General features: G+C 34.2%; 5 protein-coding genes, 1 long non-coding RNA gene, 2 other non-coding genes and 1 pseudogene across 10 annotated transcripts in view; 5 read left to right on the top strand and 4 right to left on the bottom strand.

The window, feature by feature from the left end:
• Window positions 1-5027, bottom strand: part of LOC120161699 — a 7018-nt gene extending 1991 nt beyond the window's left edge. The window contains exon 1 of the long non-coding RNA XR_005519497.1: window positions 4926-5027. This is a non-coding gene — a long non-coding RNA (uncharacterized LOC120161699). The remainder of the gene's footprint in view (window positions 1-4925) is intronic.
• Window positions 5028-24119: 19092 nt separating this feature from the next.
• LOC120161879 (CBS domain-containing protein CBSX3, mitochondrial-like) lies at window positions 24120-26598 on the top strand. 3 transcript variants are annotated; one of them, XM_039172089.1, is made up of 6 exons: window positions 24120-24300; window positions 24708-25010; window positions 25096-25177; window positions 25901-25974; window positions 26112-26172; window positions 26266-26598. In XM_039172089.1, the coding sequence occupies exons 2-6, from the start codon at window positions 24759-24761 to the stop codon at window positions 26406-26408; spliced, it is 612 nt and encodes a 203-aa protein (XP_039028020.1). In that variant the 5' UTR covers window positions 24120-24300; window positions 24708-24758; the 3' UTR covers window positions 26409-26598. The 3 variants fall into 3 exon arrangements, with proteins under 3 accessions (XP_039028020.1, XP_039028018.1, XP_039028017.1); XM_039172087.1 differs by having other exon boundaries at window positions 24121-24300; window positions 24758-25010; XM_039172086.1 differs by having other exon boundaries at window positions 24121-24300; window positions 24754-25010.
• A 272-nt stretch (window positions 26599-26870) lies between these two features.
• On the bottom strand, window positions 26871-31719 carry LOC120161792. Its single transcript, XM_039172003.1, has 12 exons — window positions 31542-31719; window positions 31235-31285; window positions 30447-30577; window positions 30241-30357; window positions 30029-30148; window positions 29605-29681; window positions 28912-29081; window positions 28343-28396; window positions 27465-27574; window positions 27268-27381; window positions 27047-27172; window positions 26871-26939 (listed from the first exon to the last, which is right to left on the bottom strand). Exons 1-12 carry the CDS (start codon window positions 31713-31715, stop codon window positions 26912-26914), a joined length of 1272 nt encoding a protein of 423 aa, XP_039027934.1. The 5' UTR covers window positions 31716-31719; the 3' UTR covers window positions 26871-26911.
• Window positions 31720-33823: 2104 nt separating this feature from the next.
• LOC120161862 (40S ribosomal protein S19-3-like) lies at window positions 33824-35457 on the top strand. Its single transcript, XM_039172072.1, has 4 exons — window positions 33824-34028; window positions 34209-34299; window positions 34381-34564; window positions 35209-35457. Exons 1-4 carry the CDS (start codon window positions 33945-33947, stop codon window positions 35279-35281), a joined length of 432 nt encoding a protein of 143 aa, XP_039028003.1. The 5' UTR covers window positions 33824-33944; the 3' UTR covers window positions 35282-35457.
• A 1435-nt stretch (window positions 35458-36892) lies between these two features.
• On the top strand, window positions 36893-38921 carry LOC120161453 (metal tolerance protein 9-like). The gene is made up of 6 exons (XM_039171697.1): window positions 36893-37241; window positions 37344-37456; window positions 37526-37771; window positions 38056-38136; window positions 38240-38470; window positions 38559-38921. Exons 1-6 carry the CDS (start codon window positions 37034-37036, stop codon window positions 38919-38921), a joined length of 1242 nt encoding a protein of 413 aa, XP_039027628.1. The 5' UTR covers window positions 36893-37033.
• A 2015-nt stretch (window positions 38922-40936) lies between these two features.
• Window positions 40937-41021, top strand: LOC120162576. Its single transcript, XR_005519559.1, has one exon. It is a non-coding gene; the product is annotated as a small nucleolar RNA snoR117 (small nucleolar RNA).
• A 262-nt stretch (window positions 41022-41283) lies between these two features.
• On the top strand, window positions 41284-41387 carry LOC120162579. Its single transcript, XR_005519562.1, has one exon. It is a non-coding gene; the product is annotated as a small nucleolar RNA Z103 (small nucleolar RNA).
• A 7974-nt stretch (window positions 41388-49361) lies between these two features.
• On the bottom strand, window positions 49362-51060 carry LOC120161618 (organic cation/carnitine transporter 3-like). The gene has a single exon (XM_039171839.1). The coding sequence runs from the start codon at window positions 51034-51036 to the stop codon at window positions 49489-49491; it is 1548 nt and encodes a 515-aa protein (XP_039027770.1). The 5' UTR covers window positions 51037-51060; the 3' UTR covers window positions 49362-49488.
• A 10496-nt stretch (window positions 51061-61556) lies between these two features.
• Window positions 61557-65827, bottom strand: LOC120161619 (annotated as a pseudogene).
• Between the last annotated feature and the right edge of the window lie 6262 nt (window positions 65828-72089).

Here is a 72089-nt window from a genome sequence, read left to right as displayed (position 1 = left end):
ATGGCTTCGACTATAAGGTGTTGTTTTGTTGAATACTTCAAATATTAGAATCAACAAAATGGTCCTTTCACTTTAGGCCATTGTTTTTGTTGAGTTTCCTAACTATTAAAAGTTACAAAATGGTCATTTGACTATTCATATGTTCTAAAGTCGTCATTTTTCATTAACAAAATTGATAGTTGTCAGAGCTGAACATTAACCAGCTGACTAAGATATGATAAAATCATTTTTTAATGATGTTTATTGGTACCGTCGTTGCTTTCAAACATTGGCTCGATGACATAATGTTTCAAACACCAACTCGACGAGATAATACAAACGAAGACCCGATCCACATATTACATCTCAAACGATTCTAAGACCATATATTATCACATCACAGTGAGCAGGTTAATATTCAACTACGTCCGTCAATTTTTTTAATGAAAAATGACAATTTAGAACATATGAATAGTCGGGTGGCTATTTTAAAACTTTTAATAGTATGATGACTCAATAAAGTAACATTCTAAAGTTGAGGGACTATTTTGTAACTTTTAATAGTCGGAGAGTTAAAAAATCAGTCCTATGCCCCTGTAGTCGAGAATCATCTATGTGCTTAACCTAAAAATAAATTAAACTCAAACTTTGAATATTGAAACTTAAATCAACTCAATATTTTAGCATATTATGTATAATTTAAATTGATTTAAATGTTCTTACATACTTTGAGATTCCAGTTTGCCGACATTGACATTCCCCCTGAAATTCGACATTAACAATAAAATAAAGAAACTATGATTTTCTTCTGTCAGAAATTGAAGTAAGGTAGCCACTGAAAGCGGCGGCTTTGTCGAAGTCTCCGTCTTGGCGAGCTCGTAAGATATTGAACATAATACTAAGACGAATACGATTAAAAGTGGATTGCTTCACAATCATTTGAGTTTCCAATCTTAGGTCATGGCATTGGCGTCTAACATCTCCAAACTTTTCTCCTATATCCCTTTGCTCCTCTCTTATACATTTTTGATCTTCCCTTATCTTTCCCATATCTGCTTTTATTCGTTGGACTCTCGTCTTCAAACTCTTCATTTTCGGCTTTGAAGATTTCTTCTCCTCCTTGATCATGCTCCGAGCCACCATTGTTATGGACTTGAGTTTGAAGAATCAAAGTTGAAACAGATTGAGATGTAAAGTTGGATTGCAATGAGTGAAATGCCATAACACTGGGTTTATATAACGAGTTCAATTATATCAAAAGCGCGCTGTGGAATTTGGAGGAAACAACTAGCGAACATGAAGAGAAACCGGGGGGAAAGGAGGAGAAATTATGAGTTTTAGAGCGAGGGCAGTCGGGCGTAAGGTTAAAGAATCGCATGGCGGATCGAACGATTTCGTTCATGTTTATTATGACTGAATCAGAGACTGCTGATTGGTTTAATCTTATTTTCAGTGGTCCCACACGAACAGTAATAAAATGTTTTTTTTACTCAACCGTTAAATAGTTAACGGCATTAAAATGAGTTGTTATATAGATGTAAAACAACATCGTTTTGGTGATATTTTTTAAAACGGCGTCGTTTTTAACACCGTTAACTATTTAACAACAGAGTGACCAAAATATGAGAAAGAATAAAGTTCGGTGACCAAAAAACTCAATGTATTAAGTTTAGTGATGAAATTGAAAAACTTTTAAAGTTAAAATAGGAGAGAGTAAAATTTTATGATGAAATTTGTAATTTTTCCATTTTTTAAAGACTTTAATCATTTGATAATTAATACTTAAACTTTCTTGCACATGTTATGCTCCAACATAAAATCTCTATAAATAACAACCATCATTTACTTAATCACATAGATTTTATCTCTAGAGACAAAAACCCTCCTACAAGAATTGGAAGTTGCTTGGTTTTTCAATCCTTCAAACAGGATTTTGAATCCTTCAATCTGTCGGGAGACAAGCATTGCAGCAACCTCCTCCTACAACAGCGACCGAATCACAGAAGAAGGATTCAAAAACCAAGCAACTTCCAAATCCTGTTGACGAGCTACCTTTGTCATGGCGTCCGCCACTTTGATCCTTTCACGATTAACATGTTATCAACTCTCCAATTCTGCTATAACAGAGCCAAGATATGCACCAAAATCGTGAGTTGGGCAGAACCATTATTGTACTGGTTAATCATCCTAATAGCGTCCAAACAATCATATTCCATAATCACTTGAGTAAAATCGAGTTCCCAAGCACACGAGAGGCCAAGCAGAATTTCCCAAAGTTCAGTTTCCACAACCGAACAAATGCCTATAAACTTAGAGAATCCACGAACCCAAATACCCTCAGAATTTTTTGTAGCACCACCTCATGAAGTGAAACCATTCTCTTTATTTCGAGCACAATCGGAGTTAATTTACCTAATTCTCCGGCGGAGGACTCCACCTCATAATCCTTGACGTCAAGACAGTTTGAACAGTTCTCTTTTCAGCTTCTGCAATAATTGCCCAGTAGGTTACCTCTTTCAGATACATGCAACGCTCAAGCAACGGACATGAGTCACCTGAAAACGAGTCAAAAAGAATGGAGTTGCGATGAAGCCAAAGATTTCACAAAGCTGCACTAAAAAGGATATCCCAATTCTGAACAACTCGAACAAACTCATTGGGTTTCGAAAGATCCATCACCATCCAAGCTTTCATATCCATAGAGAGAAACTCCTCAAGCCGATCCCTCTTGATCAAAACTAACCAGATCGATAAAGCTGTCGAACAACGCCTGATAATACGATCAATGTCTTCACTCGGATGGAAACAAACTGGACAGCTCCCATCCGAAGTGAAATGACGGCGCACCCTCTCCCAAGTTTATTATATTTTTTACTTAAAAAACATTTTCTTCCAAGTTTCCATTTAAAAAAAATTATTTTTATTATATTTCAGAAGTATACCCACCAACTTAAAGTTAAACTTTATTCCATTTTTTAATTGATTAATTCAATATCTAAACTTATAAAACCAAACTAATTAAAAAAAAAAACTCTTTTTTGTTGGCAAAATCAACGAGATAATGCGTTGAATTTTTTTTTTCACAAGAGCACTCCCATATAGGTCGCCAGGTGCTCCGGGCGACGTCCCTGTTAAATAAGGTAGGTGTAGGTCACCATGCACGCCCAGCGACCTACCAGGTCGCCATGCACGCCCAACGACCTAGGTAGGTCGCATGCAATCCATGTCGCCATGCAGTCCAGCTTGGCAAATGCCTGAACAATGTTGATGGTTTTGTTATCCATGCCGTCCATGCTTGGTTGTTGGTAATTTGCCTAGATATTGGTGCTTTATGGACCATGTGTAGGGTGGTAAATGTCAGGCGTTGGGTGAGTAATATAATACAATTATAATCATCATATATATTTTTTTAAATAGTTTAAATTTATTATAAGATAATATTTATTTAATTTTTTTATTAATAGATAACAAAACCACCAATATTCTTCAGACATTTGTCAAGCATGGATTGCATGGCGACATGGATTGCATGGCGACCTACCTAGGTCGTTGGGCGTGCATGGCGACCTGATAGGTCGCTGGGCGTGCATGGCGACCTACTTCATCTAATAGGGACGTCGTCCGGAGCACCTGGCGACCTATATGAGGACTGTAGAGATCATCACATATGAGTAATTAATCTGGCGAGGGCACTATCTCGTGAAAAAAAAATTCAACGCATTATCTCGTTGATTTTGTCCATTTTTGTTATATCTCTTCGATAAGTGGTTTTACTTCGGAATAAAACGAAAATATTTTTTTTTTTGAAAAAAGAAGATGGTGAACTTAGTCATAAATTACTTTTTGACAATTTCAACTAAATTTTATATTAATGAGGTGAAAAATTGTCAAGAGCTAACTTTTAAGATAAAATTTGTAACAATATTAATGAATGACTTAGTTTAATAATAAAAAATACAATTATATGGTTTAATTAAATTAAATTAAAATATGTTCCAAACTTGTCTTTTCTATTAAAAATTAGCGTCCGTTTGAGCTGGACGTTAATCTGTTAACTTGAATATGATAAAATCTTATCTCAAAATTGTTTGAACTATATTTTACATATTGACACTCCTTTTACATTATGTCGACAAGTCAGTGCATGGAACATTATATGGCAAGTCAGTGCTTGAAAGCAACAACGGTGTCAATAGACATCATTAAAATGTAATTTTATCATATCCCAATCAACAAGTTAACAACTCGTATGACCCAATTTTTTAACAAAAAGAAACAAGTTTGGAATGAATAGTTTAGTGAACATTTTTTAACTTTTAATAGTAGAGATACTTAATAAAATAGCATTCTATATTCAAATGACTATTTTGTAGCTTTTAATAATCGAAGTATTTAACAAAGTAACATCATATAGTCAGAGGGCATTTGGTACTTTACCCAAAATTACAAAACTTACTTTTGATTGCTGCAAATGTATAAAAACATTGAAAAATGCATTTACGAAGAAAAATTGATTTCGATCGACGATGGTCGACATTGATATTAACATTGACATTTAAAAGGGAAAAAAAACTATAGCTTTCTTTCATCAGAAACAAAACTAAGGAAGCAACCAAGGGAGACAACTATATCATCAACTGAGTTGGAAGCCGATTGCTTCACAATCAACTGAGTTCATCGTATTGACATTTAACATCTCACAACCTTTCTCCTATAAGCATTTTCCCCTTGCTTACGTATTTTTGATCTTCCATTACCTTTTTTATATCTGCTTGTTTAATTTGCGTAACCTTGACTTTAAAACTCTTCATTTTTGGTTTCAAACCCTTCTTCTTCTCCTTGATCATGCCTCTGGACACCATTGTTATCGACTCGAATTTGAAGAATCAAAATTGAAACAAACTGCGATTGAGATGTAAAATATCACACTGATTTTATACCAGAACCGCGCCTGGAATTTAGAGGAAAAGTGAAACAAAAATGTAAAGGGACAGAGCCAAATAGAAGATGGGAAGAGATCTACTCTCCCAAACTTCTTATGACCCTGAGCTTTTGATCCCTTATATTCAATCTCAATCTGGGAGAAAAGGAGGAAGAAACATCCTTTTATAGTGAGGCTAGTTGGCTATGTGATTAAAGAATGACATGTTTTTTCAGTTGAGATCGACCGATCTTTTAGGTTTTATTTTGGCGTTATATGACTAAATCAAAGAATATTGATTGCTGATTCACTTTAACATTAATTTTACTTAACGTTTTCATGATGATATAATTACACTATTTCTATAACATGACCTTAAATTATGTAAGTTAATTCTTATTTATATATAATTCATCAAAGTTTGTTTATATCTTTTTTTTAATAATCTGACATATATTTTATTAAATTTATGAATATAAAAAATTAATATTTTAGCATAGTATGTTTATTTTAATATAATATAAAATAAATGTTATAAACTTGTAAAAGAAAATTAAGCTCTTACTCAAAATATTAAAACTTGAATAAACTCATATTTTAGCATAATATGTATAATTAAATTGATTGCAATGTTATTACATATTTTGATATTCCAAATAGCCGAACTTCGACATTAACAATGAAATAAGGAAACCACTGAAGGCGGCAGCTTTATCGAAGTCGCCGTCTTGGCGAGCTCGTAAGATACTGAACATAATACTACGACGAATACGATTAAAAGTGGATTGCTTCACAATCATTTGAGTTTCCAATCTGAGGTCATGGCATTGGCGTCTAACATCTCCAAACTTTTCTCCTATACCCCTCTGCTCCTCTCTTATACATCTTTGATCTTCCCTTATCTTTCCCATATCTGCTTTTATTCGTTGGGCTCTCGTCTTCAAACTCTTTGTTTTCGGCTTTGAAGACTTATTCTCCTCCTTGATCATGCTCCGCGCCACCATTGTTATGGACTTGAGTTTGAAGAAACAAAGCTGAGATATAAAGTTGGATATATTGCAATGTGTGAAATGCCATGTGTTGCGGAAGACGGCTATCGGATAGAGTAAATCGCAACTGATAATTTGAGAAAATAAAAATGAAGATAAAAAGAGACACAAAATTTACGTGGAAAACCCCTAAATAATATAGGGTAAAAACCACGGGCAACGGTAGAAGAATTTCACTATGAGAAAATAGGAATTACAACCTCTCTCGATCTACCAAGAAAAAAACAATGATAATTTTCTCTTGATAAAAAGGAGAAAACAACTCTCAAGAAACTCTCTAAATTCTCTCTAGTATTGGAAGAGAGCTAGAATGCTTTGGGATGGTTTTGAAGCTAAATGAGTTAGGGTATTTATAGTTGAAACTTAAGGACTAATTTGTAAATACCCTAAATTACAATGATTAAATTTGGTAATTTACCCTTTACCAAAATTCAACAAAATCATCCACTTTTTGACAATTTCTATTAGGTGGATTTTGCTTTCAATTTTTGGTGCCTACCCTTTGAATTTTCAACAATCTCCCACTTGAAGATTTGATTGGAATAATCATATCTTCACACCATTCTTTCTACCTTGTACCTTCATGTTGCTTACGTCTCTGACATACCACACGAGGATCGACACCAAGTAAATTTATTAGCGTTGATCGCCTTTGTCATGAAATCTGCTATGTTGTCTTTGGTATGGATCTTCTGCATATCCACTGTTCCTTCTTCCACCTTTTCACGAATGAAGTGGTACTGAACTCGTATGTGTTTTATCCTTGAATGAAATGTTGGATTCCTTGCTAGATGAAAGGCGCTTTGACTGTCACAAAACAGAGAGACATACTCTTGATTGTGCCCAAGCTCCTCCAATAACATCTTCAACCAAATTGCTTCTTTACTGGCTTGTGTAGCTGCTACATATTCTGCTTCTATTGTGGATGTAGCCACAATTGACTGCAATTTTGAAATCCAGCTTACAGCTCCACCAGCAACTTTAAACACATATCCTGTAGTAGATTTGCTTTTATCCAAATCCCCTGCATAGTCAGAATCAACATACCCATTGATAAGTAAATTTGATCCTTCGTAACATAATGCAACATTTGAGATCCCTTTGATGTATCTCAGGATCCTCTTTACTGTATTCCAATGCTCTTTGCCTGGATTCGCCATGTACCGACTAACCACTCCCACTGCTTGTGCAATGTCTGGTCTTGTGCATATCATAGCGAACATTAAACTTCCCACTGCTGATGCATACGGTACTCGAGACATCTCCATCCTCTCTTCTTTATTGCTAGGACTCATACTGGAGGATAATTTGAAGTTAATAGAAAGAGGGGTAGAAATTGGCTTACAATCTTGCATGTTGAATCGTGACAAGATCTTCTTCAAGTATTTCTTTTGTGAAAGCCAAATCTTCCTATTACTTCTGTCTCGGTGAATTTGCATCCCTAGAATCTTGTTTGCTGATCCCAAGTCCTTCATTTCAAATTCCCTAGCCAGTTGTGCCTTCAATTCTTCAATATGATCTTTGTTGGGTCCTGCAACCAACATGTCATCCACATACAACAACAATATAACAAAATCGTTATCACCAGACCTCTTGAAATAAGCACAAGGGTCTGTAAGTCTGTTGTATCCAAGGCACATAATGAAGGAATCAAATCTCTTATACCAACACCTCGGCGCCTGCTTTAGACCGTACAGAGATTTGTTCAACCTGCAAACCAAGTTCTTCTTTTCGTCTTCTTCAAAACCTTCAGGCTGGAGCATATAAATCTCTTCTTCAAGATTTCCATGAAGAAAAGCTGTTTTAACATCTAGTTGCTCTAGATGTAAGTTCAATGTAGCACACATTGCCAAAACTACTCGAACTGTTGTTAGTAGAACCACAGGAGAAAATATTTCATTGAAATCAATACCTTCCTTTTGAGCATATCCTTTGACCACCAGTCTTGCACGATACCTCTCAACTTGATCGTCACCATTTCGCTTGATTTTGAAGACCCATTTGTTACCAATTGGCTTCCTTCCTTGTAGTAGTGGCACAAGGTCCCATGTATTATTTTTATGAAGGGCTTCGATTTCTTCTTGCATCGCCATCATCCACAGTGAAGCATCTGAGCTGTTTATTGCCTCCTGGTATATTAATGGCTCACCGTCCTCTGTTAAAAGGCAGTATGCAATATTACCTTCTATAACATAATCTGAGTGCCAATTGGGACGTCTTCTCACACGATCTGATTGACGAGTTGTTGGAGTTTCAGAACTCTCTGGTTCTTGTTCATCATGTGCTGGTTCTGCTTCAGAATAATCTCCTTGTTCAACCTCCTTTTCCACATGTATCTGTGTAGTCTCTGACTTTTCAGCGCTATCATCATCTTCTTTTCTTTGTAGTTTATCTTCTACAAAGATAACATCCCTGCTGATGATCACTTTGCGGGCAGTGGGATCCCACAAGCGATACCCCTTTACACCATCAGTATACCCTAAGAATTTGCATTTCCTGGATTTTGGATACAACTTTGAAATTTCTTGGGCTTTGTACATCACGTACACAATACTTCCAAATACATGGAGGTTTGAATAATCAACTGGTTTACCAGTCCACATCTCCATTGGTGTCTTCAGCTCTATTGCAGTTGATGGAGCTCGATTCACCAAATAACAGGCGGTATTGACTGCTTCTGCCCAGAATGATTTTTCTAGGCCTGCGTCCCTCAACATTACTCTTGTTCTTTCTAACAAGGTTCTGTTCATCCGCTCTGCCACTCCATTTTGTTGAGGAGTGTTTACCACTGTGAACTGTCTTTTGATGCCTTCTTTCTTGCAAAAGTCATCAAATTCTTCGCTTGTGTATTCTCCTCCATTATCTATTCTGAAACACTTGATCTTATTTCCAGAATCAAGTTCCACCCGCGCTTTGAAGTTTTTGAAAGTTGAAAACACGTCTGAATTCTTCTTAATAGGGTACACCCAACATCTCTTGGAGTAGTCATCAATAAATTATACAAAGTATTTTGCTCCGCCTAGGGATGTAACTGGTGCTTGCCATACGTCAAAGTGAACCAATTCTAGAACACTTTTGCCTCTAGAATTTGATGTGTTGAATTTCAATCAGTGCTGCTTACTTGTTATGCAATGCTCACACAAAGTAAGTGATACATTCGTTAAGCCTGGAAGTAGCTTTTGCTCCACAAGGACTTTCATTCCTTGTTCTGACATGTGTCCAAGTTTCTGATGCCATAGCATTGCAGAATCTAAACTACATGAGGCAACAGAAGCTTCTGCTTCTAGCAAAGTCTCTCCCTTCAGCATGTACAAGTTTGCTGCTATCTTTTCGCCTTTCAGCACCACAAGCGCTCCACGGAACACCTTCATGATTCCTTTCCGTGTTTCAATCTTGCTAGCATTATTATCCAACAATCCGTAGGATAATAAATTTTTCTTCAGGCCTTTCACGTGCCGCACATCTCGAACAACTTTAATTGTTCCATCATACATCTTCAATTTGATGGTTCCCACACCAATGATCTCTAAGGCATGATCATTGCAACTATACACAGATCCTCCTGAGACAGGTTCATAATGATGAAACCATTCTCTTCTTGAGGTCATGTGATATGTTGCTCCCGAATCAATGAGCCATATATCTGCAAATCGTTTTCTACCTTCCACGGTGGTTGACGCTTCACAGCATAGAGCATCTCCATCATCTGAAGTGTTTGCAGTATTGCTTTGTGGATTGAAGTTTTTATTTAGACTCCAACAATCCTTCTTCAAATGACCCTTCTTTCCACAGTTGTAACACTTTAAATTCTTCTTGCTCCTCGACTTCGATCTACCATGTTTGCGACTGCTGCTTTGGCCATGTTCTGTTGATCTCCCTCTTATCGTTGTCATCGTTGTCAACGCTTCTGGTTGTTGCAGATTTACTTGTCTGTCTTCCTTGTTCTTGCGTCGATTTTCTTCTTGTAGAACAGCAGCTGCAACATCATCAAATATTAGACTAGTGACATTACTGTTTGTCAAGTTGATGATGAGTTGATCATACGAATCCGGTAGACTTTGAAGTAGAAGTTCAGCACGTTCTTGTTCTCTTATTTTACAACTTAAGGATGTAAGCTGAGAAAATAAAGTATTCAGTGTATTTAAGTGCTCCGTCACTGAAGTAGATTCTGGCATACGGAGAGTGTACAATTTTCTCTTAAGGAAAATTTTATTGTGCAGCGATGTGGTCTCGTACAATTTGGTGAGATGGTCCCATATCTCCTTAGTTGTCTTCTTCTCCTCGATGCTTGACAATACTTCATCTGCTAATGCTAGATGAAAGTTTGCCATAGCATTCCCGTCCATTTCGATCCATTTGTTGTCATCTGTGAAATCCACCGGCCTTTCACTGATAGCTGCTAGACAACCGTCTTTCCTCAGGATGGCCTTCATCTTCAATTTCCACAATGAGAAATTTCTCCCATTGAATTTTTCAATATCAAATTTCGTTGCCATAGCTTCTTTTACGGATAGCTCCCACTATTTCACTATCGTGAATAGTTCTCTAGAACCTTCAAAGAATGGGTAATAACTTCTTATTTTCTTATGTTGGAGGATCCACCTTTTGGTGGCAACCACAAAGACAATAAGTATATATTACACACTCTAATCTAGCTCTGATACCAATTGTTGCGGAAGACGGCTATCGGATAGAGTAAATCGCAACTGATAATTTGAGAAAATAAAAAATGAAGATAAAAAGAGACATAAAATTTACGTGGAAAACCCCTAAATAATATAGGGTAAAAACCACGGGCAACGGTAGAAGAATTTCACTATGAGAAAATAGGAATTACAACCTCTCTCAATCTACCAAGAAAAAAACAATGATAATTCTCTCTTGATAAAAAGGAGAAAACAACTCTCAAGAAACTCTCTAAATTCTCTCTAGTATTAGAAGAAAGCTAGAATGCTTTGGGATGGTTTTGAAGCTAAATGAGTTAGGGTATTTATAGTTGAAACTTAAGGACTAATTTGTAAATACCCTAAATTACAATGACTAAATTTGGTAATTTACCCTTTACCAAAATTCAACAAAATCATCTACTTTTTGACAATTTCTATTAGGTGGATTTTGCTTTCAATTTTCGGTGCCTACCCTTTGAATTTTCAACAACCATGAACACTGGGTTTTTATAACTAGTTAAATTGTATCATAACCGCGTCGTGGAATTAAGCAGCGAAAATGAAGAGAAGGCGGGGAGAAAGGAGGAAGAAATGAAGAGATTTTGAGTTAGGGCAGTGGGGCGGAATCGCATGCTTTTTTAGTTGGATCGAACGATTACGTTGGTTTTATTATGACTGAATCAGAGACTACTGATTGGTTGGCTTTAACATCCTCAGTTGTCCCACACGGATATATAATTATTATTTTCACGTAAAACATTTTTCGAAAAATATTTTTTTTTCATTTTTCAGTGTTTGATTGAAGAAAGACTTATTTGTCAACTTAAATTATTTTCCTGGTCAACAGAATTTTTTTTGTGTTTTCTAGAAAATGACTGATTTTCTGTAAGTTATTTTTCGAACTTTTCATTTTAAAAAATAAATACTCAAAATAATTTTATTTTATAAATTTAATATTAATAAAATATTTTAATATCATTTTAATCAAAATATTAAATATTAAAATATATTTATTAATATTTATAATAATATATAAATTTTTTATATTATAATAAAATAATCAATTATATTATAATAATATAAGATATAATATTTTTAAAATATAATATAAGACTATTACTTTAATAAATAATTAATATAATTTGTAATACTTTTATTTCAATAAAATATACCAATATTAATATTTTTTATCAATAAAATTATAAAAAAATATTTTAATAATAAATAAATTATTTTAATATTTTAAAAATAATAATATTAAGTTTTATGATAAACAATATTATTTATTGTATTTAATATTTATAATAAATAATTTTTAAAAAAATCATCAACTAGTGAAAAAAAAATGTTTAAACATTTTTCAAACATCGTAAAACATTTTTCAAAAAATATTTTTCAGAAAATATAAATCATTTTACGAAAATCATTTTTCGAAAAACGTTTTTAATGAAACAAACGGACCCTTATTGAAAGTCATTGAAATTATATGATTTTTTATTTTTAAAAAACGCTTTTTCGACGTCTTTGCACGTTAGATTCATGTTTGTTTGTTTTCTCGAGTTTTATCAACGTTTCACTATGTTCTCGTCTAAAACTATACAGTGAGATTGAGAAGACATTAAATTTGTCAAGCCTCTTCGTAAAGAGACTAAATGATTTATGTATCTTTTTAAATTTACTATAAAAATATTCTATTTGAGAAAATAAAATTCAATAATCTTCTATTGATTTTTTTCTAACCCGTTATTTGGGTGAATTTGCCCCTTTAACAGGTTATGGTTCACTGCGAACTTATGTTTAAAACAATTCCACTTCCTTTCCCTTTCGTTGGTTGATGAATTGAAATCGCCTAATAAATTCTGAAAACTTTCAATTTATTAAATAATTGATTTATCACGATAATTCGTTAAATTAACAAAGAAAAAAATAACGTCACAAAAAAGACAATCACAAGTTTAACAGAAACCGAATGTCAAGCACTACATCAACATGAAGAATCAAAGTTGATGATCCAGCGCCCAAATTTGTCTGCGTTCATATTAAAGTATATTTAACAATATTAATTAATTAAATTGAGAATTTGTAATTTATATAAAAAATTCAATTCTACGAAGAAAAATTGATTCCGATGTTATATCTTTTTGGACCGTTGATGGCCGACATTGACAATAAAATTTCCATTTAAAAGGGGGAAAACCATATCTTTCTTTCATCAGAAACAAAACCAAGGAAGCTATAGAGGGCGGCAGCTATCATGTTCACCATCTTGGCTAGCTCCTAAGATATTGAACGTTATCTCAAGTTGAATCCTGTTGGAAGCTGATTGCTCCACAATGTATTGAGTTTCGAAGATGAGTTCTTTGCATTGGCATTTAACATCTTCTAACCATTCTCCGTTGATTCTTTGCTCCCCTTTTATGCATCGATCTTTGATCCTCCAGTATCTTTCCCAAATCTGCTCTTTTTACTCGTGCGACCTTCACTTTAAAACTCTTTCATTTTTGTTTCAATACCTTCTTCTTGTCCTTGATCATGGCCCGGCACCCCCCTAACTTTGCCGTGAACTTTCATTTTAGTCACCTATCCTCTTCCTTTTTTATTTATTTCGAACTTGGCATGTTTTTTTGTTTTTTTTAGTTTAGTCATCATTATCTTTTCTGTTTATTTTAAATTAGCTTGCTGATTTTATTTTATTTTATTTTGTTCACTGACTTTTTAATTATTATTGCTTTTGAATATTCGATCACTTAATACGACCTTGTGGTGACCCACACTGGGGTATGATCTACAATATTCATGGCCTAGGTAAAATTCTAATTTAACCGCTAATTTATTGACCACTAACCGCTAACTTTTTATTTTCATATTCGAATCAATTTACGACCTCCCATGACCTGCCCTGGGGTATGATTCGTGTTATTTGTGGTTCGGGTAATAATTAAAAAATTAACCCCCTAACTTTTAATTTTATTCGATTGATTTATTTTCTGCTTTTTACATTTCTGCTTTCTAGCATTTACATTTCAGTCATTTAAATTATAGCTTTTAGTTTTCTTAATTATTTTAATTTAAACTTTACTTTCTGATTTATTTTATTTTGGTCCTTTATCTAATGAACTTTAATTTCAGTTTTTCATTTTTTTATTTTTTTTAATTTAGTCCTTGTATATTTGTTAATTGCTTTAAATTTTGTCTTTAATTTCAACTTCTCTAAATTTAGTCCTTTAATTTAGGAGAATTTTTAATTTGGTTATCGCTTTTGCTCGAGGTTCCATTTTAATTATTTGATTCAATAATCAATTAAAATTGACTAAGTTAATTAATAGAGCCTCTATTTTAGGTCCAATTTCACATTTTAGTCATTCAATTTAGGAGAATTCTTAATTTAGTCATCGCTTTTGCTCGAGGTTCCATTTTAATTATTCGAATCAAATAATTGGTTAAAATTGATTAGGGTTAATATTAGATCCTACATTTTCATGTTTAATCTCCGAAGTTCCTTAAATTTCATAATTTGACACTTTAACTTAGAGGAAGCTTTAATTAATTCATTTAGTATAATTAAGTTCAATAACTGATTGTTTGATTGTATTTAGTTTTAAAAAATAAGGCAATATTCATTTGTTAGCGAGTTAGTAGTGTATCTCCCGCTCTTGCCATGGGGTGACCATTATTGATTCTCGAAGTAAATCAACAACATTTTCAAAACCCCACATCATGTTTTCTAAATTATTAAGGCAATGTTTATTTATTGGGATTGGTAAGGAAGCTTCCGCTTTTGCTTGGGGTGGTCGTTATTAGTCTTGGTAAATTGACGTCATTTTTCAAAATATGCATACATGGTGGATTTTAAATTAAATAAAATTTCGAACTCAAAATTTCCAATTTCAAAATATGGGGTAATCGATTAGGTACTAATTTTGGGTGTTGTGGGGGTGATAATCATTCCCCACACGTAACTGACTTTCAAACCTGATTTCTGATTTTGCAAACCAAAACTTGGTATTTTTATAAATAATTTTTTTCATTAAAATTACCTAATTTTAGGTGATCAAATCTCACCTTAAAAATGATTGGTGGCAATTCTCATCTTTTCATAAAAACGCTATTTTATTTTCCAAAAACGTCGGATCAGTCTTCCCACTGAAAATCGATTACGACATATATGAACTTACAAAATTTCATAAAGTAGAAAATTATACCATCAATTAAAAATACAAAGAAAATATTTAAACTATATTCAAATTTGAAATTTCCAGGAATGTGATTCTACATCCAACACCCCTAGATTCATTCTTGCATTAAAATCTTGTAAACGAACCCCATAAGACGCTTATAGACAAACCTTGCATCTATAAATTGTAACCGTGATTCATATCGTTTATTAGATTAACTCTGAAAGGAGAATAAGAATGTCAAGGGTTTTCTGGAAGTAGCCAAGGACGAACACAATATTTCATATTAGGAGAGACGAACTTATAAAATTTTCAGTAGGGAATAAATTATAAAATTTGAGGGACTAAAACATATTTTCAATAGAAAATGCAAAAAAATATCTAAAATATATAGTAATTTGAAATTTTTAGAAGGTGACTACTCCTTTAGGTCCATCCCTTGGAAGCAGCCTTGTTCAATACGATCGTGCAAAGGAAGAGTGGCATCAAGATGTGAAACAAGCACAAGGTATATACGATATGAATTCTTGAGGAATTTTGTTTACAATTGCATTACCGGTGAATGAAAAGTTACTGTTTGATGAAGAAAAAAGCGACTAAACATGATCTGAAAGTGAAAGAAGATTGAAGGGTGAGGTGGAAGAGAATATCAAAGAGCAAAAGTAGACAGTAGTACTGAAGTTGATACATCTCGATTGACAAAAACACAATACAAAGATGAAAAAGAATATATATTTCAATCACAAATCATGAATTTTAAATAGATTAACACCGCCACACAATTTGTTCGTTAATTAATAGCCTTAAAATCTGATCAATATAACAGACATTGATCTATACGATGTATTTGGCCCTGCATATCAGTACTACTAACTTGATGTTTAAATTTTGAAATACTACGGCAGCTATAGACTATGGTTCACTTTTGCAGTAATTATTTCTGCCCACAATTTCACTGGAAAAAAGAACAATATAAGCAAAATTGATATAGAAGTGATCCTTTTAGAATAAAAAGGAAACAACAGGGTTTACCGGAGTAGTCGAGTGAATTGAGCAGCCTTGCCGAGATCGCCTTGTTCTCTTGCCTTGAGGATATTGAACATCAGGCCAAGTCGGATTTGAGTGTTGGCGGTTTGCTGAATGATTTGGTTAGTTTCATTGCGAAGCTGTTTGTATTCTTCTTCGACGGACTTGAATTTTGCTCGAACTTGACTTTGCCCTTCCTTGATGCTTCGCTGCTCTTTTCTGATCTCTTCCATCTCCATTTTCAACCTTCCAAGCCTCTTCCTCGTATATTTTGCTGAATTAATCTTTCTCTAGTTTCCCACATGATTAAACAAACCCACATTAACAAAAACTAATATAATATTTTCTAAATCAAACTGTATGAACTTATAACAAGAGAATATAGTAACCAAAGATGTAAATATAAAAGCAAGGCGAAGCCATAGATCCTAGGTGATGAAAAATCTATTATGATGTGAATAGAATTATTTATAAATCAAATTATATTATTAAAAAAATTGACGCACAAAAGGAGAGGAAGGAGGAAGTATAAGGATGGGGAAACAAATTTGTGAATAGATAGTTTTAGCAACGTGCCTTCGACATTTTACGCGAAATAAAACGTCGTTTTGACGGTTGCTTTGAATACCGAAAACGAGACAATAAAAATGGACGCATCATATAGATTTTGGCATCTTGCAACGGACTTCTGCCAAAGGTATAAAATGCAAGCACCACCTTACCTCTATATATAAACAGAATTGCGTAGGCGGCGTTGTTATTAAATTGTCAGTCGCCTAACGTGACCGCGTCCACAAGCGCCACCGAGCTAGTCGCGCGATCATCCAACGTTTTCAGATTCATAGCCGGGTGTGCTTGTTCACGATCGCGCGCCAATCTTATCTTAGAAAGAAAGAAAAAAAGATCAACAACCAAGACAGATATATAGTTTACCAGAAATTCCAGATTATTCTCGTTTAGTTTACCAGAAATTCCCTTTTGTCTCTTTTTTCAAACCTACAGTTACAGGGTTTTTACCGAATAAAAGAAGAAATCTGCATATAATTTCCGCAAGATTAAACTATTTAATGAAGAATCCATCCAAGTCGCTGCAGTAAACAAAGACTAGAAGAATTGATTGGAAACCTGGATTCATACTTAAGCGCGTTGTTGATCGAAATCTGAGCATACATCGGACCGCATCAAATAAGAAACAGAGCGAGGAATAAATTGGAAGGGGTGAAAAAATAGGCGAAATATCAGAAAAACGAAGAAAAAAATTAATTGAGAAAGAAACCGGACCGCAAGGCAACGCCATAAAAACGCCATAAAAATTTTCTCCCTTCTCGCGAGAAAACTGAAAAAGACCGGAAAGTTTAGGATAATGATTGAAAACTGAAAAATGAACAATAGATCGAAAGATTATGGGAAAAGTTCGATAAATATCAACATTTATAATTACGAGTAAAATTAAGTCACTGAAAAAATTAACTTTTTAATAATTATTGTAATTATAAAAAGAATTGATAAATTTTGTCAAATATAAATCTTTTTTAACTTTTACTTCAGTTACGATATTGTTGAACTTTTTTCAATGTTCTCAATATACACATCAATATTTTCCCAGAGAATGGTCCATCCAAAATGAGGCATAGAGTATTAGAGTGGCATTTGCTGTCTCTCACGTTTGGATAACTCCCCTATCTCACAGGCGGCAAGCCTCACTCCTGATGCTACCAACCAGAAAGGAGGTTCCAATCGCTTGCACCCAAACCGTTCGTCTCTTTCCTCCCCTACCAACCACTCAAACCCTCACTTTCTCTCAGCTACACACAAGGCGCAGGCTCAAAATCAGGGCTTCTTCTTCGTCTGCCAATCCCGATTCAACTCGATGTTGTTGAAAATTCAACTTAACATGCAAGTTGATGGCAACCTTTCGGTGGACAAAAAATCTTTCTGTGCATGTGCATTAATTGGCATCAAATTGTTGATTTTTGGACAATGGCTAAATTATAATTTAGTTATTAAACTTTAGGGTATTTACAAATTAGTCCTTAGGTTTCAACTATAAATACCCTAGCTCATTTAGCTTCAAAATCATTCCAAAGCATTCTAGCTTTCTTCCAATACTAGAGATAATTTAGAGAGTTTCTTGAGAGTTGTTTTCTCATTTTTACCGAGAGAGAATTATCATTGTTTTCTCCTTGGTAGATCAAGAGAGGTTGTAATTCCTATTTTCTCATAGTGAAATTCTTCTACCGTTGCCCGTGGTTTTTACCCTAAATCTTTAGGGGTTTTCCACGTAAATTTTGTGTCTCTTTTATCTTCATTTTTATTTTCTCAAATTATCAGTTGCGATTTTGCTCTATCCGATAGCCGTCTTCCGCAACAATTGGTATCCGATCTAGATTAGAGTGTGTAATATCTACTTATTGTCTTTGTGGTTGCCACCAAAAGGTGGATCCTCCAACATAAGAAAGTAAGAAGTTATTACCCATTCTTTGAAGGTTCCAGAGAACTATTCACGATAGTGAAATAGTGGGAGCTATCCGTAAAAGAAGCTATGACAGCGAAATTTGATATTGAAAAGTTCAATGGGAGAAATTTCTCATTGTGGAAATTAAAAATGAAGGCAATCCTGAGGAAAGACGGGTGTCTAGCGGCTATCAGTGAAAGGCCGGTGGATTTTGCAGATGACAACAAATGGACGGAAATACTATGGCAAACTTTCATTTAGCATTAGCAGATGAAGTATTGTCAAGCATCGAGGAGAAGAAGACAGCTAAGGAGATATGAGATCATCTCACCAAATTGTACGAGGCTACATCGCTGCACAATAAAATTTTCCTTAAGAGGAAATTGTACACTCTCCGTATGCCAGAATCTACTTCAGTGACGGAGCACTTAAATACACTGAACACCTTATTTTCTCAGCTTACATCCTTAAGCTGTAAAATAGGAGAACAAGAACGTGCTGAACTTCTACTTCAAAGTCTACCGGATTCATACGATCAACTCATCATCAACTTGACAAACAGTAATGTCACCAGTTTAGTCTTCGATGATGTTGCAGCTGCTGTTCTACAAGAAGAAAATCGGCACAAGAACAAGGAAGACAGACAAGTAAATCTGCAACAAGCAGAAGCGTTGACAACGATGACAACGATGAGAGGGAGATCGACAGAACGTGGCCAAAGCAGCAGTCACAAATATGGTAGATCGAAGTCGAGGAGCAAGAAGAATTTAAAGTGTTACAACTGTAGAAAGAAGGGTCACTTGAAAAAGGATTGTTGGAGTCTAAATAAAAACTCCAATCCACAAGGCAATACTGCAAACACTTCAGATGATGGAGATACTCTATGCTGTGAAGCGTCAACCACCGTGGAAGGCAGAAAAAGATTTGCAGATATATGGCTCATTGATTCAGGAGCAACATATCACATGACCTCAAGAAGAGAATGGTTCCATCATTATGAACCTGTCTCAGGAGGATCTATGTATAGTTGCAATGATCATACCTTAGAGATCATTGGCGTGGGAACCATCAAATTGAAGATGTACGATGGAACAATTAAAGTTGTTCGAGATGTGCGGCACGTGAAAGGCCTGAAGAAAAATTTATTATCCCACGGATTGTTGGATAATAATGCAAGCAAGATTGAAACACGGAAAGGAATCATGAAGGTGTTCCATGGAGCGCTTGTGGTACTGAAAGGCGAAAAGATAGCAGCAAACTTGTACATGCTGAAGGGAGAGACTTTGCTAGAAGCAGAAGCCTCTGTTGCCTCATGTAGTTCAGATTCTGCAATGCTATGGCATAAGAAACTTGGACACATGTCAGAACAAGGAATGAAAGTCCTTGTGGAGCAAAAGCTACTTCCAGGCTTAACAAAGGTATCACTTTCTTTGTGTGAGCATTGCATAACAAGTAAGCAGCACCGGTTGAAATTCAACACATCAAATTCTAGAGGCAAAAGTGTTCTAGAATTGGTTCACTCTGACGTATGGCAAGCACCAGTAACGTCCCTAGGTGGAGCAAAACACTTTGTCTCATTTATTGATGACTACTCCAGGAGATGTTGGGTGTACCCTATTAAGAAGAAGTCATATGTGTTTTCAACTTTCAAAAACTTCAAAGCACGGGTGGAACTTGATTCTGGAAATAAGATCAAGTGTTTCAGAACAGATAATGGAGGAGAATATACAAGTGAAGAATTTGATGACTTTTACAGGAAAGAAGGCATCAAAAGACAGTTCACAGTGGCGAACACTCCTCAACAAAATGGAGTGGCAGAGCGGATGAACAGAACCTTGTTAGAAAGAACAAGAGCAATGTTGAGGGATGCAGACCTAGAAAAATCATTATGGGCAGAAGCAGTCAATACCGCCTGTTATTTGGTGAATCGAGCTCCATCAACTGCAATAGAGCTGAAGACACCAATGGAGATGTGGACTGGTAAACCAGTTTATTATTCAAACCTCCATGTATTTGGAAGTATTGTGTACGTGATGTACAACGCCCAAGAAATTTCAAAGCTGGATCCAAAATCCAGGAAATGCAAATTCTTGGGGTATGCTGATGGAGTAAAGGGGTATCGTTTGTGGGATCCCACTGCCCGCAAAGTGATCATTAGCAGGGATGTTATCTTTGTAGAAGATAAGCTACAAAGAAAAGAAGACGATGATAACGTTGAAAAGTCAGAGACTACTCAGATACATGTGGAAAAAGAGTTTGAAGAAGGAGATTCTTCTGAAGCAGAACCAGCACATGATGAACAAGAACCAGAGAGTTCTGAAGCTCCAACAACTCGTCAATCAGATCGTGTGAGAAGACGTCCCAATTGGCACTCGGATTATGTTATAGAAGGTAATATTGCATACTGCCTTTTAACAGAGGACGGTGAGCCATCAACATACCAGGAGGCAATAAACAGCTCAAATGCTTCACTGTGGATGATGGCGATGCAAGAAGAAATCGAAGCCCTTCATAAAAATAATACATGGGACCTTGTGCCACTACCACAAGGAAGGAAGCCAATTGGTAACAAATGGGTCTTCAAAATCAAGCGAAATGGTGACGATCAAGTTGAGAGGTATCGTGCAAGACTGGTGGTCAAAGGATATGCTCAAAAGGAAGGTATTGATTTCAATGAAATATTTTCTCCTGTGGTTCGACTAACAACAGTTCGAGTAGTTTTGGCATTGTGTGCTACATTGGACTTACATCTAGAGTAGCTAGATGTTAAAACAGCTTTTCTTCATGGAAATCTTGAAGAAGAGATTTATATGCTCCAACCTGAAGGTTTTGAAGAAGACGAAAAGAAGAACTTGGTTTGCAGGTTGAACAAATCTCTGTACGGTCTAAAGCAGGCGCCGAGGTGTTGGTATAAGAGATTTGATTCCTTCATTATGTGCCTTGGATACAACAGACTTAATGCAGACCCTTGTGCTTATTTCAAGAGGTCTGGTGATAACGATTTTGTTATATTGCTGTTGTATGTAGATGACATGTTGGTTGCAGGACCCAACAAAGATCATATTGAAGAATTGAAGGCACAACTGGCTAGGGAATTTGAAATGAAGGACTTGGGATCAGCAAACAAGATTCTAGGGATGCAAATTCACCGAGACAGAAGTAATAGGAAGATTTGGCTTTCACAAAAGAATTACTTGAAGAAAATCTTGTCACGATTCAACATGCAAGATTGTAAGCCAATTTCTACCCCTCTTCTTATTAACTTCAAATTATCCTCCAGTATGAGTCCTAGCAGTGAAGAAGAGAGGATGGAGATGTCTCAAGTACCGTATGCATCAGCAGTGGGAAGTTTAATGTTCGCTATGATATGCACAAGACCAGACATTGCACAAGCAGTGGGAGTGGTTAGTCGGTACATGGCGAATCCAGGCAAAGAGCATTGGAATATTGTAAAGAGGATCCTAAGATACATCAAAGGGACCTCAAATGTTGCATTATGTTACGGAGGATCAAACTTACTTATCAATGGGTATGTTGATTCTGACTATGCAGGGGATTTGGATAAAAGCAAATCTACTACAGGATATGTGTTCAAAGTTGCTGATGGAGCTGTAAGCTGGGTTTCAAAATTGCAGTCAGTTGTGGCTACATCCACAACAGAGGCAGAATATGTAGCAGCTACACAAGCCAGTAAAGAAGCAATTTGGTTAAAGATGTTATTGGAGGAGCTTGGGCACAATCAAGAGAATGTTTCTTTTTTTTGTGACAGTCAAAGCGCCTTGCATCTAGCAAGGAATCCAGTATTTCATTCAAGGACAAAGCACAAACGAGTTCAATACCATTTCATTCGTGAAAAGGTGGAAGAAGGAACTGTAGATATGCAGAAGATCCATACCAAATACAACATAGCAGATTTCATGACGAAGGCAATCAATTCTGATAAATTTACTTGGTGTCGATCCTCTTGTGGCCTGTCAGAAATATAAGCAACATGAAGGTACAAGGTAGAAAGAATGGTGTGAAGATATGATTGTTCCAATTAAAATCTTCAAGTAGGAGATTGTTGAAAATTCAACTTAACATGCAAGTTGATGGCAACCTTTCGGTGGACAAAAAATCTTTCGGTGCATGTGCATTAATTGGCACCAAATTGTTGATTTTTGGACAATGGCTAAATCATAATTTAGTCATTAAACTTTAAGGTATTTACAAATTAGTCCTTAGGTTTCAACTATAAATACCCTAGCTCATTTAGCTTCAAAATCATCCCAAAGCATTCTAGCTTTCTTCCAATACTAGAGAGAATTTAGAGAGTTTCTTGAGAGTTGTTTTCTCCTTTTTACCGAGAGAGAATTATCATTGTTTTCTCCTTGGTAGATCGAGAGAGGTTGTAATTCCTATTTTCTCATAGTGAAATTCTTCTACCGTTGCCCGTGGTTTTTACCCTAAATCTTTAGGGGTTTTCCACGTAAATTGTGTGTCTCTTTTATCTTCATTTTTATTTTCTCAAATTATCAGTTGCGATTTTGCTCTATCCGATAGCCGTCTTCCGCAACAGATGTGCCCTCAAGAGACATCCCCCTAAACATGCTTAGGGAGGCCTTTTTCTACTATTGTAGCCCAATTCAACTCAACTCAACTCAACTCAACTCAACATTCCAATTTATAACCCTCCTAGACAAATTGCAAGCCCTCGACCCCAACCAAACATTTTTTTAAAAAGGGGCAATATAAAAAAATATGGTCCCTAGATTCCTGACCATCATCACATAGCATACATTCTATCTCAACCTGGATATCAGAAGCAACAAGTCTATCTCTCGTACGTAATTTATTCAAAATAATCATCTATGACATCACCGAGTACCTAGGACTATGGAAGGTGTGCCAAACCAACCTATGCCAAGAAACATTCTCCTTCCTGGTTCTAATCATATCCTATAACTTTCCAGTCACAAGATTAAGAGTAGTAAACATACGAACAGGGAGGACCGCTCTAAGTTTCAGTGTAGCTTTTTCCATAACCAGCTACAAATTCCATTGGCCTCCATTTGCAAAAAATCAACCCCTTTCAAAAAGATAATTATATTTTATTAATTTATTATATTTCGATTACTTATTTTATTATATTTTGTTCATTAAATTATTAAAATCATTATAATGATTATATTATTGATTAATTAAATTTTATTCATCAAATTATTAATATAACTATAATAATAATGTGATATATTAATTAAAATAATTTATAATTTATAATTTAATATTCAACTTTACAAAGTTTAAACTTTCTCTTATTCATTTCTAAGATAATAAATGAAATTATCTCATAACTTTCTCTTGTTGATTTTTTTTCTTGATCTTTCTTTTTTCTTCTCTAATTACGAACTCTCTCATCATATAATCTTTTACTCATTTATATATGATAATTGCATTGATTTTATTATGAAAACATCTACTAATTTTTTAAAATATTTGTTCATGAAATTTTCATAGAAACCATCAATTAAAAATTATTTTGCAATTAATTTTTTTATAAAATATTATTCAATTCAAATTATAATATTATCAGATGACATGATTAAATTATATTGAAATTACCTTTTTTATACTCTTTGATTTAATTTTTTTTTCGTCTTTTAGGTAAGAGATGATAGAAGAGTGCTACTTTTTGCTTTTTGAGTTAAATTGATAATTAATGATTAAAATATAAAAAAAATTAATAATGTAAATTATAAAAATGTTTTTTATAATCAATGATCAAAAGTGAACAAAATCAAAACATAAATGACCAATCTTATAGTTTACCCTTGTTTAATTCAATTCTTAGAATCATTTGTATTGTCCGTAGCGCTATCCTTGGTGTCTGAAAATGAGTACTAAACACTGCACTGCGAGGCTGTGCGGAATGTCGTAGTTGGGTTTATCTGTTTATTGCGGTGGTTAAAACGCTCCTAAACCGCTTTTCTAGGGTTCATTATCCCTCAACTTTCTGGGTTTACCCTGCTTTTGTTTCTCTTCAATCCAGGTTCGTTCTTTCCTCCTCTCTTCTAACCCATCATTTCTTTCTAAGTTTAGGCTTTAGATTGCAGTTTGATTATTGAAATTTTGACCTCTTTTTTGGGTTGTTTCTGCCTTTTGATTTACTTTCGATACTGTTAAGATCTGTTTCCGATTGTTTCGATGGTGGATCTTCTTTGTTTAAGCTGAGATATATCCTTGTTTTTCAATTACAACTTCGAAGAATGATCCATGTAACTTGAATCTCCTTAACTCTTTGAGCTGAAATTCGAGGAATCTTATTGTTAGAATAATAGAATGCTTTTTTTTGGCAACTTTCTAGCATGAAAGATGTTGTATCAAGTTATGTGTTGCCATTTGAATTGTTTCGGTCGATGGGACATTTGAATGACGATTGTTTTGTGACATCTGCAACTGCAACAATTTCTCTGCTTGATTTTTAACTGATCAGTTGTAATAGGTAGAATGCAACGGGCAGTTCAAGCTTTTACGGTTCATGGAAATACTGTGAAAAATGCGGTCTTGCGTCGTATTCTGATTGTCAACCCGGTTATGCGACCGGTTACTGTTTCCAGATCATTTTCATCTGCTACTATGGAAGAACATGGCTTTGAGAGCACGACTATTTTTGACGTTTTGAAAGCCAAAGGTAAAGGTGCAGATGGCTCCTGGCTTTGGTGCACTACAGATGACACTGTGTACGATGCTGTGAAGTCGGTAAGTGTCTTTACGATTTTTGTAGATTCTCAGCTTTTTCATAGAATACTTGATTTGCGTGCTTATTTAGTTAAATCTTTTTCAGATGACCCAACACAATGTCGGTGCCTTGGTGGTTGTAAAACCTGGAGAGAAGAAATCAATTGCGGGTATCATCACAGAGAGAGGTAGTTAACATGTACACCCTGATAAAATCAATTTGGCACCAAGATTTTGAATTTTGAATGAATGATGAATTGAGTATTTCTCATGATCTACAGGCATTTACAAGTTTCTGAATCTACTTATTTGTGTTGTACCGACTTAATTTTTTTCTTTTGAAATACTTGTGTCTAACAGACAAGTTCAACAGATATTCAGATATGGGTATGGGATATGATCCTTAATGGTTCGTCCAAATCATGAACAAAACTTCAGACAAATTGAGCATATGCTTGTGCTAGACACATGTATCTGACACTAACACTTGAGTTTGAGTAACATAGCTACCTATGCTAGGAGTTTTGTGTTATTTGTTGCGTTTTAGATGGTCTGAATCAGACAAAATTAAGGTCTGAGTAAAGTAGATTTCAAAACCTACGAGCTAAATCATGTTGATAGTTGGCTTGTGCCATCCCAATGTACCTTTCACCTTTGCCATTGAATGCATTTATTGCCTTTATTTTGGTGTGGATTTTTCCTTCAGCTTTTTCATGTCAAACAATCACATGCTGCCCTTTTCTTGAGCATTGTATATACCAAAATTAGGGTGCCCATCAAATTCCTTCCTAAGATTATAGTTTGCTTCATTTTGCATTTCTTAATCATCAAGAAGAGATTTTGAATTATTCTGTGGTCTGGTACAGTTTTGATTATTGGTTTATTTCTTCTATTTTATGTTATACTTTCAGATTATCTTAGGAAGATAATAGTACATGGAAGATCATCCAAGTCAACTAAAGTTGGGGACATCATGACTGAAGAGGTATTGTTTTTCTTTTTGGCTTTTATTCGAGTAAATTTATAAGTTTACTTGCATCATATATGGCTGATCTTTTAGATGTACATATATTACATTGCTCATTTTTGAAATTTTAAGATCATATTATATGGTGGTTGTAGAACAAGCTCATCACGGTCACACCTGAGACCAAAGTTCTGCAAGCAATGCAACTGATGACAGGTAATATGATCTGCGGCCATCTACGATATATGTTCTTTGTGTTCATTACAATGTTCCTTGTCGAGCTAGTACTAACCTATGGTATTTTGGCAGAAAACCGTATTAGACACATTCCGGTGATCAATGAGAGGGAAATGATCGGCATGGTTTCCATCGGAGATGTTGTTCGTGCTGTGGTGAGCGAGCACCGTGCAGAGCTGGACCGCTTGAACGCTTTCATACGGGGAGGATATTAGATGATGATGATGAAATCTTGTATGTTTAACCCGTTGGACTTGTTGGACTAAAGCAAGCAAGCCGAGAGCTTGCAAATGTGCTGTGTTTTTTGAGCGTTTTCTCTCGAGTTCTTCTGTGAACATGCAAGTGATGTTGGAATAATTTCCGTGTGGACCAAATGTTCGATAATAAACAGTCTCATGTTGCTTCTTCCTATTTGTCAAGGCAAATGGCAAAGGCAAAATAAATAGAATTTTCGAACAAAATAAATTAAATTACCCCCTTTTATAATAAATTGTGAAAATTAATTAATTAATTTTACAGAACCCGTATTTCCGCCCTCAGCATATTACCCAAAAAAAAAAACATTACCAACGAAAGCGTTCTGTTGGAAAAGATGATTTCTTACAAGTTTAAACCTTTTTCCGACGAAAAATGAAAAATCGTCGGAAATAATCATAAACAATAAAAGGTTTCTGAAGAAGAAAGCTGCTCTGATCAGATGATAATCATATCCATCAGGTCACATGACGGTGCACCTCCCTCCGTTCCTGAAGAAGAAAACATCAATGGCGATGACAATATAGCAAAGTCACTCGAGGGAACATACATACGATTCCATTTGTTAAAGCGATAATTATAAATTGTACGTACATACCTGTCTCGCATATTATACATTGTCAAAGCTTGCTCGAATTTCTCCCAGTGCGGACATTTCGCTTCAAGATTTACCTTTTCCGGTCCGGATATATAAGCCTGAATGGTAAATTGCAGATTCCTTTCGCTGTTTTTCCATCCCAGGAAAATGCCACAACTTTAAGGCCATGGAATAAATCATTCAGGCTACATTAAAATTCATTATAGGGGGAACAAACCTACCTCCCTTCATACATCGATAACCAAGAAAAATATGCCGTGCCGAAATACATGGACACAAATGGTTTGGTCAGATCTTCTACGTAATCAACCGGATAATCCCTGAACCCCAATTCTCTTCACATGAAAATTACACGTTTCAGACATTTGATCATTGCTGTAAATTGATAGTTAGAAGTTTCATTTAGGATCTCACTCACGTATAAAGCCGAAAAGATGTGGAGTAGTCAATTCCCATTAGTCCAATTCGTCCTTCGATCCCGTCTATGTAGCGCATGCTAACCATCTCTGCCAGAGCACAAAGTACTGACTGTACAAAATGTAAGAGTCAGAACAAAGAAGAAGAAAGCAAAAATACAACAATATAGCAGAAGTAAGTGCATAAAACATATAAGTTCAGTTGCAGTATATGTATTTAAGATAATTCAAGTAAACATCAATCCCAAACTCCTTAAGAGTCGACGACACAACCAATTCCATCATTCAACTTGATCCGGAATCCATCTATTTGTTTTTTCCTACTTGTTTTCATTCACGTTTACATGCTTTTGTAAGTGAAGGTGTATGTTTTACATGTCCAAACATCATAGGAGAATACAGCTTGATAAGCAAGCTCAAATAAGAAAAAAAAGGTGGTTAAACAGCTTCATATTCCGTATCATTTCTTTCTCTCCTACTGGGACCAATATACTAAATAATAGTTTTCAGATATAAAAGGCAAATTGTGGATATCACAGATTTTGCTGGTAAAAACATACCTAATCGCCCGTAATATAGCACTATGAACTTACATAAGAAGTTATTCTTGCTTTCTTTCAAATTTTTGGAGGCATCAAGAGCATGTGTAGACAGACTAATCAGAAATTCTAGTGCTAAATTGTGTATGAACCACTCTTGGCTTTGTCTCTAATTTAATAGGCTGGCAGAACAGATGAGCTATGGTAAACAATGTCGAAAATATCCAGTAAAACAGTCGTTATTGTGGGGGGGGGGGAGAATGAACATAAAACAAAATATTAGCAGCTGGGTAAAAATCGATTTTTTTATGACAACATTCTGTAACAGACTCCATACTTACTGGTTTTATTCCCTTTGTACTGAAGTACCGGGAAACAATCGTTTCTGCCACTGTCTGCAACAGGACATCCATGTCAATGGTTCCAGAAAAAGAAACGTTTATGATATAGATGAAATGCAAAATGAAAGAACACTCCTGGCAAAATTAAAAGGCAGCAATATCTCTTTACATGCATATGACCTGTTAATGAATAACCATAAACTACTTAACGTAATAATATAGCTGCATGTCAAGTATTTTTTTTTTCCATTTTTATATTCATTTACGTTCAAATTGATTATGTACATTTGGTTTGGTATATCATCACCAGGATCAGCAAAATTTCCAGACTCATGAGTGCAAGGTTCTTTTTGAGCATGCTTTTACTCACAGTTTTGAACCTTATCCTATGATATTTGCGTTTTGGCACAAGAAAGTAATAACTTATACATAAATTCTAACACTTGAAAAAGTAATGATAATTATTTTCACTATTGATAAAATGTCAAAAAGGAGGGAAAATGCACTTATTCTGAAACCGTGATGAAAGTAGTATATTGACAGCATAGTTATCTTTTCCGGATTCATACCTTCAGTTCGAGTCGAGTAAGACATGGTTTCTTCTCATTATCAAGGGTAAATAGCACCTTTCCCCTTTTTTGATTAGCTTTATTCCACTCGTTGCAGATTTCATGACAATTCCACATCTGTTTCATGTCTTCTGGGTAAACTCTGGAGTCCCAATATAGGCAATCATCCTCTGCAGCCCCCCAAAAAGAAAAAAGGCATAAACGAAAAGGTAGAAGACAGTGTTCCGAAAGGATAGAGATAAATTCCCCTAAATTTTATGTTCTCCATTTCAACAAATCAAATGTTGAATTTACAAGATTATGTATAGATGTTATTCTTGCAAGTTTTTAAAGTTTACCACATCATTACTATTTCACTACTTGATTTCTTTAGGTCCAAGTTTTACTTCATGAAACTCAAAACGGTACAAAATCTAACAGTTAATCTGTGAATGAGAAACCATAGAGGTGGCACAAATTTTCCTACTTCATTTCAAAAAGAGATGGATGTATATATTGGGTATATTGCTTTCTTAACAAGGTAGCACAACTAAATATGAACTAAATTGGTAAAGCCTTTGATACATTACCACTAATATTTTTCCTGCTACTCGAGTAGATGAAAGTAAATTTTCTTTTATGAGATAACATGAAAATATATGCTCCTCAAAATTACATTAAATAACCTTGAGTAAATGAGAGAGGGACAACCACCTGAATCTATTGAAACTGGTGCAGTAGTTGAATTTAGTGTTCGAGTAATTGGAGGAGCATCAGAATGTTTTCTGTACCTAATAACAAACGAAAACCAATACATTAGTTCTATTAACATAGCCTTCCACTGGTTGAAATCTGCTTTGCAAGGTGGCAAAGTTTTGGTGCTCTTCAGAAGCTAAACAAGATATACTAAAGTGAAGAGGAAACTCAAATTTCAGGCAAAAAAGACTTGTCTAGATGTTAACCTCACTGACAGATGATCTGGCCCAAAAAATGGACGTGAGGCTGGACTAGGACAGTGTTCATAGAGAAAATACATATGATCTAAACATGCCACCAACAGTTCAAGTTTTGTTTAAATTCAAGAAGTACTTGGTAAATTTTGATATTCAAACAAAAACTTTCATGGGGAGTATAAAACCTGGGTGTAGAAGTTTCTTTCACCGAAAGATAACGCTTCCAATATGGTAGGGTTGATTTATGAGTTGCTTTCTTTGTACCACCCTTATAAGCACGGATGATAAACTCTTCAGTTCTAACTCTGCAAATTCAGAACCAACAAGAGAAATGAAACCACATTATTTACCTCATAAAATATTCAAGATGGATCCAAGTTCTTCCCTGAAAACTCACTTGTTTTCGAAGTTTGATAACCATTTAAGGTAGGTTGCTCCCAAATATACATTTACAAAAGGCCTATATAGAATATCCAGATCCTCTTCAACTTTGTATAATGAAATATGACATTCCCTACAGGAATTTTCAAACTAGAACTTCATAATCCAAAGCAGGGTTAGCTTAATTCCAGTGCAGCTACACTAGAAAATATAAAATTGTACCTGACCAACCACTCTGCAGTTGTTGGGCAAATCTGCATGATTCCTACTGTAGTGACCTTGGCTTTCTTATCATATTGCATGGCAAGAGGCTGTCTATTACTTTCAAGTTCTGCAATAGCAGAAATCATCTCCTGCAGAGCAGTGGAAAAAAATCCCAAACTTTAATAATTAGAAGTATAATAACTTCAAATCTTCTACAGATTATTCAAGATGTAGTATATGTTCTTAGTGGAGCATATGCAGACCAACTATCTGGTAGCTGATTGAAGCAGCCTTTGTTAAATATAAGTAATTAGTTATGCTATGTGTAGAACTTGAATTAAGTACAGTACAATACACACATTATTAAAGTTTAACTCTTTATTTGCTTGAAATAAATGGTCAAAGCCTATAGCTTGGACAAAGCTACCATACAGGGCCAATCAAACAAATATAGAGGAAGGGGAGAGAGAGAGAAATGGAAAAGTCTCTTATAAAAAGGATAGATTTGAAAACCTGGCAATTCATCTATCTAGTGTCATTTTCTTGTATTTTGTGGTGTCATAATCGTGTTAAGGTATTTTATATTTATATAAATTTTGATATGTTAATAACTTGTATTATATAGATTTCGAGAATTTCGTACATTCATGTCATCAGAAAAGTCATTCCCTGTAGATTGGTAAGATGAAACTAAAATCAATAAGTTTGGATACTTTTAATCTTAAAAGCGGTATCATAAATTAGAATGAAGCAAGAAATACTTCATCATAAGTACAGGCTAGATGTTTCGGTGATAGTTGACATACCGGCTCTATATGTGTATCAAAATGTCTGCTAGTTACGATTTCCGCAACAGCCTGAAACAGCAGCATAAGATAAATTAGAAGTAAAATCTTGTATAGGAGTAAACAAAGAAAATTACTGAATCATCCTAATGTTTTGTATGATCAAATCTGACCACCAAACAAGATTACTTATGGAAGATAAAATGTTATAAAAGAAATTCTGACTTCTTATCCATTGGAACTTTATCAAAAACTACTTACTGAGGTTAAACTTCTCAAAATTTCAAATGCAGAAAAGAATTGATGATATGTTAATCGAGTTGCCTACCCTCATCTCTGTTTGTGTCAAATAAGGCTGCCCATCGGGATCCCTTGATAGGTGAACTTTTTGTCCTTGAGTCTCCCCAACATTAGTCCACTCTTTTCTCACAGCATGTTGATTCCACATTGCTTCCAAATCCTCAGGATCAACACACTCATCCCAATATTTGAAGCTGACCATCGTGGCTGGGCTGCTCAACAGCATCGGGTTCGATTAAAACTCCTGTATTAATCGATATAAGCATCCCACAGTATGCAAGGAAATGGAACTATGAAAAATGTATTTCCTTTAAAGACCGGCCTTTGAGACCACAACGGATTACATCGTCATAAATTTAGAGAACATAAAGATTGATGCATCAAAGTAAAACACCAATGATGGCGTAGAACAGTTTGCCGATAGGGAAAATGATCGCAAAGTGCACTTGGAAACTGGCAATTTGCATTACCAAAGCACTTAAATCAGAAACACTATGTGTGAATTTTAAACTACAAGACAAAGAATCAAAGAAACAATCATGGAAAGATTGTTTATCCGATCAAAAGCAGGAAAACCCATTTTTTCCTCTAAACAAATTCAAGATACCCAAGATTCTAAACAAAATTTCAAATCCAACAGAAAAAACAGAAACATTGCTATCAACAAATTCCAATGAAACAAATAATATGGAAGGGAAAGGAAGAAAAAACGTACACGATCAAATTCAAAAGTTGATGTTAAATGCAGAAAAACAAAAGGATAAACAAGAAAACATAAAGGGAACACATATACAGTTACATGCATGCAAGGAAATATAAAGAAAGAAGCAATACCAGCTTAATATAAGGAAATATGAAACAATAATAATAATAGTACCATAAACCGAAGAGAAGAGAATGGGAAGGAAGAAAGAAGAGATAAAATGGAGAAATGGATAAGTAGAGATTTTAGAGAAGGAATTTTTTTTTGGTTTACGAGGGTATTGAAATAGAAGAAAGTGGTGTTGGACAAATGGATTCATTTGCAAAGCACGACACTTGGCATTTGCATCGCTCTGTTCACAAATCAGCTTCTTTCCTTCCTTCAACAGATACAATGTTGAAGGCGTCAGGTTATCCGTTTATTTCGTTGCCTTCTGTTTGTATTGGATCCTATTTGAACAAGCATTCTTTTTAACTGGTTTTCTGAATTGTTGTTTACTAGTTAATATTATTTTTATTTTTATTTAATTATAAAATATTTAAATAATAATTTATATTGATGTTTTTTAAAGTCTGGAATAATTTAGGACTAAGAAATTCTTGACTTTATTTAATAGCTTTATTTAGTAAATTTTACTTTTTTATACAAATATTTTCAAAATTATTTCAAATAATAAAAATAAATCAATAGTGTTTATAAAGTATTTTAAGCTATTTTTATTATTTTAAGTATAAAATATTTATTTTCTACATTGTAAAAATGAAAAAATTAAATAAAAATATAATTTATTTTTTTATAGGAATAATCACAATTTATATTTGTGACTTTAGAAAAATTATACTTTTATTAGTAAATTGATAATATATATTCTAAAGACATGGTTATTTGAATATAAATCTTTTAAAGAAAATAATATTCTCTTTAATCATTTAAATCATTCAATAGGTTCAAAATCTATGTTTTCCTTTGTAATATGTTTAATAAAAAATTATTCTTTATCATTTAGAGTGAGCCTCAAAATTTTTAATATTGATTATTTAGGGTTAGATTTGTTTATAATATATATATATATGTTTATTTAATTTAGTTATAGTAAAGATTGTTAATCGTTTAGTTTGTTCGATACAAATAAATTTTATGTTTTTAAAAATATGTTCTTATTTAAATTGAATTATTAAACATATAAATGGCTGTCCCTTTTTTCCCATATGTATGGGGTAAGGGGAAGGTAAGATAGTAGGCTACCCCAACACCAGATTGAGAGCAGCTTCCGTAAGAGACCACCGAATTATGAAATACCCTCCGTAGGACTCGATCCCACGACCTCAAGGTTAAGAATCTTGTGCTCTACCAACTGGGCTGGATGGTCATTTCTTATTAAACATATAAATATTAATACAAAATGATTATTTTAAATTTTATATTTATTTTTTTAAAAAAAGGAATAATTTGGATTAGTTGAAACGGTCCGAGCTTAGAATTTATTTAGAATCAGGCTTAGGTTTAGCCCGGCCCATAATACCTCTAGAATGAAATAGAGGAAAATGGGGGGAAATAGGGAAGGTTATATAGGCAGTTTAGTGAAGAGAGGCGGAAGAGCAACATCAAACCCTAATTCGTTATATATATAGTGTGTGTGTTTTCCTTCTACCGATCTGCCGGAAACACGTATCGCAAGCTGCGAAAGGAGTGATCGCTGCAGCGGTAGATATCATAAAAAGAGTGAAAATGGAGGCAGCAAGAACTGTTAAGGACGTTTCCCCCCACGAATTTGTCAAGGCTTACGCTGCCCATCTCAAGCGCTCCGGCAAGGTACTTGTTTTTCCAGAAAATCCTCGCTTTTTGATTAGTTAGAGATGGAAATTAGGGCCTTTTCTTAATTTATTAACTTATGTTGAAATCTTTATGTTTAACACTCTCTACAAATGTATATTAAATTTAACTACTTTTTTAACGTGGTTCGTTTTCTCTCTTCAAATCGAGAAAAACCAGATTGAACTTCCACCATGGACTGATATTGTGAAGACTGGTAAACTGAAGGAGCTTCCTCCCTATGACCCTGATTGGTACTATGTCAGAGCTGGTATGTGCATTCGTTTTCCATATTAAGACTAATTAATCATTGTATACTTTCTTATGAGCGATATATTGTGTTGTTTTGTAGCTTCCATGGCTAGGAAAATATACTTGAGGGGAGGTCTTGGTGTTGGTGCCTTTAGAAGGATTTATGGAGCGGCTAAGAGAAATGGAAGTCGTCCCCGCCATTTCTGCAAGAGCAGTGGTTCTGTTGCTCGACACATTCTCCAGGAATTGGAGAATATCAACATCGTTAACATTGATCCTAAAGGGTGGGTTTTCTGTTCTATTAATTTGTTTTAAATTTATAACTCCTGGGTGTAATGGCAAATGTGAAGATGGTTGTTTCCACTAAGTGAAAGAACATAGTGCTAGCGAAAATATTTATTTGCAAAGTAACAATTCTTCAATTGAGTAGCTATGTTTATAAGAATGCAGCCGCGTGTGTAAAACAGCATTGATATATTTGAAGGAAAGTTGAAATATGAAGTGCAGACGCTTTATTTAGAAAACAAAAAACAAAACCTCTTACATAATTTTATCCAAAATAACTTTTTACCCAAATTTATCTAATTTTTAGGATCCGAGCAAGATGGTAGAATATGATTTGAATGATAGATTTCAGGTGTCATATGCCATGTGCTAGAAAATTAGAGAACAAAACCAACAGAAAATAGTGTTAGTAAAGATTACTTTGAGACTGGTGTAACACTGCCATGAAGGTTTTAATATTCCTGCAAGATACAATTGAGCTGACAGCATTATAAATAGAACCATTGATTATATATAGAAAAAAAGGTATTTGTCACCTTGGAGTGTGAGTAATGGATAAAATAAGTAGAATAATGATTAGAATTGCACATTACTATCATCTGTCATTGTTAATATCAACTAAAATTTATCCTCTATGTATCAGTGGTAGGAGAATCACATCAAATGGCCAGCGGGATATGGACCAAGTGGCTGGAAGGATTGCAGTTGCCATCTGAGAAATTTCAATCAACGTTTTTCATGTTGCTGAAATGTAGCAGTTTGAAAAGAGTCTTAATTATTTTTCTTTTCGGCATATTGAGATTTGAATTTTTATTTTATAAATTTAAAGAACAATATGTTGGCAATGACCATTAGTTTTTATTTGAATTGAAAACTGCTATCTTGAATATCCTGTCTGCTGGATGGTTGGTCATCATTCTCACCGTGTTGCCCCAACACTTATTTCTTTTTTGATGCGTTGCATTTCCCCAACTTAGGTTTGGGGCAGCTATTTTTCCTAGTGATATGTCAGTTGGGTATTGCCCCAACTCTTCTAATGCATTTTCCTGTAGAGAAATCGGATCCTCTCTTTTGTACTCTTCATCATATGTTTTTGTGCTGTACTTCCGTTTGTGGTTAGTTTATTGATAAAAATATATTAGTAGCACCTCTTTTTAACGTGACAATTTTTAAAATTGTCAGGCTTAAGCCTGTGGTGTTATGAAAAGCCCTTCTCTTTACTCTTTAGATGGTTTTGTCTGCTTTTACATGTTATTTTATATAGACATTTTTTTCTATTGACGTCGTTTCTCTATTTAACGCTTATTTAATTATCTTATTGATTTACTCTAATTTAGACCTTCGAATTCATTATCTTTTATTGATAAATGTTTGTAATTATAAAAAAACAGGTTAGAGTTAAGCTGTGATAAAGTTAGTGTATCAATTCGTTTTCATTATTACATGTATTTTTAAATTAGGGTTAATGATTTTATTTTCACTATTGAATTTCTTATTCTTTTCTTATATGATTTTATTTTATTCTTTGTGGTTAGTGTGTATATTTTGATGATTTTAAAAATCAGTTAACGTGATTTAATTTTATTGAATAAATTTAATTTATTTTAAATATTATTCAATAAAATTAATAATTATTATTAATTGAAAAATAATGTTAGTCACATCTACAATTTGCCTATATGTCGGTCCAAACTGTAATCTACTTCAAAAATAGATTCAAAACATAAGTGTTTGCCGCTGGGCTATCACGTTGATTTTGATAATAATTGTATTATTGTTATTTATTGAAATTAAAATAATTATTTATAATAATGAATTCTGATTATAAATTTTCAGTAGAAATTTAAAACTTTTTAAGAAAATAATTTGGGCCTCGTGTATCTTTTAGCAGAGCACCTCGCTGGCTTAGCTAACAAGATATCTCCAATAATTACCAACAAAGTTCACCATCATCATTAAAAAAAATACTAAAACCAGGGCCATATAGACAATACTTACACAAATCTTAGTAATATACATGGATGGTACCTGTAGGAATTGAGGGTCTAAGGCTAAACCTTATCAATCTTTGATATTTCTACGTGAACGAGTTCACCATTTTTTTATGCAGGTGTGTAAAAGAAACCATATTCCAAAAATAGGATTCTTTCATACTTGAAATGTCCAATTTACCCTCAAGGAGATGATACTTGGCGACATCGTCAACTTTATACACAATTTAATATCATTAAAGGAAAAAAAAAAGAATATAACTGAAGCGATGTGGTTGCTGCTAGAAAAAAAGGATCAAAACAACATTCTTCATGCTCTCCTCCATTGATTTATATACTAAACCCTTTGTGCTTTCTGTAAGTGGAGCAGTTGAATTTGAATTTTGCTTTGATATCCCTACAACCGTATGCGAATTTTGTCCCTATAAGACTGATACTTGTTCCTTCCCTTCCAAGACATCAGTTGTTGCAGTAAAAATGGCAAACGGAGTAAAATTTGCGAACAACCTTCGAACAGATTCATCGGACTACCGAGCAGAGCTTCTGTCACCGACTCCAGTAGGGGAGAATCATGTAACAATGGCGAGCGAACAATCTTGGCGACTCAACATGGATAAGTTCCACCTTCCAGAGACAAGTACGGAGTCTTCGTGTTTTCGCCTCGGATATTATATCAAGGCCTTCAGTAAGCAAATCCAGTCTCGTTTATACCAGATTCCCATGCTGCAGTTCCCATGCTTTAGCTTAGTACTCAATATTTTGCAATAAACTTACCTTTTTCTTTCAGGGAGACAAAGGAGACTTTCAGAGTATTACAAGAGACAGGAAGTGCTTCTCAAAGGGTACAACGAAATCGACACATTTAATGAATTGGGAATCCTGCCGGGGAGTTTGTCTGAGGTTTGTTTTTATTGCATTTTGATTATGGTGAAATGAGCTTCCCAAATGCATACACTTATATGTCTGCAGGAGGAAACGAGGCAGCTGGTTAGGAATGAGAGGGTGGCGATATATGCATCGAATGTGGCGAATTTTGTGCTTTTCCTGGCAAAAGTTTATGCATCTGTTATGAGTAGATCATTGGCAGTGATAGCATCAACCTTGGACTCTTTGCTGGATCTCTTGTCAGGCTTTATTTTGTGGTTTACTGCTTATGCTATGAGAAAACCAAACCAGTATCGTTATCCTATTGGCAAAAACAGGATGCAACCAGTTGTAAGTCTTTGTTTTCCTCAGCAAAAGAAATAAAAATAAAAAAAGAAATCCTTAAATTTAGAATATACTTTGGATTAAATGTTGACATGGTCCATGTATATGCAAATATACACATATCGGTTCCTGGTCCAATACGTGCACATGCACGCACTTACACACGTATAATTGCAGTCAACTTCATGAATCATGCCTTCTGGGACTTCAAAGTTAGGTGGCATGAGCATGATGTTTTGTCATGTGGGATTATCTATATGTTTTAACTTTATTTGTATGAGGTGTTGCAGGGAATTATTGTTTTTGCATCCGTAATGACTACGCTTGGATTGCAAATACTGTTTGAATCAGGTCGAGAACTGATCATCAAGGTTTGTTCAAGCAATTGAAATTTAATTTCAGAAAGAAGAAGGTTTGGACTAAAAAAAGAAGCATAAACCTTCAACTTTTGGGTCTTCTGATGATGAATTGCAGGCACAACCTGATAGGGATCCTGTGAAAGAAAAATGGATGATCGGGATTATGGTATCAGTGACGGTAGTAAAACTAGTGCTCCTGATATATTGTCGGAGATTCGATAACGAAATCATCAAGGCGTACGCGCAGGATCATTTCTTCGACGTTATCACTAACTCGATCGGTCTAGGCACTGCCGTTTTAGCCATCAAATTCTACTGGTGGATTGATCCTCTTGGGGCAATTCTTGTTAGTTCATGTTACATATACCTACACCTTCAAGTTGTTATTATACATGCTGACTCTTTGCTTCAATGTCATTGTCTGCACTTTGCAGATAGCATTGTACACAATGGGGAATTGGGCGAACACGGTGATTGACAACGTATGGGGCTTGATCGGGACAACAGCGCCGCCGGAGTATTTAGCGAAGCTGACATACTTGATTTGGAACCACCGTGAAGAGATTAGACACATCGAGACGGTTAGAGGCTACACCTTTGGTTCTCACTACTTCGTGGAGGTTCACATAGTTTTGGCTGAGGACATGTCCCTTTCACAATCTCATAATATCGGACAGTCTCTTAAATACAAGCTCGAACAACTCCCCGAAGTGGAAAGAGCTTTCGTTCACATCGATGTCGATAACGGCATGCATCCGCTGGAGAACAAACCCAAAAAGCCATCGTCATCACCATGAAACTAGATGTTTCCATTCTATATCTTCAAGAAGACTAGCCTATTGTTTGCGTTTCTTTTCCCTTTTTTTCATACAAATTATTAATATTATAGTTTTTGTGTGAAATGCTTGGATTCTTAATTTTGATGATCAAAACTACTTTTTTGTAACCTTAAATATAAGTAAGAAAAGCAAAAAGAGGATTATCACGTGTTCTTTGTTATTTGAAATTAGTTGTCTTTTACCTTATTCGACATGTTTTTTTTTATTTAGTATACAAAAGGTGTCCCACTTATGCTCATTTTTTCAGTCCAGTTTGGTACCTAATGTTTTATTCCGTTACTCAAAATAAGTCAAGTCGTAACGGACCGTTAATTATCTCTGTTAAGTGACACATGTTACTATCTCGTAATTTTAAAATTTATTTTTTTAAAATATTAAAAATATTATGATATTTATAAAAAAAGAACCCTTATTTCTTTTAATTTACAAAAAATCTCAAAATCCCTAAAATCTCCAAATCCTAGCACTAACCCGCCGCCTCCGCCCTTTTCGGCTACGACTACCGTCGCCGACATAGAATTTGTCATCATCCTAGTTATAAGTCATCGTAGTTGTCGTCGATTGGTTGTCGAAATCGCTTGGGATTGCGATATTCATCCTAGGGTTCGCGGGGTATAAAACGTCAATTCACCGTCGATCAGCCTTGATCAATCACGATTTCATAGGGGTTTTGGTTGCCAGGGGGAGGTGAGGTCGGGTGGAGCTTCGTCGATGGCAAAAGGCAGCGATCGGTGTGGGTTTAGGGGTTGAAATGAAGGTTTTCAAAGTTTTGAGGTTATTTCAAAATTTATTTTTTTTCTTTTTAAAATATATATATAATTTTTTTTAATTTATATAAATTTTTAAAAATTATGAGATTGTGACACGAGTCACTTTAATGGAGAAAATTAATGTCGTTGACGACTTGACCCATTTTGAGTAACGGAATGAAACGTTAGGCACCCAACTAAAACGAAATAAATGTTAGGTAATAAAATGGAAAAACAGACATAGGTTGTACACCTTTTGTATATTTAAGCCTTTTCATTATTATTAATATGAGATAAATACAAAGTAATATATATTTAAATATAACTTTAAACAATTTGATATTGAACACTTATACCTCTTACATTTATGGTACTTAAACTCAAGACTTCAAAATATAACAATAACAGTTCATTTACTACCGAAGTCGTTTATTCGTGCTATTCGATATGTTGTTTTTTAATATTTATAATAGCAACGGTGTAATTAAGTGAGGCTAGTGGGGGCCACGACTCCCAAAATTTTGAAAATTACAATTTAGACCTTTAAAATTTTTATAATATTTAATTTAGTCCACTTCAAAGTTTTAGAAATTCATATTAAAATTTAAATTTTTTGAATATTCTCAATAAATCCCCTCCTATGATTTTTAAAATTTCTCATTAAGCCTCTTAAAATTTCAAAAATTTTAGTTAGAACCCAATTTTTAAAAAAATGCAAACCGAACACTTCAAAACTTTTAAAAATTTTAAGCCAAATTATGCCACTATATAATAATAGTCCTTTCAAGAATTAGTTATCTTTTACCTTATCACGCAGCCTTAATTCAGTAGATATGATTTTTCTCACGCGATCAAATAATTGACGGGCTTGGTAGGCCCGTTTTGTTTGTTATTTTTCTGATCCTAGGCCTGTCAAGGATGAAATGAAAAATGTCCATTTTGATAAGGCTAGTCTTGTAGTTTCGTCTACTCATAAAGGTCAGCGATGTAATTCGAACCAGCTCTAGTGAATTAGGGTTTCTCATATCTCTTCCATCTCTATTCGTCTTCTCTATTTATACACAGCACCCTCTCCTACAATCCGAGATACCGAGGCGGTCGACGTTTTTTCGATGGGGTTTGTTTAAATTTTGTCTCACTCTGTCGTCATTTTAATTTATCTTATTTTTAGTATTTTAGTTTGTTTTTTACGAGTACGATTCTGATTTATATTTTCAAATCGTTTGCCAGTGATGTTCACAAATTTGTCCGTACCATCTGAGATTAAATTCTGCTGATGTATTCATTCAAATTCTATTTTCTGAGGCATAATTTTCTGGGAATTGTTTGTGTGTGTGTGTGTTTAATTTACGTGCAAATTAAATGAAAAGAAATTAGAAGAAAAGGCAATAAATTAGAGTCACTGTTGCGCTTAGATTAAAATAGCGACTTCAGCGCTGTACGTTGCCGATACATATTTGGGGTTGAGATTCTGGCATTTTGCTCCTCTTTCCTCGAGTTTTATGCATTCAGATGCCCCTATATTTTTATTTTCAATTTATATTTCTTTTAAAATAAATTAGAAGGTGAAGATGGAAGTGATGATTATTTCCCCAGATGATCGAAGCTGAACAAACTGTGCGATTTACTTTTTTCTCTAACTAGTTAGAGATTCCAAGCCAGAACTCTGATCCATCTTCATTTAATATCCTATATTATTTATATTGTTTTATCAAATTTGTGATTTTTGTCGGAAACCATGATTTTCTAAGTGATTGAATATCTAATTTGTTTTTAGAACAACATCATTTCACTTGATGGGTATCTGGTATGAGTGGAATTTTTGTAATAAATATAATCATTGTTTACGAAAGTGGAATTGAGTTATTTACTAAACATAGTTAAGAAAATTGAAAAAAAAGGTATCAACGTTAATACAACACAGATAATAAATCGTGGCAGTGTATCGGCCGATGTGAGTTCTCGGTGTTTAGGCCTTGGGTGTGGTTGTTGATGACCTTTTAAATACTTTTTGATCACACACTCGTAAAAGCGCAAATATAGAGAGAAAAAACCCAGAACAAACAAAGTGAAAACCCCGATCCATGCTTCATGAACCACGAATAGAATAGTTTTAAACTTTATCCGTTTTTTTATTGTTAAAAACAGTTATAATTACTTTGTAAAAATATAATTAATATGCTGTTAAAATCTTCAAAGCGGGCTTTAACTGACGACAAAATTAAGCTGGTGTCTAGCAAGTGGGTTTGGGCCCTAAAAAAACCAAAGCTTTAAAGTTAATATCCCTTTCTTTTCTTTTCCCGCCAATAGGAGAAATAAGAAGGTATTAATCTCTAGATGTCCATATACCATTAAGGGTGAATATGTTGGTCCTTCTGAAGAAAATCACGTATACAAATTTGACTGAAGATAGTTGAAGACGGTTAAATATATAGGTAAATTACACTAGATAGTACTAAATTTTAGGTGGTGAATCATTTATAACATTGAACTTTCAATTTCTTCGATTATAGTACTAAACTTTGGTTTTTACTTCAAGTATGTCATTGGACAATTAAATGTTAAAGACACGATGACATTAATGGATGCTTTTCGTCACTATGATGATGTGAGCAAAATGATGTCGTTTAGGTGTAGTTATTGATGCCCAAAATGATGTCATTTTAATCACTGAACTCCAAGTATGTATTGTTTTTGCTACTAAATCTTAAAAAGATTCAACTTTTGGCATTACACTTCAAGGATGCATCGATCTTCGTAGACAACCAATCGTCACCTGTCATAGGTCATCTTTCACAACAAGATTGATATTAAAATGCTCTCATTTCACTCCTCTTTATTCTCATAGGATTGGTTTCCCACAAAACCCACTCAAAGTTGAAGAAAATCCACTTAAAGGTTTGGTGTGTTAATAATTTGATGGACATCTGACGAGGCTAGTTTTGAGGTATGTTGTTCATCTTCTCGAAATATTACTTCTAATTGTTCAAATTTTTAAACAAACACTCCAAACCCCTAAAATAATTATAGAATTTTTATTTAATTTCGTTGATTTTGAGTAGGTTTTGTGAAAAACTAATCCAAGAAAAAGAAAAATGAGTGAAATACGAATGTTTTAATATCGATCTTGTTCTGAAAGACGAGCAACGATTGGTTGTTGATGGTGGCCAAAAAATAAATTGTTTAAAAGTTTAGTAGCAAAATAAATATAGTCGTAAAGTTCAGTGCCTAAAACGATATCATTTTAGACATCAACAGTTGCACTAAAACGAGGTTGTTTTGTCCATGTCATCAAAACATTTGGAATTTAATGCTCAGTGGAATAATTGAAGTCAAAACCAAACTTTAGTGCTATATCGGGAGAAACTGAAAATTCAATGATATAAATGATACAGAGCCTAAATTTCAATGGTATCTTATGTATTTACCCTAAATATTTTTATTAATTCATGACACTTGTTTAAATACGATCAGTGGACTTTTATATATAAAGGTAATAAACATAGGTGGCACTGTGGATGTGTCTTTCTTTCTTTTTCTAATTAAAAGAAAGCCAAAACAGGAGGCTATACTAGGCTAAGGGGTTGTTTGTTTGGCTTTGAATGGAACCATTCAGCGCTGAATGTTGAACCGTTCAATATTCATACTGTTTGTTTCTCACCTCTGAATGATTCAGTGCTGACTGATTCAGCACAGAAGTACATTCTGAATGATTCAGAGCCATTATCAAACAACATGTCACATTCAGAACTAATTCATACAGAGCCTCTGAATCATTCAGCATTTGAATCATTTAGCGCTTATGTAACATCCCAAACTACGGGTTAGTGATCAAATTGTAAAATTTCATAATTTGGTGATTAAAGTGGAAAAGTTAAAAAGTTCAATGATTTATTTGAAAGTATTTCCTGAAGGGTTGTTAGTAATTATTGAAAGAGTCAAAGGGTAAATAGGTCATTGAACAAGAAAAATAATTAAATAAAATTTAGTGGGTATTATAATACCCATGTGATGCATGTGTGAAGAGATAAGTTTCCAAACTTATCTTCTTCATCTTCTTCTCTTCTCTAACGTGCCCAAGCTAGAGCAAATGTGACTTTTATATTTTGTTGACTATTTGTTAATTTTAAGAGTGGGTTTTGATCATTAGATGATAACTAAGCTTAAGGAAAGCTTAAGTTATCTTAAAAACAAAAGATGAAGAAGTTACTAAATATTAAAGAAAATGGGGTTTTAGGTGGAATTTTGAATAAGAAGGTTTAAATGAATTTGGAGGATGAATTTGACTTGTCATCTATGAGAATAAGAAGTTAGAAGTGTTAGAATTAAGTTTGGATAACATGAAAAATTTGGTAGGATTCTTAGCCTTAAGATTTTGGATGAAATATGGGAGATTATAAAGTGTTGGAATGATAGAAATTAGTTAAAGTTGTTATAGATGAGTGTAGTAGCATGATAAGGATTTTATACATGAAAATTGGGTGAAGTATTGATGAATTTCGGGCTATTTTGGACAGGTGCATCGATACACTATGAGTATGTACCGATGCACTAAGATAATTTTTGAATGTGCATCGATGCATTAAGGGGTGCATCGATGCATGGGAGTTCGAAGCTATTTTGTGTATCGACGCACCCATAGTGCATCGATACACCCCTAAAGGAAAAATGAAATTTTGGTTCATTAAACTAGCTTGAGTTATTAACATCAAGTTATAAGGTTTAGACTTTTGATAATCATATCGAAAATTATATTTATGTAGATATCGAGCCTAAACGAGTTAAGGAACAATCGAATAGTTAGGATTGAATCAAAGCAGGCAAGGCTAAGGTGAGTGCAATTTAATTTGTACTTATGTATTGAATAAACATCGGCTTGTGATGAGCCAATGATGGAGTTACTATGGTAACAAGTGACTACTAAAATATTATTTGATTAATGATCGATGTGATGATTTGTATGATTATGAGTATATGTTATTATGTATGACATGATCTACATGAATATGCACTATGTGATACATGTATATGTGATACGTCTGACATGTTATTCTATATGCTGATTGATGTATAGTTATGAATATATTTAAACAAGACATGGCATACGTGCTTATATGAAAACATGGGAAATGATATGATCTATGTGATTACATACAAAGTAATATGAACTATGTGGCAATGAGAATATACGAGAACGTCATATGATATACGATCAATGATTACAAGTACATGTGATACGTGACAGAAAAGAAGAGATATGTGTTTAAAAGAGAAATGATATGAATAAGTGATGTGAAAATGTGAAATGTTATAAATGATAATGCCATTGTTATGTGATATGAGAGCTAGGGGTATAGTTGGCATGTCAAGGGTCGAGGGTTTACCTATGTTCTTCGGGATATATGGACTGTTTACCTATGTTCTTCGGGACATATGGACTGTTTACCTATGTTCTTCTGGACATATGGATTTATTACCTAGGTTCTTCGGAATCTATGGACTGGTCATTCGGGATATTTATACGAGATATGATGACAGCATAGTGGTGCACAACCTCAATGTACTCACATACCTTAAGTTCTCAACAGTGTACATGGGTTAATAAGGAGATTTAATAAGTATACTGAACATTATATGTACATGTGGGTATATGTTCCAGAAATTATATATGCTTTTATATGATATGATCGTAATAATTGTTCATGCATTTGATATGATATGATGTGTGTTCTATTTTGAAATGATATATGTGATATGTATATTTAGTAATATAAAACATGTTATAGAAATTACATGATGATATGTTATTACTTAGTATAATGATATATGTGTTATATGATGATATATGTGTTATATGATGAATATATGGTAAGTAAAAGGGATTAATTAATGATAGTATTTACAGATGTATACATTTTGTTTATACGAAATGTTATATGGTTATATTATATGTTTTATATGCCTCACTAAGTCGTAGACTTAGCGTGTAATTGTTTCACGCGTAGGTTCTGAGAAGAGAAAGATTGATAAGAGTTATGCAAGACATGTATGTTCTCCTTTCCAAAGATCAGATCAGATCAGAAAAAAAATATATAGTATGTATTTTGTAATAAGGAAAGTGGTTGGCATATAAATAAAGGATTAAATCCGATATGTTCTAATCGGTTTTGAAAAGTCATACGAGTGAGTTTTGTAATATTTTAAACGTGTTTATGTAAATGACAATTGTATAGTAATGAACGGTTAAATTTTTACGAGTTTTATGAACGTTTTACGAAAGTCACTGTAGCAGTGCATCAATGCACAATTTTGCTTCGAAATTTTGGTGCATCGATACAATGTAGCACTGTTCATGACATTGTTCATTACTGTTCACGGTACTGTTCATATCATATTTCATTGTTCATAAATACATTTTTATCTCAAAATTTTATACCAAACACAATTGAAGAATATATGATCGTATTTTCTTAATATAAGTTCAAATGTTCAGTTATTTTACAAGAATAAAGGTTTTAAAATATCAATGTGACATTTCAAGTCAATGAGGAGGAATAAAGAAAATAACGATTTTTTTTTTGAAAGATGGTACTTTGTATTAAAAGATAAACAAAGTAAACCATCTCAAGGACCTCATTAAAAAGCCTCCCTAAACCTAAATGGAGGAAAAAGAGTGTACCTTGAAATGGTAATAAACAATAGACATAAAACTCTTACAACATTTTGGCGGAACCCCGTCCTACCACAAGCCCCAACCCGACACATAATAGGACCAACAAAGACTAACCGACAATAAGAATAAAGGTCACACTGAGGAACATACACAGACATCCAAATTGAATGAAACTAAACAATAGAATCACCCATAAATAGACCAAAGGCAACGCACTAAGAAAAAGAATCTACTTGCCAACCCCTAATCCAATAAAAAAGCCTTAAAACTCATATTAGAACACGCACTAACCGACAACCACCTCATATCCCAAAAAAGAACAGCACGCGATACCCTACAAGACAGAGCACCATCTCTGACAATCTCCATATTTCCCAGAACGATGCTAGCCCGAGTGCCCATACACCCAATCTTTCAAAACCGCCTAAAAGCCTTAAAACTCATATTAGAACACGCACTCACCCGAAAACCGCCTCATATCCCACAAAAGGACAGCATGCGAGACCCTACAAGATAGAGCACCATCTCCGAAAATCTCCATATTTCCCAGAACGATGCTAGCTCGAGTGCTCATACACCCAATCTTTTAAAACCGCCTGTCGAAACTGAGAATACACCATCCACTCTTCACCCACACAATGAAGTTCCAGTTGACCCCATACAACTCTTGCAATACACAAAACGATAGGACACAAACACCCAAGCCAAGGAAACAACAACACAGACTTTGCCTCCCCATCTTAATACCCAACTACAAAACAACAAACACATCTCACCCAACTCCCCAAAAACTGCGAAAGATCGAACATAATTCAGACCATTGAAAAGACAAAGCATTAAACCAACGCAGGATCAGACAGTGGACAACATCAATAAGAAACACCAAAGAACATAAAACTAGCCACAAAAAACATAAAAAACTATAGCATCCGCACACATTCACACGCGGCAGACCACCAAAGCACAAGATAAACACCACCCACCAAAGCACAACCCCTGAACAACCATAAACACTCAGGCAATAAACGATGAAAGGAAGAAAACCACCAGAAAACACTTGGCAACATCTTTGAGAACACCACGAACAAAATCTCAAGAACAAAACCTACAACCTCTACTACCCCAGACAGACACGCACCAAGTTTAAGCAGTTCTGGAAACTCTAAATCCTTGAAAACTTCACTTTCAGGCTCAACATCATTAACGAATCCAAAAATAGAGCCAAACAACTCCTCTTATTGAGAAAGAACACTCACAGGACCTCACCATAGCAACCCACAATCATCCATAAACCTTTCCAAAGAAAAGTGTTTGGTAGAAAACCACATACAAATAACCAGATTCCGAAGAAATACAAGTAACGCTCTCCCTCATATTGAAATATTTCAAACGAGCAAAATACAAAATCATTATGGATTTTACACAAACACCTTGCATGCAGTTTTAGCTATCGCAGACTGACTCCAGACACTGACTAAAAAACTCACACAGAATCTCAAAACCTTGAATTTAGTTTCATACTTAATCCAGATCTCGAGCACGAAACAACAAACAATAGGAATAGGAATAAAATTGCAGTATGTAGAGAATGAAAGGATCTCACCAAGCTATAAAAGAAAAAACACCCAATCCATCGAGTAGCAAAATTGGGGACGAAAGCCAAACGACCCTATATCCCAACAACACCAGAGCAGACCGACCAAACCTTTAATTAGAGGATATAAAGAATGACTCTACGTCATTGTGTTGGCTTTTGAAAACTAGAGAGAAGTGTTCGTAGAAGGGCGAGAAGCAGCAAACAAGGACATTGATTGAGGAAATTGATGTTTCTAAAGAAATAAAAATTTAGCAATTGAGTAATATATTCAAAAGTTAGCAAGCAAGAATTATTAATTGCAGCTATATATATTTCAAGTAATACAATAGATGTGACTGGTGATCTCGATTAATTTAATGATTAGACTATATATATCTTATCTCATCTTTAAACTAAAAGATATTGTGCACGAATTAATTAATCTTGATTGTAAAATAATTGTTGTTATTTTTAGAGGTTTTGAGTTCGAGCACTAGGAATGTCAGGGGTATTAACGTTTAATTTCAAATATTATCTCATATATTAACGTTGAAAAACATTCTATAGGTAGAGTTTAAATATTATCACGTATTTTATTTAGAATTTAAAGATTAAGACTTTAAATTTTAAGAGTTAAGGTCTTAAATAAGACATACAACACTAAATCTTCGCTTGTGAAATATATATTTGTTTCCATGACCATGGAATAATATCCATTCCAACAAAATATAGAAAAGAACGAACAGAAAGTGAAAGGTTCAAGTGGCATGGTTGGACAGTGTATTTGTGATTTACTTTCTCCAAAATATCCTCCGACAGTACATCCTGTGGTGTCTTCAACCTTGTCAACATGTACTGAAATCAAACAATAATTTTCCCTTGTTTGAGGTGACAACGTGGCACTGACTCTGCACCTTCCCCTTATCTTAGCCAGATATACTTTGCTTAACCCACCACCACTTTTTTAGTTTTTTTTAAGCTTATTATGCCCTCTCCATTTGGTAATTTGGTGGATTTGCCATCGTCAATGTCCTTCCTTAAAAGGCTTTTTTGATCTCATAAGATGCCCTTCATTCTTTTCCCATCGAATGATTTTGCATCTAGTCATACTGGCCCCATATGGCTGATTCCATTGAAGAAAGTATCCCCACTTTTCAAAGACAATGCCGGTTTCATGTCATGTACTAAGGTGATAATGATGTGACTCCAATGCCCATGGATGGATTCACTTATGCCTTACCCATGTACGCTATGTGTGAGGGCCAATGCTTTTGGCTGCTTACATGACAGGATAAAATACCATTGGTTTCAAAACATTATCTGAAATAAGCCAAAGCTCATTATTGCAAATTGGAGACGGATATTAATTCGGATCTACAACATTATTTAATAATACTTGGTTTACAAAATAATGAAATTTATTCATACAAAATATTCGAAAAAGATGTACAACAAAGGCAGCATTAAAAAAGAAATACCAACTTTAACAAGCAATTATTGGCAAGTTAATCATTGGACCCATACAGCTTATGCCAACGTTGGAATTGCGGCTGCCGCCTTTTCCTTCTGTCTGTGCTCCTCTTCGTCCATTGTGTCACAAATTGTGCCGCCTCTCGTCTCCGGTAACCCGATCAATGGCAGCCCACAAACCCCGATCGCCATCCCAAAAACCCCAAACGATATCAAGTTATTTTTCCTACCAGCAGCCACAAGCAATGGGCTGAACACTCCCCCAAACACAAGCGCTTGCCTCACCATTGAGATGGCTGAGTTCCTCACGCATGTGGGGAATAGCTCTAATGTGTATATCAGAGCCATGTTGAACGCCGTGCAAGCGCTGAAGAAAGATATCAGCTCCATTGCTATCTGTAAACTTGGCCACACTCTTCCCATCACCACACACATTACACTGCATACACCGCTTAAGATTGTGAAACCCAACAACGACTCTTTCCTGTTTTTCCCTATAAGGAAGAATGTAATCAGTGAAGCTGGGAGCTCGGATAAGGCGTTTAATGTGACGCCTAAATAGAGATTGACTGACAGATTTCCGAGGCCTAGTGGCATGCCGTAGTACACCATTCCAATCCCAAAACCTGCCACCATGACGGCGGCTAGCCTTTGAGCAGCCCATCGCTTGTTCAACATTATCTTGATGGAAGAGTAAATATCTACATTGTCGTTCCAAGATTCTTGCTCGATTATGACATTGGAGAAACTCATTGTCAAGACACTAGCAGTCTGAGCCATGCTTTTGAGTGTCGTAACTGCTTCCTCTTTGCGTCCTTTAACGAACAGCCATCTCGGGGACTCGTGAACTAACAAACGAACTAACACACAATACAAAATTGTCGGCACCGAAATCCAGAGATACAGAGTTCTCCATGAGGAACCTCTATTTACATATGCCATTGCAGGTAATGACAGAAACCCTAAAGTAAAACAAAAGAATCCGATAACACCAGCTTGGCCGCGCCACCGTTTTCCCACAAGCTCGGTTGATAACACCAGGGCACAAGTTCCAACAGTTGCGCGGCCAAACCCATTGATGAATCTCAAGGCTGAATAGATCCAAATATTGGGCGAAAAAACGGTGAATATGGAAGAAAAAGACATCATTAGACAAGCGAACAAGAGCATATTTTTACGGCCAAGTGTCGAGTCAGCAAGCGTGGCAAGCACAAGTCCACCAAATAGGCAACCCATGAAGAAAGAAGAAGCAGGTAGCCCAGTGATGAAAGAGGTGGAACATTCGTGGCCCCATTCCGATATAATCGATGTGTGCGCAGGCCAATCCCAAGACCATGAACCCTTGGGGAGTTGGCAAATGTTGGAGAACTTGTCGCAAACCGAATCGTCAGTGCAGTGCCAAGATGGCTCAGCGTCAGTGAATACACTGATGAACGTTTGCTGGGCGTCAAAGACCCAAGCAAATGAGACGAGTATTGCTTGAAAGATTTGGAACCACCCGAAGTCTCCGATGCAGCGTTCGATGGTTTCATCGAGGGATCGAGGCAGCCGCTTGGGTTCTGCCGGTTTATCACAATCAGAGAGAAGCGGTGTTGAATCGGCCATACACCGTTCTAAGAGAGGAAGCAAGTGATTGTGTATTGTTTTGTGATAAGATGGTGTGTGATCCTTTGGTGCTTCGGTGCATATTAATAGAGATGTACGGGACCTTATGAATGACAGCTTTGAATAAAATTAAAAAATGACAACCGGTACAGCCGGGGAGAGGACTGTATGACACGTCAAACCATGTCAACATATATCTAGATTAGCCCACATATTTATCTTTAATACTCATTAAGGAGTTGTTTGTTTATTTCAAAATGATTAAACGTTAAATGATTCAGCGCTGAATGATTCAAATATTGAATGATTTAGAGGTTCTGTATTAATTAGCTCAGAATGTGACATGTTGTTTGATAATGACTCTGAATCATTCAGAATGTACTTTTGTGCTGAATCATTCAACATTGTTTTGCTGAATCAGTCAACACTTAATTATTCAAATGTACGAAACAAACGCGTTGAATATCGAATGGTTTAGCATTCAACGTTGAATGATTTCATTAAGAGACAAACAAATAGTCCCAAGTAAATTTAAGGTAGACTAATTATTATTTTTTTTGAAGTAATTATAAAATGTCAAATTACTGAGTGAAAATGACAATAAAAAACGTAAGGATTAAAAATGTTCAAGTTAAAGTAGATAGTTTAAATCAACACTTACAGCATAGTATAAGGACCTATCAAATATTATATCATTTCTTAAAATAATTGTATGAATCAAATGAATTAAACCTTAAATTATGCACATTTATAAATTTTAACATAACAATTAACATTTATAAATGAGAATGTATAATCAAATTCATACGCTACAAAAAATTCCATTTACTAATGAACATTTATATTGATAGGTAAAATCCATCAGTTCTAATACTGATACTGACAGATTTTAACTACCGCCACTAAAAGTTTACATTGTATTAACCGGTTTCGTAATCCATATATATATATATATTTGTATATATACTGACAAAAACCGTCAGCTTGAACTTTTATTGACTATGCGATATACTGATTATTGGAGCTGGATTATAAACACAAAAATTTTGAATAAATTTACTGACCGAATGCCACCAATACACAATCGTCGCAATATCATTTAAATTATATTGATGGTTGTAAAACCATATTTATATGTTTTTTTTTTAAATTATGATGATCGAAAGTGCTTTTATTGACGATCATTAACCTCGGGTGTATATCGACTAAAATATGCGTCACTATATGTTTATATCATCACCTCTTTATACTAACAACATTTGTTTTCTTCGGTAAATCATTAGCTTGTCATTATAGCTTTTTTAAAGTCTATAAGGACAGATCTTAAGGTGCTGTTTGTTTTTGCAGAGGTAAAATGTATGTAGTCTACGGACCACATATGCAGGCATCTGCAGCAGAAGATGTGGATCAAAAGTCTACAGTCTGTAAGAAATAGACTGTTTATTTTTTAACGTCTGCAGACTGCTAAAATGAACTGAAATATAAATAAACTGATTTTTTAAACTTAAAATGATTTTTTAAACTTAAAAGAGTTTTGCAATACTGAGATTTAAATAATTTTAGTTTTACAATACTGAAATTTAAATAATCCATACAACTACAATAATAAATTATTTAAAATAAATCAATCCATATTTTAAAATAAATCAATCCATATTTTAAAATAAATCAATTCATACTAATAAATTATTTAAAATAAATCAATTCATACAACTACAATAATAAATCAATCCATATTTTAAAATAAATCATCCATACTAATAAATTATTTAAAATAAACCAATCCATATTTTAAAATAAATCAATTCATACTAATAAATTATTTAAAATAAATCAATCTATACAACTACAATATTAAATCAATCCATATTTTAAAATAAATCAGTCCATACTAATAAATTATTTAAAATAAATCAATCCATACTAATAAATTATTTAAAATAAATCAATCCATATTTTATAATAAATCAATCCATATTTCATAATAAATCAATACATACTAATAAATTATTTAAAATAAATTATTTTAAAATAAATCAATCCATATTTTATAATAATTTATTCTAAAATAAATTATTTTATAATAAATTATTTTAAAATAAATTATTTTATAATAAATTATTTTAAAATAAATTATTTTATAATAAATTATTTTAAAATAAATTATTTTATAATAAATTATTTTAAAATAAATAACCTTATTAAATTATTTAAAATTATTTTAATAAATAATCATATTTTATAATTGTTTTTGAAGAGGTTTGAAGACCTTTGAAGACATAAAATCATGTCTGTACCAAGAAGAGCTTGCGCAGACGTTAGAAGAGTTTTTGTCTTCTAAAAAACAAACGGTCTGCGAAGTCTAATGTATGCGTGTGGTCTGCGCGGCGCAGACATAAGAGATTTGAAGATGTTATAAACTAAAAATAAACTAAGCCTAAGTTTATAGTGACGTTTTTTGACCGCCGGTACATGCAACTTATTTCCTAGTGTACGTTTAACACATGCTTTTATTCTCATTTATTTATGCTTTCTCTTTATTTTTTGGTTCATCAATTCTCAAATCCAAGCTGATCTGATTGCCCTTTGTAGTGATCACAAATAGAAGATTTCTTCAAAAGGAATGGTAGAAAATTTTCATAAAAATGTTTAATATAATGTCTTAGGAATTATCTTTTGCATTAATGACAATTATCTATTGAATAAATGATTAGAAAGCTTGTGGCTCAAATAACAAGATAAGGCAATGGATTTTCAAATTAAAGATCATCCAACTCTAGAAAAGATTGAATGGATAGTGAAAGGTTCAAATGGCATCTTCTTTTTGAATAACATTGTTAGGCAGTTAGCATTGATTCTTTTTCTCTTTCTCTGTGGAAGTACTTGTGAGGTCTTTTTATTAAAGGGATTATATCAATTTAGTCCCTTTATTTAATATACAGACCTGCCCAATTTAGTCCCTAAATTAGAGAGATTGGTTCACATTTGTTCCTCTACCATTAAATCAATCAATTTAATTCATGTACTGCTAGAAAGAGTCAAATGAGTAGATTTTTGCAGGCTTAACATTTATGGTATAGGAAATATCAGATTTTTACGGGTTTAATATTTATTGTTTAGGAAATATCAATTACTATTTAATGGAGTTAATATTTTCTTTGAATAGTCTAAACTCGAAATTTTTAAATGTAATAATATTTCTTTCCATCATTAAAATCATTAACCATCATTAAAATTATTTAATAATTTTAATTTTATTAATACTTTTTAATTTTATGACTCTGTAAATAAAATATTTTATTTGAAATCGAACTAGATGTTAATCGATAAATGTTAATGTGCTCGTATTATTTCCTTATAAATTTAAATTCATCATTTGAGGCTATAAATTTTAAGTTATTTCAAACTAATATTTAAAAAGAACTACTATTAACAATAATTTAATTTAGTAGGATGAGACATTTGATTTTTTAAGTAAGGTCAAATATTTGAATGCTAACGTTTTTGAATGAGGCAAATTAGGTTAAAAGCGTTACCCTTATAATGAGACTTTACAAAATTCAATATGAATTAATCGATCAATAGACTAAATAAAACTAATTAATTTTAAAAGGAACAACTTGAAAAAATTTGGAACCAACGGTACATGCGGTCACTGTTATCTGCTCTTGCCTGCTTTGAATGACCGTGCATCTAGTCATGCTGGACCCATTCGGCTTATTCTGAACTGGCCTCCACTGACCCCCAAGAAGAAAGGATCTCCACCACGTTAAATTTTTAAATAAAATCTAAAATCTGAATCATAACATTATAAATATAATAAATCTAGTTAAAATGATTGTTTAACAATAATAAATATAGATTAAAAGATTAATGAATTAACTAGTAATGATTGTAAATAAAAAAGATGTACTAGTGCCATGGATATACCCTAGCATGCATGATCGTGGGCCAACGATTTTGATTGATTAGATGAGAGGCTAGGCTAGGATTGCTTATCCTGAATAATTGAACCTCAAACTTTTGAGGAACAAATTCATTTTACAAGAAACAAACAAGTTATTGAAGCAAGACAATGCAAGTTGCTACTGATTAGGACCCATACCGCTTATGCCGACGTTGTAATTGAGGCCGCCACCTTAACGTTTTGTTTGTGCTCTTCTTCACTCTTTGTGTCATCTCTAGTCTCCGGGAATCCGATCAACGGCAGCCCGCAAACCCCGATCACGATCCCAGAAACCCCAAAGGATATATGGTTATTTTACTTCCTCGCAGCCTCAAGCACTGGGATTGAACACTCCCCCAAACACAAGCGCTTGACTCACCATGAAATAATCTTTTGAATAGAATGTAATGTATTACCAATAATCTTTTGAATTAATGATGGTTAAAAAACATGTGGCTGAGATCACAAGATGAGGGTAATATAAGTTTTCAAATAAAAGATTCCATTGCTATAAAATTTGGCAAGAGATTGAATAGATGGTGAAAGGCTGAAGCGGCATTTTCTGGAGAGAGGATATTCTGGGAGTTACTTTCTCCAAATTTCCTGAGACAACACATCCACGAGTGTCTTCAACTTGTACCCAATCAAACCCTTCTTTTTTTCCTTGTTGACTATGTCTTCTCCTGAGTTGCTTTTAGCTATAATTACTCAATTCCATTTGGTGGATTTGCCATCTAATTTCCATCCATTTTTCGACATAATCAATGCCCTTCCTTAAAAAGGCCTTTCTTAATTATGCAAGATGCCCCCCACTTTCCTCCACAGCTCTTACTGACTGAGATAAAATTATTTCTTCTTTCTGAAATTTTTATAATGCATAAAGCCACAATCTCAAATAACTTAATTTGATTAAAATACTTCAAATATACATAAATTAATTAAAATTAAAAAATAAAACATAAGAGTATACAAATATACACACGTCTATAAAATTCAATTACGTTGACTAAGCACCGAAAGGTGCATATAATAAATGCACTGAAAAAATGAGTTGTTTTTGTTGATTTTTGGACAATGGCTAAATCATAATTTAGTTATTAAATTTTAGGGTATTTACAAATTAGTCCTTAGGTTTCAACTATAAATGCCCTAGCTCATTTAGCTTCAAAATCATCCCAAAGCATTCTAGCTTTCTTCCAATACTAGAGAGAATTTAGAGAGTTTCTTGAGAGTTGTTTTCTCCTTTTTATCGAGAGAGAATTATCATTGTTTTCTCCTTGGTAGATCGAGAGAGGTTGTAATTCTTATTTTCTCATAGTAAAATTCTTCTACCGTTGCCCGTGGTTTTTACCCTATTTTGTTTAGGGGTTTTCCACGTAAATTTTGTGTCTCTTTTTATCTTCATTTTTATTTTCTCAAATTATCAGTTGCGATTTTGCTCTATCCGATAGTCGTCTTCCGCAACAATTGGTATCCGAGCTAGATTAGAGTGTGTAATATCTGCTTATTGTCTTTGTGGTTGCCACCAAAAGGTGGATCCTCCAACATAATAAAGTAAGAAGTTATTACCCATTCTTTGAAGGTTCCAGAGAACTATTCACGATAGTGAAATAGTGGGAGCTATCAATAATAGAAGTTATGGCAACGAAATTTGATATGCTCCAACCTGAAGGTTTTGAAGAAGACGAAAAGAAGAACTTGGTTTGCAGGTTGAACAAATCTCTGTACGGTCTAAAGCAGGCGCCGATGTGTTGGTATAAGAGATTTGATTACTTCATTATGTGCCTTGGATACAACAGACTTAATGCAGACCCTTGTGCTTATTTCAAGAGGTCTGGTGATAACGATTTTGTTATATTGTTGTTGTATGTGGATGACATGTTGGTTGCAGGACCCAACAAAGATCACATTGAAGAATTGAAGGCACAACTGGCTAGGGAATTTGAAATGAAGGACTTGGGATCAACAAACAAGATTCTAGGGATGTAAATTTACCGAGACAGAAGCAATAGGAAGATTTGGCTTTCACAAAAGAATTACTTGAAGAAAATATTGTCACGATTTAGTATGCAAGATTGTAAGCCAATTTCTACCCCTCTTCTTATTAACTTCAAATTATCCTCCAGTATGAGTCCTAGCAGTGAAGAAGAGAGGATGGAGATGTCTCGAGTACCGTATGCATCAGCAGTGGGAAGTTTAATGCTCGCTATGATATGCACAAGACCAGACATTGCACAAACAGTGGGAGTGGTTAGTCGATACATGGCGAATCCAGGCAAAGAGCATTGGAATACAGTAAAGAGGATCCTGAGATACATCAAAGGGACCTCAAATGTTGCATTATGTTATGGAGGATCAAACTTACTAATCAATGGGTATGTAGATTCTGACTATGCAGGGGATTTGGATAAAAGCAAATCTACTACAGGATATGTGTTCAAAGTTGCTGGTGGAGTTGTAAGCTGGGTTTCAAAATTGCAGTCAGTTGTGGCTACATCCACAACAGAAGCAGAATATGTAGCAGCTACACAAGCCAGTAAAGAAGCAAATTGGTTGAAGATGCTATTGGAGGAGCTTGGGCACAATCAAGAGTATGTCTCTCTGTTTTGTGACAGTCAAAGCGCTTTGCATCTAGCAAGGAATCTAGCATTTCATTCAAGGACAAAGCACATACGAGTTCAATATCATTTCATTCGTGAAAAGGTGGAAGAAGGGACGGTAGATATACAAAAGATCCATACCAAAGACAACATAGCAGATTTCATGACGAAGGCGATCAACGCTGATAAATTTACTTGGTGTCGATCCTCTTGTGGCCTGTCAGAGGCGTAAGCAACATGATGGTACAAGGTAAAAAGAATGGTGTGAAGATATGATTGTTCCAATCAAATCTTCAAGTGGGAGATTGTTGACTAAGCACCTAAAGGTGCATATAATAAATGCACCGAAAAAATGAGTTGTTTTTGTTGATTTTTGGACAATGGCTAAATCATAATTTAGTCATTAAAATTTAGGGTATTTATAAATTAGTCCTTAGGTTTCAACTATAAATACCCTAGCTCATTTAGCTTCAAAATCATCCCAAAACATTCTAGCTTTCTTCCAATACTAGAGAGAATTTAGAGAGTTTCTTGAGTGTTGTTTTCTCCTTTTTATCGAGAGAGAATTATCATTGTTTTCTCCTTGGTAGATCGAGAGAGGTTGTAATTCCTATTTTCTCATAGTGAAATTCTTCTACCGTTGCCCGTGGTTTTTATCCTATTTTATTTAGGGGTTTTCCACGTAAATTTTGTGTCTCTTTTTATCTTCATTTTTATTTTCTCAAATTATCAGTTACGATTTTGCTCTATCCGATAGCCGTCTTCCGCAACAAATTAGGCATATAATAATACGTCCACGTGTATGTTTTCCTCATGAATACGTACCATTTTACCAAAGAAAAATCAATGGGTTTAGATATATAATTTAACTGATTGAATCTTAACTTAGTTAATATGATTTTATTATATATAGAAGGACCTAATACAAATACGTTTTAATGTGTATGATCCTTCAATTTAAGACTTTGAGAATATATATTTGAAGATAAAGATGAATTTGTCACGTTCGACGAGTATCGCCGAGCAACACTAACGATATGTATTATTGAACACCATTAATTTAATTTATAAAAATTTAAAATTCTAAGAGGCTCAACGTATTATTATAATTTAGTTAAAATTTTAAAGCTAAAATATTTAAAATAAAATATTAATTATATTATTTTTATAATATTTTTTTAATAATAATTAGATTAAATACCGACTTTCATTCCGCGCCGACAAAAGTGCTCATTAACACTCGTGGAATTTTTCTTGAAAATAATATATAAAAAATATTATTTTGGTAATTAATACAAGTATACATTTTATTAAAAAGTAAATGAATAAATTAATGTGCTTTTTTTATTAAATAATTAATATGGTTAGGCTAACTGAATCGTTTTTTTTTAATTCAGAGTTTATTGTTTAAGAACTCATCAAATAACCTCAATGGTAAAAAGAGATGTTATTTTCTTTATAAATTTTGAGTTCAAATATCTATGTGTGCAAAGAAAGTTATAAACAAACACTACCTTATAATTACTCAAAACTGTTAAAAAAATTATCGTTTAAATTTATAAATCTTAGGTTTAAAGTTGGCGGTGACCTTTGAGTTAAAAATAATAATTGAACTTTTAATTTTTTTTACTTCTAATTAAGTATTTATATCTTAAAATTTGATTGATTCATTTATTTTATTAAATGAGATAATTGCACCATATGTTCTTAAAGTATGCCTCTTATTTCAATTTTGTTCTTAAACTTTTAAATATTTCAATTTCATCTCTAAACTATGACTATCATTCTAAATTAGTCATTAAAATTTCTAACATTTCAATTTCATCCCCAAACTATGACATTCATTCTAAAGTGTCCCCAAACTTTTTGAACATTCCAATTTCATCCCAAACTATATGTATATACTAAACACATCTCTTGTTAATAAAATCATTAGGCCAAATTATATTATTATATGTTTGAAAAAACAAACTTTAGGTTAAAATATGGTTGAAACCAATCACATATTTGGATGAATTTGAGAAAGAAATTGAAATATTCAAAAGTTTGGGCACTAATTTAGAAATAGGGTCATGGTTTAGGGATGCAATTAGAATGTTCAAATATTTAAGGATTAATTTAGAATGAAAGTCATAGTTTAGGGATCAAATTAGAATATTCAAAAGTTTAAAGAACAATTTAAAATGAGATTTATAAGTTGGGGATATATGATACAATTAACTATATATATTAAAATTTACTGTTAAATTTAATAATTTATTTTATTTAAAGAATAATTGACTTCTTGCGATATTTTAAAAACGAAAATTAAAACTTTTAAAGTAATATCTAAGAAAACATATCAAGAGTAAAAAATAAAACTGATCGCATAATTTAATTTATTTATTTATTAAACAAATATTCAATTAAATACAATCTTGAAATATTTTTATGTCTAAATTTTACAAGAGATTAAAACAAAAACTTTAGAATAACTTAAAAAAATCTAATATAGTTTTATCTTATTTTCAATTAGAAAAGTGATTATAAGATAATATATATTTAAAATTTTTCTTAATTATTAACCACACACACCTTGTAGAAGTATCTTTTTACAACTGAGATCACACAATTAATTTATATTTTTTTAAATATTATTTTTTCAATAACATAATATCATTTAACTTATTAATAATAAATAAAATTATTCATCCATCCATATATCAACTATTAACTTTTTTTTTTCATCGCGACTATAATTGTAAAAAAAAAGTTGAAAAATCTGGGTGAGGTATTTGCAGTCGTGGTCATCTGCCCTTGCTGGAATTTATGAACTTAATATATCTGTAATGGGACAGTGGCCTTCATTCTCTTCACACAGGATGATTGTACATCTAGTCATACTGGACCATCACCCATTCGGCTTATTCCAGATTGGTCTCCTTTAAGCCCCACCAAGATCTCTTTTCAAAGATAATGTTGCTTTCGTATCATACGCCTACCTCAAACTGTTGTGGACCAATTAATTTTACAAGAAGCAAAACGTGGTAGCCGTTCACAAATGCCTTAGATGATGCCCCAACTCGAAATGCCGCAAAATAATCGACTGCCGCGTTACCCTTATGTTGTACCCGAACCTCCCAAGGCAAGAGTAGAAGGTGCAGCAGCAATCTATTGCTGCTCAACGCCGGTCACGATCACTCAGCTATCAACCTCCAAGATTACCTTTTGCACACCTAGAGCCAGGGACGGACAGATTTATTATATACATAGGAAGGGCTGTAGCCCCCAAACCAGACAATTTTTTTACATTTAATTTATTTATAATTTAAATATTTATAAGATAATTATGAACTGCTACATGTGAGGGTCGAAGGTTTTGGTAGCTTTGCTGAGATAACGTGGCTTATTCTAGATTAGTCTCCATTAAGCCCCATAAAGAAGGATCTCCATTTGTCAGATAATGATCTCCATTTGTCAGATATAGTGCGATGATAATGTGGCTCTGTTGAATGTACCTGCCTATATATGATATGTGTTAAGGGCAAAGGTTTTGGTAGATTTGCTGAGAGGATATCATAGGATTTTCAGCGGCGAATGCTTTTCTCGGACATCAGTGAAGATTTCTAAAAGCGTCGCTACTTTTTGCAACGTTTGTTTTCTCCACGTTTTTCTTAAAGCGTTTATAAATGCCACTGAAAACTGAAACTATGTCCCCTTTTTTTATTGTAGTAAGGAAACAGAGAGTTTTCGTCGCTCATACATAAAACATTTTACGCACTTACTGTGTCAAAGACTTCGGGTCAATCATTCAATCTTATTACCATTTACTTATTATAAGATAAATATTTGTTTTACGCTGTTGCTAGACTCATCTGTTAAAATTTAGTAATTTTTATAATTTTTAGTGATTTAAACAAAATTTATTCATACAAAAGATGTTCGAGAGTTGTACAAAGACGACATTAAAAAGTACTGATAATAACAAGCAATTATTGGCAAGTTGCCACTTGCCAGTGATTAGGTAATTAGATTGATACAGCTTACGCCAACGTCGGAATTGCGGCGGCCGCCTTCTCATTCTGTTTGTGCTCTTCTTCGTCCATTGTGTCACAAATTGTGCCGCCTCTCGTCTCCGGTAAACCAATCAGTGGCAGCCCACAAATCCCGATAGCCATCCCGAAAACTCCAAACGATATCAAGTTATTTTTCCTACCAGCAGCCACAAGCAGCGGGCTGAACACTCCCCCAAACACAAGGGCTTGCCTCACCATTGAGATGGCCGAGTTCCTCACGCATGTGGGGAACAGCTCCAATGTGTATATCAAAGCCATGTTGAACGCCGCGCAAGCGCTGAAAAAAGATATCAGCTCCATTGCTATCTGTAAACTTGGCCGCACTCTCCCCATCACCACACACATTACACTGCATACACCGCTTATGATTGTGAAACCCAACAATGAATCATTCCTGTTGATTTTCCCTATAAGGAAGAATGTAATCAATGATGCTGGGAGCTCGGATAAGGCGTTTAATGTAAACCCCCAAATAGAGATTGACTGACAGCTTTCCGAGGCCTAATGGCATGCCGTAGTACACCATACCAATCCCGAAACCTGTAACCATAACGGCCGCTAGCCTTTGAGCAGCCCACCGTGTAATACCCCAATTTCGTCCGGGCCATTTGAATCCATTTGAAGATGATCAAATTAATATGAAGGTGCTCGATGAAGAATTAATTCAAATGATGAAGCGAGGAAGCTTGCATTTGGGAATTTTAGGTGCTTAATTGGATTGTGATCATATTTGCTTCGTTTTGGAATTCAAGATATAAATTGAAGCCCCAAATTCAATCCCAAATCCAAATTAAATGTTTAGAGTCCTTGTACATCTTATAAACCTAAACCCAAATTACAAATGAGGCCCAAATCGGACCCAATTACAATGGGTCATCAGACCCAAACCTGAAACTCATCAAACCCAAAATAGGACCCGGTTGAAACATCACGTGATGCCCACACCCGACAGCACACTGACCGAGAAGCTCGGTTCCCAGGCAGAGCGCGATCACCAAGCCAGCATGCGCAGCTCCACTGACAGGGAACCCGTGTTGATCGGCCACCCATCCGATACCAAGGCCACCATTATCGTCGCCCGTGATCACCATGCCCAACCGGGGGGCCCTGCACACAAAACAACAGAACACGAGGAAGCAAAAAAACGAGGAGATCGACTAGAAAAACAGAACATGAAACATTCGAGGGATGGAGGGGGGTCGTGAAGAAAAAACAGAAAGCAAGGAAAAAATAGGATCAACCACATCGAGAGAACCCTAGAGAATATCATTCATCAACAACCAGAGAACAAAACGAAAGCAAAAGAGACTTACCCTTCGGATCCAGTAGCTTTCGTCACTAGGAATCCATACCCCGTCTGTGAGAAGGTAAAACCTTTCGCCTCCCGTTGATTTCGAGTCATGCATGTTGGTTTTAGGTCTCGGGCTTTAGGGATTTGAAGGGTTCAGTACATGTTTGGTCATAGTTCAACCGGGTAACGGGGCTAGGGTCGCGGGGTTTAGCAGTGAGGTAAGGGTTTAGTTTAGCTCCTTTGGTTTTGGGTTTTGTCGGAGAGGAGGGGTTCTCGTCGGGGTCGTTTGGAGGTAGCAACCACGGCGGTTGCTACGGCGGAGGCGGTAGAGGCTTGGCTTTCGCGTAGGGTTAGGCGAAGAGAGGAGAGGGATTTGAGGAGAAACGGCAGGGTATCTGGCCAAGGTTGAGAGAAAACGGCTGAGAGTTGTTTAGGGTAAGGGTTAGAATGGGTTCAGGTTTAGGAGTTTACCCTAATGTTCTGTTTGTCATAACGCCAAAACGGCGTCGTGTAAGAGGCCGTGAAACGGCATAGTTTTGGTCGGTGCCAAAACGGCAGCGCCTTGACAGCAGGGGGAGTAATCCGCGTTTTGGGATAGTGGGTTAGTAGCTGCGTGGGTCCTTCAATCTTTGATCCGTCTCGGTTTGGTCCCTAAATGGTTGTTTGTTGTAAACTTGTAATGTTACTTTTGTCTCTTGATTTTGAGCGCATTTCGTTTCGGTCCTGAAACATGAACTTTCGCTGGATTTTAATTTAGCCTCCTAACTTGCAGCGTGTTGTATTTTGGTCCTGTATCACGTTTTGGCTATTTTCATGTTATTTATACACTGGATATGTAATTTGGAAAACCTTCAATCTAGTCCTATGCAATATTTTGGGTTATATTATGATTGCAGTACATGAAAATGGAATTTTTATGAAAATGAACTTGCTGTTTAACTTTTTATTTTAGTCCATTGTTTAAATATTTTAGGTTAATTTAGATTTATTTTAAGTGTATGCATGCATATTATTTTGAGCCTGTAATTCGCATAGATGTAGGTGTAATTTATTTTTATGAGCATGTTGAATTCATTTACTTTAATCGCATATTTAATTATTTTTTGCATTAACATCACTTTGTATAATTTACGCATGTTGGCCTCATGTGCATTACTCAACTTGATTACATAATTGGATTAAGGGTAATACCCTTTTAATTTAAAATTATTTTAAGTGGGTTGTCTTAACTGATTAGATATCCACTTTTAACAATTTTAAAATAAAAGTGTATCCCATCAGTGACACCTAAGTCCATCACTTTAAAATTTGGGAACGGCAGAAAAAGAAATATTCGGCTATTTAAAATTTATCGAGAAAAGGTAGTTAGAACTTATCTAATATCTTGTCTCGATATTTATAAATAATCGAATATTCTTTATCTTTCTAAAGGATTGGTAATTTTTAACTTAATCAATTTTGGTGCTTTGAAATATTGTAAACTTCATGTGTTGTTGTTTTGTCGGGATCAAAAATTAAACTAAATTCGAACTTGTAAAATTCGTTGCAAAGATATTAATTAATCGACTAGGTACCGATTTAGGGCGCTGTGGGGGTGCTGATCCTTCCCCGCACGTAACCGACTCCCGGACTCATATTTTGATAACGCAGACCTCAAATTGTTATTTTAATTAAAATTAATTTTATTTAAAATGACAACGCTTTTGGGTGTCCAATCACACCCTAATCAAATATTGGTGGCGACTCCTCGAACCTTATATTTTTATCATAAAGGAATTTTCAATTTTTCGAAACGAGAGATTTTCTAAAATTGCATTGTTTTTAATTAAAATTCAATTGAAAAGAGAATAATTAAAGATGATGCGGTTTTCAAAATCTCGCCCCCACCCCGTTTAAAAATCGTTTCGACACACCGCTTTTTGAAAAGTATCCTGATTGAAGAGTAAATATCTACATTTTCATCCCCTGATTCTTGCTCGATTAGGACATTGGAGAAACTCATTGTCAAGGCGCTAGCAGTCTGAGCCATGCTCTTGAGCGTCGTAACTGCTTCCTCTTTCCGTCCTTTAACGAAAACCCATCTTGGGGACTCCCGAACTAAGAAATGAACTAATATATACAATACAAAATTGTTGGCACCGAACTCCAGAGGTACAGATTTCTCCAGGAGGAACCTCTATTTACATATGCCATTACTGGTAATGACAGGAACCCTAAATTAAAACAATAGAAACCAATAACACGAACCTGGCCGCGCCACCGTTTTCCCACTAGTTCGGTTGATAGCACCAGGGCACAAGTTCCAACAGTTGCGCGGCCAAATCCGCTGATGAATCTCAGGGCTGAATAGATCCAAATATTGGATGAAAAAACGGTAAAGATGGAAGATAAAGACATCATTATACATGAGAATAAAAGCATATTTTTACGTCCAAGAATTGAGTCAGCTAGCGTGGCAAGCACGAGTCCACCCACTAGGCAGCCCATGAAGAAAGAAGAAGCTGGCAACCCTGAGATGAAAGAGGTGGAACACTCGTGGCCCCATTCCGATATAATCGATGTGTGCGCTGGCCAATCCCATGACCATGAGTTCTTGGTGAGTTGGCAAAAGTTGGAGAAACTGTCGCAAACTGATTCATCGGTGCAGTGCCACGATGACTCGGCATCGGTGAATACACTGATGAAAGTTTGCTGAGCGTCAAAGACCCAAGCAAACGAGACGAGTACGGCTTGAAAGATTTGGAGCCACCCGAAGCCTCCGATACAGCGTTCAATGGTTTCATCGAGTGATCGAGGAGGAAGTTTGGCTTCCGGCGGCTTATCAAAATCGGAAAGAAGCGGTGTTGAGTCGGCCATACACCGTTCTATATAAGGGAGCAAGGGAATGAATGTGTGCCATTTTGTGATGGGAAGGCTTGTGATCCTTTGTTGATATTTGTGAATTTAAATAGAGGCGTTTCAGGACTTACAATTTTTAATAAAATGCAAAATGACAGCCAATACATGGGGGATGATGAGTGGATGACATGTAAAACCACGTCAGCTTATATTTAGATTAGGCAACGTGTTTGTAATAATTATGTACATTAATAGAAAAAATAATTATATATACTAGTAGTAGGACAATAGCCTCGCGAAGTTTCTTATGAGATTAATTTGTAGTAATATCATAGATTTATGAAAATATTAATAACAATATTATTTACAAAGAAATCAAGGTAATTAGTTTAAAATTTTGTTTTGTAATATTATAAAAATAATTTTAATTTATTAATTAAATAATTTTAATAATCATTTATAAACATCTTCATCCATGCATAATATTTTGTATTTTTTAGTAGAAATATATCTTTTTTTGAAAAAATGATTTATTTTACTTGGTTTTTTTTTAATAAAAAGTCGCATCAAAACCAAAAGCACACTTTTTATTCTCTCAATAATTTGTTTTTTTTTATTTTAAAAATAGTTCTTTTGGTAAGTAACTAATAATTATAGCAGTTGGGATGGTGAGTCATTATTTTTAACTTAACATTATCATTAGCAATCTATAATTCGTTCGGAGTAAAGGAGATTTCACAATAGAGTAATATCTGAAACTAAGGTTAACCAGATATGATCAAGTTATACTATGTATTTAATGCCGATATAGTCCCTTTACATTCTGACACAATGACTAACCACATATTACAATCTTGTTAAATTGATTTAATTTTTAAATAAATCTTGTATTTGTATCGAATTTAAACGTGTTCATATATTTTTTATTAATCGGTGTTAAATTTGCAAATGGTATACTGTATAATACTTCATTTTCTATTGAATAGAAATGTTACAAATATATATACATTTCTAATCTAACTAACTAACTGATAATTAGTTACAACTGCAAAACAGAAATAACAACTTAACTTCTTAACACTCCCCCTCAATTTGGTGGGTGGAAGACATCCTTTACCCCCAACTTGGATACAAGATATTCATGTTGTTGCACTCCTAAGGCTTTAGTAAAAATGTCTGCCAATTATTCTGAAGAAGACACAAATTATGTCTTGATGAGCCCTTCTTGTATTTTCTCCCTTACAAAATGACAACCAATCTCTATGTGCTTCGTGCGCTCATGATAAACTGGATTTGCAGCAATCTGAAGGGCAGCCTTGTTATCACAATGCAACCTGACTGGATATTTTCTTTCTAGTCCAAGTTCATTGGCTAAACCATTTAACCATGTCAACTCTGCTGTTGTAGTCGCCATGCTTCTGTATTCTGCTTCAGCAGACGATCTGGCTATAACATTCTGCTTCTTAGATTTCCATGAAACCAATGAACTTCCAAGCTTAATGCAAAAACCAGAAATAGACTTTCTTGAAATAGGACATGCAGCCCAATCTGAGTCACAATATGCGTTAAGTTCACAGTTGTTGTTTGAGCCCATCAAAATCCCTTGACCATGACTTTTTTTAATGTACCTCACTATCCTCAACGCAGAACGTAAATCAGACTCCTTAGGTTGTTGCATAAACTGGCTCAAGTAATGTACATCAAAGGTTATATCAGGCCTGGTATGTGTGAGGTAAATGAGTATTCCAATTAGCCTTTGAAAGACACTCTTATCAACTGACAACTCATCGTCTTCATTAATCCCTTTCATGCACAGCTCATCATACTCTGCTGTAGTGAGCTTGACATTTTGTTCAAGAGGAGTTCATGCAGGTTTTGAACCACTCATTCCTGATTCCTCAATTAATTCAAGAGCATATTTGCGCTGGTTAACTAAGATTCCTTTCTTTGACCTCATAACATCAAGCCCCAAAAAATACTTCAACTCACCAAGATCTTTCATCTTAAACTTTTTGTTCAAAAGACTCTTCAAGTCATTAATCAAACAATCATCATTGCCAGTAATCAACAAGTCATCAACATAAATCAACAAGACTACGATCTTCTTGTCCTTTCTCATTGTGAACAAAGAATAGTCAAATTTACTCTGTTCATAACCAGCCCCTAAAAGGGCCTCAGTCAACTTTAAATTCCATTGTCTAGATGCTTGTTTCAAGCCATAAAGGGATTTTTACAGTCTACATACCATATTCTCCCCTTGGCTGCAAAAACCAGGAGGAAGTTCCATATATACCTCCTCAAACAAATCACCTTGTGAAAAAGCATTATACACATCAAGCTGGAATAGAGGCCAATCAAAAACAGAAGCAATAGCAAGGAGAAAATGAACAGTAACCAATTTAACCACTGGTGAAAAAGTATCCACATAATCCACACCCTCTTTCTGACTGTATCCCTTGGACACCAAGCGAGCTTTATATCTTTCTATAGTACCAGCAGCAGTGTTGTAACACCCCCAACCCGTATCCGACCCGGATACGAGTATGAGGTGTCACATTGACTTTTCAAACTTTGACTCTTGACAAAATTCAAAGAATTTTTAAAGCATTTCATTAAAGTAAAAGCGGTTTAGTTACATAAACTGACCACAATAACCAAAATCAATCAGAGCATATTTAATTCAACCAATTAGTACATGCTAACTATACTCAAAATAACCAAAAACATTTAAATCCTCTATTTTCTGATCTGAAATTTTTGTAAGGGAGGTGTTGACCTGTCTTACTCTTCTTCTCTTCTCTTCTTGCTTCTGTAACCTATGTGTGAAACAATCACACGCTAAGTCGAAGACTTAGTGAGGCAATAAACATATAAGGTAAACGGTAACTAATAATCATACATAAACAATTACTACTATCATTTCATATAACTCATACTTTTACATGTAACAAATATATATACATACATATATGCCGTTATCATTCATATCTCTTATCTCATGTTCCTATGATCTCTTATGTTCATATCATATATCTTATAAACTTATTATTATATCATCATTTCAATCAATTATACTCATTCACATATACCTTAACATGTACTCATGTATATCATATAACATATACCCTATATACTATCATAAAACACATACACCCAGGCAACTATAATATCATCTTCATTTTTATTAATATTATCTATATACTAGCCCATGATACACATGTGAGAACTAAAGATATGCGAGTACATAGAGGTTGTGCACTAATGATGTCACCACATCTCATATAATTGCACCGAAGTGCCACATATAATTGCACCGGAGTGCCGCATAGAATTGCACCGTAGTGCCATATAATAATGTCCATAAGGACCACATATCATACCTTAAGAATCATATACATATACTAGGGATCAAGTATGTGTCTCACCAGACTTCACACATGTTCCAAAGAATACATATATGTCCCGAATGACCACATATCATTCTTTAAGAATCATATACATATGCCAAGGATCAAGTATGTGTCTCACCAGACTTCACACATGTTCCAAAGAATACATATATGTCCCGAAGGACCACATAGACCCTCGACTCTTGGCATGCCAACTATACCCCTAGCTCTCATGACACATAACATAGACATTAATATTTATGTTAACATACATTAACATATACACATAGTCATGTAATCCTTTCACATAGCTCATTGTCATATAAATCACATATTCCATATACATATAAACACATGGTTTACCTACGCGTAGAATATTTTCATATAATCATGTATCATATCTTGTGATCATATAATCATGTTACTTATAATCACATAACTTCTACTCATAGGGTTCAACATCATTAAACTTAGTTCCCTTTTTCATATCATCATACATTTATATATATTCTTATATGTCCTATCAATAACCTATAAACTCACTCATATTCTCATATATTCACATAGGTAATATCATAGGACTTATATCTTTTCATATGATTTATGTTCTATTCTCTTATATTCACATACATGTAATACATATCAAACATGTTTACATAAATCATTTCTAATTTACATAATTTATGGTCATATATTTCCTATTACAAGTCACTTATCTTATCTCGTCTTCCCATATGTTCATGTTTATCATACACCACATAAGTTTTATTACATACTTATATCACATTCATATATCACTAATTCATATAATTTACATCGCATCATCTATCTTATTCTTTATTCCTTGGTATGCACTTATATTACATAACCTATTTTATACTGATAATATATATATATATATATATATATATATATATATATATATATTACTTCTATTATTTCTTTTATATACCAATTAATCAATTTACTTAATTCAATTTCATATAACTCCTATAATTTTCTCATATCACTCCATATTCAAGTTTCCTAATTGATACATCATTCTCATTTCATTATATAATTCAATCTTATTTAGTTTCTTTCAATTCACATTAAATCATATAACACTATTATATTAAATTCTCATAATTAATTATACCGCTATGCACAACTCATAATCCTATTATTCATATAACCTTTCCACATAATTACCTAGTTTCTATCGTTTCTCGTGGATTCACTTTCATCATATTCTTTTATTTTTACATATTTTATTTCATAATCCTATATTCCCTTTATCATATGAATTATGTAGATTCTCTTATAACTCTTCATAGACATATATTTTCAATTCTATATATCATGTAGATCTTATCATATGACATATTCTTTATACTTACATAAATTATATAACACATACAAACATATCATCTCATATAATCAATCATACATACATTTCATGTCATTCACCTACTTATAATCAACACTTCATGCATAATAAAATAACTCTCGGAAATAGACTTATCACAAGTCCAATTTCCTTATAATCCTATAAAATAAGATGCACTCACCTGGGCCTCACTAAGTTAATACCGATCTCTCATAATTCCCCTTGATCGATCTTATTTACCAAATATTTCGGAACTGATTTAGGCTCGGTATCTACACAAATATACAATTTAAGGCAATCTATCAAAATCTAACCTTATAACTTGATATTAATAGCTTAAACGACTTTAAGAAATCAACATTTCCATTTTCCTTTAGGGGGTATCGATTCCCTACAATGGGGGTATCGGTTCCCCTTTGGCATTCTGAAATTCCATGTTCGTTTGAGGGGGTATCGATTCCCCTTGAATGGGTATCGATTCCCCTAGCCCAGAAATCCCATTTTGAGCTCGAAATTCACTTCATTTCAGCTTAAACCTTCATATTTTACTTCCTTTAATATTCCTAACTTCCATACACATATTTAAACTCATTTCTATTCCATAATCACTTCTTTAAACCCAAAATTCCACCATTTACATGGCATTCAAGAATCACACTAAATTTTCAATGTGTTCTAATTCCAATTCTAACACTTCATACTTCTTAATTAGATTGATGACAAGTCAAATTCATCCATAAAACTTCAACAACCATACCATATCAAAATTTCATCTTAAAACTCATATTACAAATTCCTTCTTAATTCCTTTATCTTATTGTTTAAATCCCATATAAGCTTTCCTTAAGCTTATTTAATACCCAAAGAATCAAAATCCACTTAATATTTAAAGTAAATAATTATAAAAAACCAACTTACCTATTGTAGCTAAGCCCCACGTGAAGAAGAGAAAGCAAGAAGAACAAAGCTTCCAGATAGCTCTTTTCCTACGTTTTTCACTCTTATAAAAGGGGAAAAAATCTTTTAAAGGAAAAAGACCATAATACCCTTCCACTCTTTTCATATTTACCAGATAATCCTCTTAAATAACATTCTCAATTAAGTCCTTGAACTTTTAACTTGTTTCGAAATCGAGCACATGATTTTTTTAAAATTTTTAATTTAGTCACTGACCCTGATTTGGGATGTTACAAGTGTATTTAATCCGATAAACCCATTTACAACCAATGGGAATTTTTCCAGAAGGTAAAGAAATAACTGACCAGGTTTTATTTGTTTCAAGAGCAAGAATTTCATCCTTCATGACTTGTACCCATTCAGGATGTTGAATGGCCTCATGATAAGACTTAGGTTCAACGGAATTCGAAATAAAAGAAACAAATGATTGAGTACCACAAGGAAGATGATTATAAGAAATGAAATCTGAAATGGGATAAGGAGAGGTGGAAATAGAATTGCAAACAAAATCAGATAACCAATGAGGTTGCTTAGGAACCCTAGTAGACTTTCGAACCAAGACTGGAGCTACTGGAACCACAGGACTTTCTAACTGTTGTGATGATTGC

This window comes from Hibiscus syriacus, unplaced genomic scaffold (genome assembly GCF_006381635.1).
Source record: "Hibiscus syriacus cultivar Baekdansim isolate YM2019G1 unplaced genomic scaffold, ASM638163v2 tig00111402_pilon, whole genome shotgun sequence".
NCBI classification, from domain to species: Eukaryota; Viridiplantae; Streptophyta; class Magnoliopsida; order Malvales; family Malvaceae; genus Hibiscus; species Hibiscus syriacus.
This window is presented reverse-complemented; position numbering and strand designations above follow the sequence as displayed.

Excerpts from the sequence above, each read along its gene's own strand:
- LOC120161879 (XM_039172089.1), top strand. The coding sequence starts at position 24,759 with ATGCAACGGGCAGTTCAAGCTTTTACGGTTCATGGAAATACTGTGAAA. Across the intron at positions 25,178-25,900 it reads GGGTATCATCACAGAGAGAG|ATTATCTTAGGAAGATAATA; the intron begins GTAGTTAACATG and ends TTATACTTTCAG. Across the intron at positions 26,173-26,265 it reads AGCAATGCAACTGATGACAG|AAAACCGTATTAGACACATT; the intron begins GTAATATGATCT and ends GTATTTTGGCAG.
- LOC120161792 (XM_039172003.1), bottom strand. The coding sequence starts at position 31,715 with ATGGTCAGCTTCAAATATTGGGATGAGTGTGTTGATCCTGAGGATTTG. Across the intron at positions 30,578-31,234 it reads TTGATACACATATAGAGCCG|GAGATGATTTCTGCTATTGC; the intron begins GTATGTCAACTA and ends ACTGCTCTGCAG. Across the intron at positions 27,575-28,342 it reads GTACAAAGGGAATAAAACCA|TCAGTACTTTGTGCTCTGGC; the intron begins GTAAGTATGGAG and ends CATTTTGTACAG.
- LOC120161862 (XM_039172072.1), top strand. The coding sequence starts at position 33,945 with ATGGAGGCAGCAAGAACTGTTAAGGACGTTTCCCCCCACGAATTTGTC. Across the intron at positions 34,300-34,380 it reads TTGGTACTATGTCAGAGCTG|CTTCCATGGCTAGGAAAATA; the intron begins GTATGTGCATTC and ends GTTGTTTTGTAG. Across the intron at positions 34,565-35,208 it reads GTTAACATTGATCCTAAAGG|TGGTAGGAGAATCACATCAA; the intron begins GTGGGTTTTCTG and ends TCTATGTATCAG.
- LOC120161453 (XM_039171697.1), top strand. The coding sequence starts at position 37,034 with ATGGCAAACGGAGTAAAATTTGCGAACAACCTTCGAACAGATTCATCG. Across the intron at positions 37,242-37,343 it reads ATATTATATCAAGGCCTTCA|GGAGACAAAGGAGACTTTCA; the intron begins GTAAGCAAATCC and ends TTTTTCTTTCAG. Across the intron at positions 37,457-37,525 it reads TGCCGGGGAGTTTGTCTGAG|GAGGAAACGAGGCAGCTGGT; the intron begins GTTTGTTTTTAT and ends ATATGTCTGCAG.
- LOC120161618 (XM_039171839.1), bottom strand. The coding sequence starts at position 51,036 with ATGGCCGATTCAACACCGCTTCTCTCTGATTGTGATAAACCGGCAGAA.